This window comes from Alosa alosa, chromosome 9 (genome assembly GCF_017589495.1).
Source record: "Alosa alosa isolate M-15738 ecotype Scorff River chromosome 9, AALO_Geno_1.1, whole genome shotgun sequence".
NCBI classification, from domain to species: Eukaryota; Metazoa; Chordata; class Actinopteri; order Clupeiformes; family Clupeidae; genus Alosa; species Alosa alosa.
This window is the reverse complement of record NC_063197.1, coordinates 11343593-11414476: the sequence shown is the minus strand read 5'-3', so window position 1 is coordinate 11414476 and position 70884 is coordinate 11343593. Positions and strand designations below refer to the sequence as shown.

Here is a 70884-nt window from a genome sequence, read left to right as displayed (position 1 = left end):
GATCAAGTATTGGACACTTGTGTTGATCAACTGTGACAATACAATTAACACCTCATTTACTTTGCCTGTTGAGATAGGAAAAGAAGTATGATAATGAAGTATGCAATAAAAACACACAGACAACCCCCCTCCCTAACACACTCATATATATACACACACACACATACAGAGAGAGAGTGAGAGAGAGAGAGAAAACCCACACAGACACACACACACACACACACACACACACACACACACACACACACACACACATATGGGCACACAAACACACGGGCACACAGAAAGACGTTTACACAAAACACACATAATATATGTTTACATAGTCGCACTAATTTTAAGGAAGTACAGGTGAACGAACAAGAAGGGGAGGGGCTGAGGCTCTATCCGTCTAGGTGAAGAGTGGTGTATATGAGGTCAGCTCTGATAAACACACGCATATGCTGCTTTTGATGTTTGTGCCCAGTCATTCTGCTGTAAGTTGGTTGGAGGTTAACAAAAAAACATTTGTTTAAAGTGGCAGTTTGTCATTAAAGCAAAAGCATTAGAATAGAAAATCTCTCCATTTTGTCTGTTTTGATTTTTATTTTAACATGATTAACAGAGGAATGTTTCATTTTAAGACACAGTCTTTCATGACAAAGTCGTAATCAATCATAATGTACTTTGAGGGGGGCATGTCAGCATTTATATCAGATTGGTCTCTGATTACAAACTCATATGTCCAATCATCTCTTCAGTCAACAACTCTCTGTTGATCATTAACTAAAATGGCCCAGTTGCCAGGTTCAAGTGAGTGATGTCATATGACATTACCCTGAATAATGAGTTTAGTTCTAAACTGTGGCATCATTTATGACGACATGTAGTGAGCTCATTGCTCAAGCCTGTGAGGTTTTACAGAATGGTCCAGTTGCCAGGTTCAAGTGAGTGATGTCATATGATGTTACCCTGAATAATGAGTTTAGTTCTAAACTGTGGCATCATTTATGACGACATGTAGTGAGCTCATTGCTCAAGCCTGTGAGGTTTTACAGAAAAGCACTAAATATAGAAACTAATAGTTGAACTTTTATTCAAACACTATTAATGTTATACGAATGCACCAATGTAGTCATCCTTTATTTATGGATTGATTTTTTACAGTAGTTAAAAAGGAAGAGACTGTATCTAGAAACAATGTGTGGTTTCTTCCTTTTTAACTTCATAACTTCTCTGTGACCAGCACCTTGCTGAGAAGTATACAAGGTGTGCATTTACCTCTCCCAACAAACATACAGTGCCTAAAAAGTATTTACCCCTTGGATATTTCCACTCTTACTGCTTTTTTAAAAGGAGTCTTGATCAATTTAATTAGGCCATTTTAACCATAATTTACAAAGATCCTCTCTTCAATGTCGAAGTGAAAGCAGATTCCTACAATTCCCCTTGAATTTCCCCTTGAGGATCAATAAAGTATCTATCTATCTATCTATCTATCTATCTACAAATTAATATGAATTAATTAATATATATATAACGCAAAATAAGTGATTGCATAATTATTATTAATTGCACCCGGATGTTTTTAGTGGAATGGAGGCATTTTTTTATTTACACCCAAACCTGAAATGCGTGCTACAGGTCCTAAACTCTGCCTAATTATTCACCCCCTTCAAGTCAGCATTAAGTAGATGCAGCTTTGGCATGGAGTCTGCATGGATTCTTTCACACAAACTCGCGTCACATACGGACGTCACCGCCCATTTGGAGATGCAAACAATCGGATTTTTGGTTCCTTACTATGTTATCTCAGTGGCAATGCAGCGTTTGTTTGAACCTCCAAAAGCATGATGTACCTGGTTACCTCCCAAAAACGCCCTTAAACGCCCACAAATACCCGTATGTTTGTGTGAAAGAAAAGGTCTCATTTAGCCTTGCATATCTGGATACTGCAATTTTACTCCATTTGTCTTTGCAAAACTGCTCAAGCTCTGCCTGGTTGGAAGGGGATTGGGTGTGCCACAGATTTTCTATAGGATTGAGATCTGGGCTTTGACTCGGCCACTCCAGAACATTCACCTTGTTGTCTTTAAACCAGGCTTGTCCTCCTACCTTTACAAGCCTTCCAGGGCCTGCTGTCTAGAAGTATATATCCCCACAGCATGATGCTACCACCACCATGCTTCAAATTAGGGATGGTGCGTTTTTGGTGATGTGCAGTGTTTGGTGTGCACCAAAAATAGCATCTACTGATGTCCAAAAAGCTTGATTTTGGTCTCATCAGACCAACAAACCTTCTTCCATTTAACCTTGAAATCTTCCATATGTCTTTGGGGCGAACTTTAGTCAAGATTTAAGAAGAGTTTTGACACTCACCCATAGAGCTTTGACTGGTGAAGAACTCAGGCAAAATTTACTGTATGCTTAGTTTCTCCCATCTCAACTGCTGAAGCTTTTAACTTCTTTAGAGTTGTCAGGTGCTTTGGTGGCCTCCCCCACCATTATTCTTATTGAACGGTCACTCAGTATATTGTCACGGCCTGCTCTAGGCAGATTTGCACATTTAACATTATTCCTAACTAATTATTACTTAATGATGGATTTCACTGAACTCCAGGGGATGAATTTTTTTTGTATCTATCCCCTTCCTTATGCTTGTCTATAAACATTTCTTTTAGTTGTTTGGAGTGTTCTCTGGTCTTCATGGTGGAATTATAGCTAGGAATACTGATTGACCAGTGACTGGACTTTCCAGATGCAGGTGTCTTTGAATATAGATAGAGATGCTGTGTAGATGCTATGTACAGAATAATATTGCGTGACAGACAGGGATGAGGACCTGAAGTGGCCTGACCGGTCCTGTTGATTGTTATTTCATCTCTGGTCCTCGCCACTAATCCTTGCCTTGTGATAGTACGACTTTCTGGTTAGATCAGAGAGCAGCAATTTTATATTGGAAGGATATAGAAATTGGACCTTTTTGAACAACCCTGTAAGTATTTACTAAATGGTTACTATTGTGAAACAGTCTGACATGTCTTACTGTTCCTCTGGAATAATGATTGTGTGAAGGGTCGGGTGTCTTTGATGATTAAATACACAAAAGCATAAATGTGGGACTTCTCAAAGACCCCTGATTCAGCATCTTTCCTCTTCACATTATGTCATCTCAAATTGTGTCACACACTTGATAACATCATGAAGTTACAACTGAGAAATGCTGAGCGGTGAAGCGTGCTCTACGTCACTGAGCCCTCCCACCAATTCATTGCCTTAGATATGACAACAGGACAAAGTGCAACACATCTGAGCAGAGACTGGGCTGGCTTGGGTGTATTTAATCAGCTACATAAGCACAGTCAGGGGTCAGACAGAGAGAAAGGCATTCTCTAAAGCACGTAAACTTGTCAGAATGGCTTCCTCATCATCCTCAACGTTCAGCTCCTCTTTACTGAAGTGGATGGACATCCAGGTGCTGCTGGTGTCCACCATTGTCTTTCTGCTTCTAGCGGACATCATGCGGAGGCGCAGGCCAAAGACCTTTCCTCCAGGTCCACTGTGTTGGCCTGTCATAGGGAACACGGTCACCATTGACTTCAAGAAAGCCCATCTAGAACTGTGCCGGGTAGGTGTCAGACATTTATGAGAACAGGTTTTAGAATCAGATATTTATGAGAACTGGTCACTGTAATAATGAAAGAATACATGAAAGAGTGCCACAAGAATTCTTCTTCTTCTTCTTCTTCTCTGATATTCCATAGCTGGCTCCAACTGTTCAGGAACATCTTGCCACTAAATGCCTTTTGAGCCCTTATGATGATGTCTCCTGTCTCTCGTAGCTGGCTGAGCAGTATGGGAATATCTACAGTCTTAAAATGAGCTCCTCATGGTCCGTGGTGCTGAACGGCTACAAGATGGTGCGAGAAGCTTTGGTGACTCAAGGAGACACCATGGCTGACCGGCCTGAGAGTGCACTTTCAATGGAGGTGTCCAACCATCTTGGTAAGACCAAGGATACACCTTCTGTCACATGATTATTCGCACTTGAATGGTGTCGATAAACTGCAACTGTTTTCTTTTTTCTTTTTGCATTGGTGCTAGTTTGTACTAGATGTCCATGTCTAACTGTGGCTCATTTGGCAAAACAAGGCACAAACAGCACTGTCTTCATGAGTTCCTTACCTGACACACTTCCACAGTGTGTCTGTATAGGCCTGAAACAGAATGAAAATATCTGCTAAAATGAATGAATGAAAAGAGAAAAACCAGGGGGAGGTTTTTGATCATAAACAGGAAGTTTAGAGATAGGCTACATTTTAAAATGGGGGATGGACTCAGGCTCTGTTCACATGTTGTTTCCTTTCTACAGGTGTTGTCACCAGCAATGGATATTTATGGAGACAACAGCGCAAGTTTGCCCTATTTACCCTCAAGTATTTCGGAGTCGGCAAGAAGTCTCTTGAGTCAGCCATTTTAGATGAGTTTACCCATCTATCCAGAGATATTGAAGAACTTGATGGTAAGAATACAGTCTGTATTCTTGCAAAAAAAAAACAGTCGAATGATTCAAAATGGATCAAACTGGTAAACAGCAAGGAATTGTATTAATTGATGTATTTATTCATGGGTATGATTATGGCTCTTTGCAGATGGTTTTGTCCAAAGTGACATAGGCTACAATAATAACAACATTATCATTAAAATAACACAACACAACAACAATATCATTAAAAATCACTGAAAAGGTAGTCATATAACCTACATAAAATATATTAACGATAGCAATAGGCTAAATAATTGTAACAGACTTATAAAAATATCAGATCATCAAAATAACAATAACATAAATATATACAAACATATTGTATACATACTGATCCTTTAGGTACACCTGTGGTCAGGTTATGTGATACATTATCCTGTTATAAATAGGAAGATACAAAAAGGGATAGGGCGTTTATTACTCCTTGTCTCATTAGGTAAGCCATTCAATCCACACTTGCCTACAAACTACGCTGTTGCCAACATCATATGCTCCCTTGTTTTTGGGCATCGATTTGAATTCACCGACAAGAAGTTCCAAACACTGATGGCTATGTTTGATAAAACTATTGAACTTGAAGCCTCCATTTGGGCACAGGTATTGTACTCGTCCTAAATGATAACAGCACTCTATGTTTTATTGCACATTTTTGCAAATAGCAATACGGTATTTATTCTTAGAAGTAGAAGGAGTAGTTTATCAGGAGAATGACTTCCATGGCTGAGTGAGGATTGAAAAGGAACTTCTGGCTTACCTGTTGTAGCTGTATGACGCTTTCCCAATGGTGATGAAACGCTTACCAGGGCCTCACCAGACCGTCAGGAACATCTATGACCATGTGAAAGTTTTCCTGAGGGAAGAAATCGAGCAGCACAAGAAAGACTGGGAACCCTCAGAGCCAAGGGATTACATCGACTGCTACTTGAATGAGATTGAAAAGGTGAGAAGTTTGTGTGTGTGTGTGTGTGTGTGTGTGTGTGTGTGCTCGACCTGTGACATGAGGTGCCATGTTATCTTCTGTGTGCTCTATATACCCTATGAGTCCTTTGGTTTAAACATGGCATCAGAATGACACTTGCTCACTTGGCCACAGGAATGACACAAAGGTGTCATCCTAACGGCACATTTTCACTTCTGTCTTTTCTTTTTTCTTTTATCTGTGTTATCACTCAAGAGCAAGGAGAATGCAGCTGCTGGCTTCACCGAGGACAATCTGATCATGTGCTCCCTGGACTTGTTTGTGGCCGGCTCCGAGACCACGTCCACCACCCTGCGCTGGAGCTTTCTCTACATGGCCAAGTACCCGGAGGTCCAAGGTAACGTGAGTCCACTGCACACACACACACACACACACACACACACAGACACACACAGTGGCCAGCCGGGGAGGCGTTAAATGTCTCTGCCATTTCAGGAGTGATCCTGCTGAAGCCATCATTTTCTGCCTGGGCCTCCCCTGGGGCGTCCGATGCATGAAATTGATTTTTTGAAAATGTAACAGATTTTGAAAAAAGTAACTGTTTCCCCCACAATAAATTAGACAACTTAGATCAAACTTGTATTTGATCTTATTGTAACTCACAGCTAAAAAATGCACCCCCTCCCACCCCACACACACACACTTCGCCCAAAAAACTTGTGCTTAAACTTAATATTGTTTTTTGCTATTTTCATCATCAAATAGAAAATATAGATTTTTTTCCACCTGCTCTTTCCAACAGAAAAGGTCCAGGCTGAGATAGACAGAGTGATTGGTCAGTCACGCCTGCCTACCATGGCAGACAGGGCGGACATGCCCTACACTGATGCGGTCATCCACGAGATTCAGAGGATCGGCAACATTGCCCCACTGGGCCTGCCCCGGTATACCACCAAAGATGTGCAACTCGGCGACTACCTCATTCCCAAGGTGACTTTCAATACACCCCTGCCCAAAAACACACTAAATAGTTATCACTGAAGACATTATAAGATATACAGTATAAACAAATACAAACAGGTGTTGGAAATTCCCTTCTGTAATTTTTTTTCTGACTATGCTTAATGTGATCACTGATATAAATGGATCTTTGCATACTTTTGCAGGGTACCGAGATAATAGCGAATTTGACATCAGTGATGTTTGATAAGGAAGAATGGGAGACGCCGCACACTTTTAACCCAGGACACTTCTTGAACAAGGAGGGGAAGTTTGTGAAGAATCCTGCCTTCATCCCATTCTCAGCAGGTAGAAAAAGAGATGTAAACGTAGAATGCTGACAAGTCATAGAATATCTACGTATAAATATGTATGATTTTTAGTGTAGATCCACTACAGGCATGTTTATATTTACAGAATATACTGTAATACCATCTCACTTTCATAGCAACAACATTGCTCTCTCAAATGGACTGAGAAACTAAGTATATAGTATATATACTTTTTTGATCCTGTGAGGGAAATTTGGTCTCTGCATTTAACCCAATCGGTGAATTAGTGAAACACAAACAGCACACAGTGAACACACAGTGAGGTGAAGCACACACTAATCCCGGCGCAGTGAGCTGCCTGCTTCAACGGCGGCGCTCGGGAAGCAGTGAGGGGTTAGGTGCCTTGCTCAAGGGCACTTCAGCCGCGGCCCACTGGTCGGGGCTCGAACCAAAACTGATACAGAGCTCAATGTGTCATACTGTGCTAGATCATCAACATATTGCCTGTGACCTCATTTAAACCAAATGAATGTTTCTCCCCCCCCCCTCTCTCTCCCTCTCTCCCTCCCCCTTCTCTCTCTCTCTACCTCTCTCTCTCTCAGGGAAAAGAGTGTGTCTCGGGGAAAGCCTAGCCAAGATGGAGCTCTTTCTCTTCTTCACATCCTTCCTGCAGCGGTATACTTTTTCAATGCCTGCTGGGGTGAAGCCTGTGATGGATTTCCGTTTTGGCATAACCCTGGCACCCCAGCCATATGAAATATGTGCCACGCCACGCCATCTGTGAATGGTAGCAGAGGGCAGACTATAACTTTGGTTCTCTGTACCATCTTCTATTTGACTTTACTTGCTGAGAAAGGGCATTGCAGCAGGGAGATTAATGCTGGGTATTTTTTGTGTTTTTATTTTAAAACGGTTTTATTGTACTTCATTTTGATCAGTGGTTAAATTTCCAAAAAATGATGTGTATACAACTGTACACACACACACACACACACACAGACACACACACATTTTACTTCTTTATTTGTGTTCATTTACAATTCAGAATAAATATTACATAAGGACACAAATTTGACAGGTGCAATAATTGATTCAAAAGATTCAGTCATGTGACACTGTTGACAATAACAAAGCAGCAGCATGAACAGATGTTATGGACAAACACACACACACACACACACACACACACACAGAGGAAGAGGGAGAGGGAGAGAGAGAGAGAGACACACACAAACAGTATAAATAGATGGAACAGAAGCAGCTAATCCAGCTATTCTATACCTTCAGGACTGGTGCTCAGCACCGTTTGAAAATGGGGATTTACTGCCCCTTAGTGGTTAGGGTGTGTAGCAATCCTTTTAAATAAAAAAAATCCTATTAAAATGTAGTTTAATTAATATTATTTGATTATTTTATACTAAACATTGAGCGTAATTGACTTTCTCTATGTAACATTTGACAACTGAACATATGGACTTGATGACAATAGATTAAATGTATGTGAATGTACTCTGTTCTGGTTTTATTTAGCCGTTGTTATTGTTGTTGCTGTTTAGTTGTCACATAATTATAGCAATTATAGAACAAACAGTATCTCAATACAGTTTTTGAGTAAATAATTTACCACAGTACCAAAGAATGTACTTATGTTGTGATAGCCTTTGTACTTTCAAATAAAACATTAACTTATGCACAGTTGACTTTTGGAATCATATCAAGGCACCAAGTCTGAAAATCAGTTGTGGCTGCATTTTATGTGTTTTCTAAAACAACTTAATAGTAAAAGCAAAAAAAGTAAAAATGACTGTGTCAACCATGTCATCGTGTTGTATTTATATATGGCCATACAATAAAAAAAAAGTCACTAGGAATCGCCCTTTGAGCTAAAGTTACTTTAACATCCATCTAATGATGCACAGTGCCAATGTTTAGTGCACACCAAGCATAGCGTCTAGTCCAAAGGCCAAAAAGCTTCTGAGTAGAACCTTCTTACACCAATCTCAGAATCTCCCATATGACTTCTGGCAAGCTGGTAATTAATATAAGCTTTTGTTTGTTCCTTTGTTGAATGCACCGTTTCATCCATCTCTGCTGCAGAAGCCTAAGAGTCACAGATGTCTTGGTGGCCACTTACTAGTCTCCTTGCTACTGTAGGTCATGCACTTCTTGAGGACAGCCTGCCCATGGCATCTTTACTATTATGCAATACTCCCTCCTCTTCTGGGTGTGAGACGAATGCCAAGGGGTATTTAGTGGCTTGCGTCTATCCCCTGAGTTCTGATTTTCAATCAGGTTTTTGCAGAGTTGCTTAGAGTGTTTATTCTTTTGTATTCATGGTGTCGTTTCACCAGTGGGGTGTACTACGAATCTCGATTAGTGGGTTAGCGAGGTATGTTGCGCTCAAAGCCAGGCTATGCTGTGACACGAAAGTGGATCTGTTTTAGTGTCGCTATATCACCATGGTATCTTATGCTGTCAACCAAACAGGCAAGTACAGAGAAGGGGGGCTACAGGGGCTCTAGCACCTACCCTTTTGCCCCTTTAACGTCCAAATGCCCTTTTGACAAGACCCGTTTTTTACTTTTTAAAATGTGTAATACTTCCGCTAGTTCCAACGCGAATATTCGCTAAAATGTCTCATTAATAGTTTGTGAAATTAGAAATTTAGAAAAATAACAATTTTCTGTGTTAATTGAAATGCCTTGTGGCCACCAATCCGTGGCGTCATTCATTCAGTGAACTCTCATAAGGTGCACGCAGGCACAGTGCTGCAGGAGACGTTTGGGAGCACGGTAAGGTCACTTGGCAGTTAGCCTATCTGAACATGCAATAGTATTCAGCTTAGAGATAGAGAATAAAAGGCAGAATAAAAGGCAAAGGCAAACTTTACGCACCGACCGACAGCTTGCCGATATGCTCTGCGTCTCCAACACTACAAAAACTCCCAGTCGGAGAGCGTGTGTAGCCTATTAAAAAAATATTTTATCCCAAATACCATCAGCATTCTTAACCAAACTTAGTGACAACATGCATACCAGGCTGAGCTGTACAGCTATATTTAAATTTATTTATTAATTTTCTATAGGCTATGTTTCCCCTTTTTTGTACTGTAGTTGTTTTAATTAGCCTATGTCTTCAATGTGTCTGAGATGTTGTTTGTCCATCTGTCTGGTGAGCCAAACACAAATGTCCATATGGTGTAGGCTAGCTAGCCTACATTAAAGATTTATTTTATTCTATTCTAATCCACCATGCGTAATGTAGGGATGGAGAATGCTTTTCAAGTAGCCTATATTTTACGATTCAGCTGAAAACTCTAAGCTCTTGAAAACTTCGTTTGGAAAAGAATGGATAGGCGATCATGTGATGTCGTGGTCTTATCGCCCTCTCACGGTGAATTGCACGGATGAATATTATATGATTTGGTGCTTCTTTGTCAATCGGACCTTCGTCAAAATGAAACGCCATTGCGTGACAAGTGTAAAAATAGCGGCCTGATTGAACATGCACTAAAATAACCGAACATAATTTAACATAACCTGGTAGGGGGTAGGTTTTGTTCAGGTTAAGTTCAGAGCCTATGTTACCATAGTTACTTACATAGCCTGATCATTTTTGAGCTTTCTGGAACTGAAATCCCAGGTTTACCGCTAACTCTGGGTTAACATACCCATTTAAGCCAGTAAACCTGCTTTCTGGAATACCCCCCAGGACAATTAACTAATACATAAATAAATGTATAAATAAATCAAATAAATTCTGCTCCTCACAGGTAATATGCTTCCACAAGCTTCCAGTAAATTGCTATTGAACACATAACAAATCACAATATTTATTTCTCTTCAGAATCTAAACAAAGCACCATTATACATTGATTGATTTTAACAATCTTTATAATTTTATAATCTTTAGAGACAGAAGACCACGCTATTACTCATATTTTTGTGATGACTCCTTACCCCATAAGCACGATTATCTATACAGGTTTACAGAAAACACAGTGCATAAAAACTGTCCTTCACCTCATCCTCCACCTATTGCAGACAGGTACAATACTTAGAAAAAGTGCCAAAGTGCATCAGAATGTGTGTAAAAGGTACTGTAAACATATTGCCTACATTTTGTTGGTGTACTTGCTCAGTGTGCATAATTATTACTGTGTATATTTAAAGCAAGTCCCACATTTCATTTTCAGACACAAAATGTTAAAAAGATCAAATAAGACTCTCTTGCCTAAAGTACTTCATTGGTCTTACATACAACATATGACAATAATAGCTCACCAACATTATTATTGTTGTATTATAATGCAACACATTCAACTAGAGATTATAAAGCTGTACAGTAATGTTGATTTCAGTACAATTCAATCTTTTTACATTTCTCCGCCGTTTCTCGTGTGGTGCAATTGCATTCTGGTAGCAACTAACTCGGCAGTCTCTCTTGATAATCATCAGATCTGCAAAAAGTGCAATGAAATACATGATAAGCAGCTGATCTTTTTGTACGAAGCAGTCAATGAATATACAAACCACTAATTTATTTAAATAAGATTATTAAAGATTGTTTTAGGCTTTTCATGCTCTACCAACTCCCATTGCCTTTAACACTACAAAGGCTGTGACTGGTCATTTTGGCAACTTTTTTTTTTTTTTTTTTTCAAAAAATTACTTTCTTAAAGGGACACCAGGCAAGCCTGATGCTTTTTCTCGACGAAGCTCCCCCTAGCGTCTGTACGTGTCGATATGTGTGCGAGCCCTCGCTCGGTCTGAAGCTTTTTTCCTTTTTTTTGCATCTTCCGTCAAGGGTTTTTGCTGATTCTTCGCCGGCTCTGCCATTATACACACGTTTGCAACAATCGCTAGTGTTTCGTTAACCTGCCTCTGTGCTGGGGATGCAGGATGTAAACTGATCCTGCTTCTCAAAATGTCTGAGACTTTGTGAGACTGAAGGTCGGTGGGTCGGATACACCGAACGTGCAAGTGGGATATTCTTCCAACAGGCAGTAGGGGCGGGCGAGAGAGTCTTCAATTGCCCTGTAATGAGTCATTTAACCATATACCGACTTACGGAGTTCTGTTGGTGAAATGTTTGAGTTTAAGAGGCCGTTTACACGACACCGCCGGGTGGATTTTCTCTTACCGCTTTCACACCTTTAACGACTCCGGCAAGAAAAAACCTCACGTGTACACACAGAGGTGTAACCGGCTAAATGTGCTGTAGTGCATATGCCAGACCAGTCGATGGCGCCGCTGTGCAGAAGCTTCACGACAATTTCACGTGAATCGCATAGAAGAAAACATTGTTGAAACAGTTTGTTAAGCCAGAGAATGTCTAATAAGTGCTCTGGTTAAGCCGTCGCATGAAATAAGTAGACTACAGACAATTCGGTTTTCAATTCAACTGTTAAACTAATAAAGTTAATTTTCAAGGTATGTGACTGCTATGTGAAATTTCAACTACTTAACCTACGCATTGCATTAGGTCTGAGCACCACTGGAGACAACACTAACATGCAGTAAGCTAATGTTTAACTAAGTTAAGCTAACGTGTGCTTCTAACTTAGCCACTAAAGGCTGATAGGCTACATTGTGCACATAAATCATGACAGGGGAAAGAAAAACATTTTAATATGATAAATAAATGGTTTGGTTTGTTTTGACAAGCAACATGTCAGGTCGAGTGCCGTGGCTATGTCGTCATAAAGTTGCCGGCTTCGCACCTACAGCCGTCTACACGGTTTCAGTCTCCTAAACTGCCGGCGTCGTGTACATGCAAGGCGTAACCGTTAACAAAACCTCACCGGTTTCACAAAAACCGGCGTCGTGTGCACGGCCCCTAAATTCCAACGCTCAACAGTCAACGGTCGTTCTAGTGCTAAACCCTTCCCTTCTTCAGCTTGACAACATCAGAATCTCTCTCACAATATACATGACCACACAGAAGCAGTCACTGGTCAATGGACCCTTTCAGGAGAGTTCCATTATCAGCATCATAGTTGGCCCCACAAGACTTCCTTTTTAACATTCCATATGTTATCTTCATGCAGAGGAAGTAGATTGGGGCCCAAATAGAATGTTCAAGCATTGTTTGTGTTTACCTTGTTGAAAGGGTCCATAAAAGTAGAGTAAAGAGTAAAAAGAGTGTAAAGAAACACCTGCACTGCGGGAGACAACAGTGGAAACAGACGGTAGGATTTTGGTCCAGGCGGTAATGGCCAGAGTCGGGCAGGTCTTTGCACTCGGATATGAAGGCGTGCAGCTCAGACTCTAGACTGCCTTCCTGCTGCTGATGCTGAGAGAAGTAAAGAGAAGTTACTAGCAGGTTGGCTCAGGTTCAGAAAATACATCTCCATAATGTCAATTCATTTCTGGTATAGGCATGCATGCTGTGCAAGTCATAGCAATGTTGGCTGTGGGCTATCCAATCCATTTGAATACTGGTGAAAAGGTCTAGATTTGTATAGCCTTTAACAGATTAATTCAATAACCATGTGTTGACACTCTGTTAGCTATACATGTATGGTTAAGGTTAAAGTTAGACTTTGGAATTGGTCAAGGTGATGTTCAGTAATTGATCAACAACAACAACTTTACATGGTGAACATGAACCTTAATATATGGGTGGACCATCCGTGCAGTAGCCTGTAAAGTTGTGGGCTCAATACCCGGCTTCCACCGTTGTGTCCTTGAGCAAGGCACTTAACCCCGAGTTGCTCTGGGGACAATGGTCCTTGTAGTATAATTGACGTGTGTGTGTGTGTGTGTGTGTGTGTGTGTGTGTGTGTGTGTGTGTATGTATATATATATATATATATATATATATATATATATATATATATATATATAAATATATATATATATATATATATATATAAATAACTTTGGATAAAAAAAAATGTCTACCAAATGAATCAATAAATAAATGTCAAATGTAAACGCAAGTAAAGTGATCCCAAACCGATTTACCAAACAAAGAGCGTTCTGCCAGTACCTTAATAGTTTCGTAGGTGTCTGTGATGAGGGTGATAAACAGACTGAGGACCATGTAGATGAACAGGGACACAAAGGTGTACAGGTACACGCGGCTGTAGAGCCACACCAGGTAGCTCTTCTGTTGCATGTCTTTGAAGGTGGGGAACATGTCGTCGCCATTGATCAGGGAGAACAGGCACTCAGAAACGGTGTTCAGGGAGCGGAACTAGACGCAAAACAATTGAGAGAGAACAACTGTTAAAAGAGACACTCTGTGTGGCTTGTGTAAAGCAAGTTTATTTATAAAGCACATTTCATACACGGGTAATTCAAGAACAAAAGCAAAGAGTAATAGTACATAAAAGCATAAAGGGCCAATAGTTAAAAAAGTACATAAAGTAGGATAATTAAAAGACTTAAAAGACAACGTAGAATGATTAAAAGACAACAACTTCCAATTACCGGAACACAGCCAACAACTTAACCTTATGCTTTGTCACACCATACCGGTCAACACTCCCGTTTTTCCCGGGTTTCTCCCGTATTTCAAGGTAATCTCCCAGCACCCTCCCGTTTTGTTATTTCTCCCGGAAAACTCCCGTAATTTGCATGGCCATCAAACTTCATTTTAAAATCATTGATCCATTCAGGTTGCCAGATTGTGTATGAAATACACTCTACACATACACGATCACTTAGTTTCAATTTCAACCGTTTTATCATAGGCTAAAACCTGGCAACCCAAAACCCAAATAAGGAAGCGGGTGCCGACTGTCGTAAGTCTCGTCGTAAGCAAGCGGGCTAGTTGAATGGCCTACTCCAGAACTAGCTGTTGTGAAATTGTTGGGAATTTAATTGATTAACACATCACATAAACTGTTATTGAGTTTTGTTGATACACTGAACTTGTGCCCTCAGAAGTATATATACTTTTTTGATCCCGTGAGGGAAATTTGGTCTCTGCATTTAACCCAATCGGTGAATTAGTGAAACACAAACAGCACACAGTGAACACACAGTGAGGTGAAGCACACACTAATCCGTGCAGTGAGCTGCCTGCTTCAATATTTCGAGGGAGCAGTGAGGGGTTAGGTGCCTTGCTCAAGGGCACTTCAGCCGCAGCCCACTGGTCGGGGCTCGAACCGGCAACCCTCCGGTTACAAGTCCAGAGTGCTAACCAGTGGGCCACGGCTGCCCACAAATCTGACAGCAAGCAGCTTTGGAGTTTTGGAAGTAGGCTGCAGGCAGGCAGCTGGTGGATACATAACTGGCATGCGTAAGGTAATGGTAAGGTAAAAGCAACGACCGAAATGCAGTGTTGAAACACGTGTATGAAACGTATTAAATATGCAAACACAGATCCGGTACTGAACACCCCCCCCCCAAATGTTGACAGGTATGTGTCACACCTCCAGTTAGGCTGTTGCATTAAATTTAGCTATATACCAGCTAACCCAAACCTAGCCCAGAAATATCATTGACCATCAGCAAGTCATCAAACCTCCATCTTTGATTATCCAACAGTATCAGAAAAATCTGTTTATTTGATTGATCCACATTCACAGAGGATGTGTTTTCCAGTAGGTTCTAGGTCTATACACTATTGACCTAGAATGTGTCACTGGATGAGCGAGGGCTACATATTGCACATTATAGGAAGCAGAGAAAGGGTGTTCTCTGTCCCCTTAATAATGAACCCTAACATTGCTAACTTACACTTACCATACACTTCCTTCTTCCTCGTCCTCTCTGAACTATATCTTTGTGTTATTTTCAACTCAATTTCCCCACCCGATTACCTTAGTTCTCTTTTTTATTTTAATAAAAAGGTCTCCTATTTCAATGGAGCCTGAACGTTGTTCCTCATTTGTAAGTTGCTTTGGTTAAAGGCGCTCTAAGCGATGCTGGGTAATGTCACTTCTGTTGACTTTCAAACAAAACAAAGAGCTAGCTCGCTACTTCCTCCCCCTCCCGTGCAATTGAAACTCTCCTAAACGCGCATCTCATCTGTGATTTGCTGGAACAGTTTGTTATGTTTTTATGGGCTAGGTTTGCCCAGGTTGTTTTTGTTGCCGTTTTTGGAGCCTGGGGCCTGTACTACGAAGGGAGCTTAACCTACCCAGATGTAACCCAGGGTTACTTTGTTAAACCGGGGTTGACAAAACCTGGTTATCTTAAGTGGTGTTAATCGGTACTACAAAGCTGATTATGAAGTTGATTTGTTGAGCCGGGGTTAACCTAATTGGAGTTTGTGCGCGTTCACATAAAAGGGGCGTGTTGCAGCGCAAGTCAACACTTTCAATGATGACGCAATCACCTTTTACGGATGAGGAATGCACAATTATTATGACAAGTTATGAGGAATTAAAACCCACTCTACGACAAAAATCCAATACGTTGGCAGTGAACAAAGCAAGGCTGTTGGCAACGTATTGCAGATCGGGTAGCCTTAATGCCTAAAAGTAAAGTTTTATTTCCACATGTTCTTCAAACATGTGTTACGGAGGATTAGCTTGCGGAATGTCTGAAATGAGTTTAAATAATTAAATTGCCTATTTTGAGTTCATAGAAATGCCTACAGATGCAACACAATTTAGAAGTGGGCATATAGATTACAGTAATAGGATAATTGAATGTTTAAGTAGCCCCCATTGACTGATTTAGTGTATGCCTAATCCTGTGAACATTTCAGATGCAACACCATTGCCAAACGCACATGGCAGCAGGTGAAAATGAAACACAAACACATTATTCAGAATAGTAGGTTTATATAGTTATAGCTTGCATTAATATTTCTTAATTATGAAAACATGTAGGCCTAGTATGCTTATAGCCTCCACTTGGCCTCTGTTTTACAGCTAACAAGAAAAATGTGTCTTTGAACACTAGCCTACTAAGGAGTGTTTTACAGTAGCAGAGGAGTTGGCCTTCGCAAATAATAGTGGAAGGGCGATTGTGGAAGGGGTTGAGGGAGGCATTCGTTCGGATTCTGGTGCTGTGGAAATGTGTAGCCTTTATGTGCAGGGTACAGAAATATGACATTCAATTCAACAAGTTTGTTAAAATTGTGATTTTCATTTATTAGGCCTACTGTAGGCTAGGCTATGTCCGATTTATTTTAGGCTATTCTTGCTCAGATGTTCAGCATACTGTCGGCTAGGCCTATGTCCGATTTATTTTCGGACATACAGTATTCTTGCTCAGATGTTCAGCATCACCGATTAGATGGAATACATGAATGTCCACGTAAGGGTATTGCTATGACGGGTGACATAAGAGACTTCTGCCTAGATCATCTGACAAAGATAACGAATTCCTTCGGCTGACAATCTATATGTTCATAGAGAATATCGTCCGGATATATATATATATATATATATATATATATATATATATATATATATATATGCTATAGTCTATATATGGCGGTCTCTAAAACCCCTCGCCCTGCGAAGAGAGCCCCTCATGATTTGCGCTCCAATGTCGTATGGATCATCCAGGTACGCCGACATTGTCTCGAATTGTTAGTGGAGGGGTGGTAGGCTACTTATAAAGGGTGTGGTTAACGGAAACCTCGGGTTAACCAAGAACATAACCTCGTCGGAGCAGGTTTGAGATGCAGGGTAAATTGCCATGGCAGCATACCTAGGTTAAAACATATCCACCTTTCGTAGTACGAGTTAATCGGGAAGCTATGCCACGCGTGATCAAGTTACTCTCGAAGTTACCCAGATAAGCCAGTAACCCCGCTTCATAGTACAGGCCCCTGGACTGTCCACAGAGATTGGGTTTTTTACAGTGTATTCAGGACACAGACAGTTAGCGGTTGGTTAGGTGATGTTTGCAGTAAGTGACAAACTGTTTTAGCCTAAAAAACGCATGGCATCGCTTAGAGCACCTTTAAATGTGTCAGCTAAATAAATATATCTGAATTTGTATACATCTAAATCACAGTTTACAGCTATGGGTAGTCCCATGTTTGCTTGAATTTCTGACTTTATGGTGTCCACATTTTGTTGATGTATTTTAAAGAATGTGAGCCTTGCCTTTTCATGATATGGCCCCAGCACGATCCACCCGCAGAAGCAATAACCCAGGTAGATCATGGCAGCGCAACAGCAGAACCGGATCACGTTTGGGAATGCTGTTCTCAGAGTTATGATGAGAATCTTTCAAAGGAAAAAACAAAAAAAAGTCAGCACAAAATGTTAAAGACACCACTCAAAAGAAATTAGATGTTGCTAGTCCTAACATTATGTGATGTACTCTTTTTGACAGAAGTTCAACAATTAATGAAGGAATGAGGAATGTGAGAAGTAGAAATAAACAACACTGTAGTACACAAAACAATCTTACGTTGTATTTCCTAAAGTAGCCCATGTATCGCAGGACCCCTACCCACACAAGCATGGTGCCAGTGCCCAGGAGAATACTGCAGAGGTCATAGGTGGTCACATCCTGGTGAAACATGCCGGTTGTTTAGAGTCGTTTACTTTCCAGGTAATCATGCTAGTCACACATCAACATGGCTACATTCCTTTACAACCCTTAGCATACCTGTCACTGAACCGAAATCACATTAATCATACTGACAAAGCACCACTATGACTGACCACCATCTTCAAGTTGACATTACAGATCATAGAGATTTTGTTTATTTAACAGAGGTAACCTCTGTGTGATTCATCTCGTGATCTCTCCTTCACACACTCCTGTGCACGTCCACAAACCTCTCTCACCTTTATCTGGATCTCAATTTTTATGATGGAGCCGATGATGGTCAGAGCGTCGCTGACAATGATGAGGAAGTACCAGCCATTTATAAACTCCATTTGGTCAGACCGGGGCACAGTTTTGTTATAAAAGGTGCTGAAAAACTGGGTATACTCCTACGAATGGATAAAAAGGGGAATATGAGAGGACCGTGATACTTCCAGTGATGCATTATGACTGTCTAAAATACCATTACCAAGTCATGAGCCTTTGACTCAGGGAAAATATAGCCTCTGCAAATGTCATATTGAAATGCTAAACAGGACAGGCATTCTCGTGGGATAACCTTAGGATTATCTGAACATATGAGGGTTTAGGAGAACAAGGTATTGGATCAGCTGATGCCATTAAAATGGGAGACTTACGGACTGGAGTTTTATTCCAGTGAAAACTGATCTCAAGCAGAGAATCAGAGATGCGAGGCACATCAGAATGATGATGGTATCAAAAAAAAGGATGTAGACAAGATTCCTTGGGGCTAAACAAGGGAGAGAGAGAGAGAGAGAGAGAGAGAGAGAGAGAGAGAGAGAGAGAGACAGACTCGTATAGCTTGTTCTTTTCCTAACACATGTGCAGGACAGGCTAAATGCTTCCTCTTTCATCAAATGTACACAAGAAATTTACACCATCTGGCAGATAGGACATACAAAATCAAATATTGGATTGCTCACATGTGCCGGTGACATTCCAGTCTTTGCATTCTTTGATCTCAACATCATGATCCAAATCCACCTTGATTCGGCCACTGTGGGCTCTGTTGTTGAAGGTGATCTGTTCACAGAGACATTTTTTTCTATTTATATTTAACTGGTCACATGTTACTCATAACCCTTATGATATTTGTCTTTCCCCAACACGCACAACCTTATAGGAAATTCTTACACCAACATTATGGCCCAACATTTTATTTTGAGTTTAGGACACAATCCTGGTGGAAAACTCAGGCAGAGTGGAAGGGCATATTTGGTTCCCTTTTGTTACGCATGTCTTGAAATGACAAATTGCAGGAAGGAAGTTTGTAGACAAGCAGGGAGGGTTGGTCAGGTGACATACCAGTATATCGAAGTCATAGCAGTCAGGCAACTCATGATGTTGGACAGTCTGCAGATTGATGGCTTTCAGTGTAAAGTTAATGTTCACAGCCAGCAGTCTGGAAGCAAAAAAATAAAGTTCGCAAAGTGAAAGGCATTAAACAAAGCCATTGACAATATATGCATAGTGTACACTTCACACATCCAGCAGCAAAGCTTGTATTTAGCCTGGAGTCTAATTTACTGAATGGTTTTTGTTATACCTTTTGAAATCTAAAGTAAGATTTGCTGGAAATGGGTTCCCAGGCGTTTGGTGAAAAGGGACCATTGGAAAGATTTCCACACACTCTAGCAAGGGGGTGAAAAACAGTTGGACAGTTGAAGATGAAAGGACACAAAGGGGACACCTTCACAGAACACTAAACAGAAAGCACCAAGTTTTTTGAGTAAACCATTACCAACGTCCACTTGTGCATCAATGTCAAAGGTCTCATTTCCCGGCGAGATGCTTCCATTTCTGTAGGACTCTTGGCACAGTACGAGAGGGGTGTAGGATAGACCAATCTTCTCGTATGCATGGTTTCCCACGGAAATGTTTTTGAGGTTGGTAAACTAACGAAGAGGAAAGGTCACACAAACCAAAAACCCACACCATCTTGAGTTTGAACATGATCGTCTTGAGGCTTCACACAATACCTAGACACAAATGGTATGTGCAGTTTCCAAAATAAAAGCTATTACTTTTACATATAGACCTATATATAAATCAGGTCTGTTAGCATCATTATTATTACTTATCCGTCACATTTGACCATTTAGTAGAACACTTTTTTGAAGGCGTTTCAGAGCCATAAAGAGCCAGGTGTTGTTGGAGTGTTAACAAAAATAATCCAGCTCACAAAGTGTGCTTGTGCTCTCATGTGTGTGCTTCTTAAGATAATAAAGAGAAGGCACCAATCCAATATTATGCCATCTTGCATCCCAAAATGATTAGTAAGGGCCTACCTGTTCTATGACATATCCAACGTGGTCATACATGTCTTGCTTTGTGTACAGTGCGTATGTGTGTGCAGTGCCATCTGTGTAATCTTTAAGGAATAAATGCTTGAATGTCATCAGGTTTTCCTCTCTGAATGTTACAACCATCTCGTTACTGAGTCCAAATAAGACCAGCTAGAACACACAAAAAATAACCAGATCAAAACGATACACGTCATGCCAATAATTTCTTCAAGGCTGTGTATAGATACACACTGTTAAAAGGAGATTTTGGTTATTGGTTCTTACCTGAACTGTAATGATGACAACTTTGATTATTTGCAGAATTAGTTTCCATGGCTTTCTCCCACGAGCTTTGTACTTCTCACAGGGGTTCATGAAGAAATACTTGAGTTTCCTCCTAAAGCGTTCCACTTCCTTAAAGTTCAAATTTGGAGAATCTGACCAGAATGGGTGAGCATTTCCATTGGGATCATTTGCAGACCTGTAAATAGTTTCATCCATATCTGGAAGAAACAGAACACAAATAAATAAAAAAAAACGGAAAACATAGAGACAGACAGAGACAAAGAGAAAGACATGGGTAGAGAGAGAGAGATAGAGGCCATGTAAAATCCTAAAACTGTCATTTGATTTGAATTGATAGAAGTTCAGTGTTCATCTCCAGCTGACCTATTGGATGGCAATGGCATAGCCTGAAGGTAACCTTACCTTACCAAGTACCTTACCTTTATCCTAGACCTGAAATAGGCTACGTTTTTCAAGCTTCTGGAAACATTATGTGGTGTTAACTCTTTACAATTTACTTTGCACTTCACCAAATTAATATGTAACACACGAGGAAGGGGTGGATCTGGCTTAATTAGCCTACCTGAGCTTTGACCCGTGACATGCTGAATAAGAAACTGCATCTCACAGTCAGAAAGTTGATCAAACTGTTCCATGCTGATCTTGTACATGGAAACAAACTTTTCCCAATCAACTGTCAAAGCACAGAATAACTAGATGCACATCTGCTGGGGAGAACAAAATGCTAGCCTAACCACACTCCAGCTCAATCATATTCGGGCGCCACCACCGGCGTCAGTTTAAATAAATTCAGGAGACTGATATCCTGCCCATACGGGCGAGACCAACACTCACCGGCAAAAATGTTGTGTGTCTAATTATGACAATCAACAGAAATCATACGTCCATTGATCCTCTTCTCCTGCGCTGCTTATGAAGAAGTTGACCGGTGATTAAAGTAAAATGGTGCACTGTAGGCTATAAAATCCGATGACCACGGTTTAGAAAAAAATATGCAATGCTATTACATTAAATATCACAGTTCTTCTCACCGGATTGTTTATCTGCAGTCTATTCGAATTGTAATTATGGAAGAAAATGGAAAAGTTGAACACCTCTGAAGAACTCCCTGAGCAATCTGAACAGGTGAGGTGACTGTGTTAAGAAGTTGAGGGGAGTGTCACGTGTGTGCATGATGGACTGGATGTTTAGCTGTTGTGATTGGTGAAACCACTGCTCGTGCTTCCCGTAACTACTAGCAACCCGTTTGATGCCGGAAGCTAGAAAAACACCAAAACGAAACCACAGAAAAATTGTGACGGCACAGCCAAAGTCAGTAGGCGACACCTGCCTAAAGGTAACGTTAAATGTAAACTTGACATGCTATGTTCGTTTTCTACGCTAGTTTTTATTTTGCCAGTAGCCTTCATGTTTTATATCCATATCAACCAAATAGTTCTAGACTATCACATGACAACCGCAAACTTATCGTGTTATGCTAACATTAACTTTAACAGTTGTGGCTAAATTGTCATTTGCCCTCTTCAAAGTATTAAATCCAATCTTGCATACTGTGTTTGCGGCACTTTAATGTAAATTGTTTCCGACTGAAATGTTGCATAGACTGCATTGGATTGATTGCGCATGTCAACCTGCCCGAGAATCTCACCTTACATTAAGATAAGCTGCTCATCAATGTATGTAAACAATTACATTTACAATTCTTGTCATCTACCATACTTTTAGCCATGGCAGAGTAGCTGTCTGTCGCAGGTTGCCTAGTTCTATGCAATCTTACATTGCTAAATAGATTGAAAAAATCAGTTAGTGGGGACGGAGATTCTGCAAGAGTATGTGCCTTCTTGTTGTCGAAACAATAGGCTACTGTAGCAGTAGCCTACTCTACACACAGAGATTGGCATTTCAAGGACAAATATATTACTTGATAGACCTCCTTATCCCTGCCGATCTGTAAAGTTGAGAACGTGTTGAAAAATGCATCGGTGTGATCTCTCTCCCATTTTGCGAACATAAAGCTTGTGTGCAACTAGGTGGCACTGTCTCTCAACTTTTGCCATCAGGCATTGTAGTATGATATATACTCTTTTGATCCCGTGAGGGAAATTTGGTCTCTGCATTTATCCCAATCCGTGAATTAGTGAAACACACTCAGCACACAGTGAACACACAGTGAGTTCTTTACTGAGTGTAGCCTAAGGGCCAAGCTCTTTAGTGTAACCATATGTCTCGTTCTGTAGCCTACTTCTAACTCTAGGCCTATTTTTTATTTCATGACTATGTTGTTGTTGCAGCAATGGCATCTCAAAGACCTAGGAGCACAGCAAGCAGCAAAGGGAAAGGTAAATATGATCCACAGAATCCATAGATTAAGCAAAAACAAACAAGCAAAAACTCTCCTCTTTTTATGCTAGCATGAATATACAAAGGACTTAATATTTCACTATCAAAGCAATAGCATATTTTTCAAATTTTGAAACACAAAACCGCTATGCTAGTTTGATGTGTCATTTACTGATAATTATTTTCTTTAGCCCTTCACACTAAGTTCCTGTTTTGTATCTATATATAGATAAGAAGAATGGTGCTGCATCATCTATTGAAAATCTTGCTGAAACTGGTAAGAAGCACATGAGATGACTATAACAGGGTAAAAATAAAATAAAAAACCTTAACAACAACAAAAACATTCAAACTAACCAACCACAGAAAAAAGAAACCCCAAAATAATGCAGCTATTAGGTATGTCTGCTTTACTCTTATATTGGACTGGGAAGTTCACAGAACCTTTTAGAGAACTAGGCCTACACCAAAAATTCCACAGGAAGCTCCGTGAGCTTTCAGTGTTTCTTCCCAGTAGCACAGGGCTGTTGTGTTGCAGTCCTCAACTCACCTCTGACTCTTGGAGTGTACTGTGGGATCAGGAGCAGCCACTTTGCTGCACAATACTATTTTCAGTGTCTGTATTGTTCCTGGCTCCTCTTCGTCCCATTCATTATCCTATTCATTTTGGCTCTTTGGCCAGAGATCATGCTCACGATAGTGAAATTACAAACACATGTCTGGGAAACTCACAAGCAATGGCGTAGTTTAAACTGACTGCACCGTTTCAGCTAATAATCAAATAGACTTCCCTAGTGTGTTAGGCTATCTGATGAACCATGACAGGCCATATCCACTGTGACATACATGTTGTAGTATAGTGATGGATGCAATGCAGACTAATTTTCTTCTGCCATAAACATCCATTCTATTACCTCAGACAGTCACAGTTAATCTAACAGATTTTAAAGATTTATATATGTTGTGTAAGATTGCAATTGCAAGTGCAATTTCATAGCCTTTTGGTAACAATATGTATTTTGATGTTCTGTACTATTCTGATGAGGAGCCACTCTAAGCATGGTGTTTTCCAAAAGATGTTATCCAGGGGACTTTTTGGACATTTAACAACCAGCCTTAGGATGGTGGTCTGTGGTCAGGGATCCATCTTTAAACCCATCCATTGGTAGCACTAGTGAAATGTATTGACTACAGTATGCGAGGTCAATAAAGGGTAGCCTGAGGATCTTTTTGTCAGATCAATGATGTCATACCATGTTCACAGAATGCTCATCATAGCCGACACTGGGCAGTAAGCATATGCCCGCTCCACTCAGTGCTTTTTCATGTGAGCCTCTGTATATGGTTGCAGTGCCTGTGGACACGGCGAAGGTTCAGCAAGGGTATTTGTTTACAGGTCTCTTTCAGTCTTATCTCTTTTTTGTCAGTTTGTCTTTCAAGACTGTCATTGTTTTTTTCTCTTCTTCTTCTTCTTCTTCTTCTTCTTCTTCTTCTTCCCAGCACCACCCTGAAAAAAAAAAACACACTTTTGGTTAAACCTTCCCTCTTATTATGACAAACGCGCGGAGCAGAAGTGTATCTTTTTACCTTAAATGACATCACCCACACTTTTGTGGGTGCAACTTGATAGCGCCTTCTGCCCGGCTAAGCCCTGGCTGCTCGGCAGACGAGACCTCATCAACGTGTTTTGTCCTCGGTTGAGTTTTGGGGGAGAAGTCAGGGTCATGTGTTGTCTGGAGTCTCTCCCAAGTCGAACCGAAAGCCAGCTGAATTAAGGTAGAGAGAGAGAGAGAGAGAGACAGAAAGAGAGAGAGAGACATCCAAGGGTAAAAAACTGTGAGAACTGTGAAAACTCAAACAAGAAACATTCCTGCCCAGGACATGACCCGTGTCCTGAAAGAAACAAGGTTTAGGAGGAAATAGATAACAGCTCAAAACAGAATTCCTTTCAGGCATTTTTGAAGGTACTTGATGTGTTTATTACTGTTTTAGCTATTGCTCTAAATAACATGCATCCCTTTTCTTCTTTTAGTTTTTCTTTATTCATTAACACATGACACAACTTTACAGAGGAAACACTATGAGAAGCAGTAACACAGCAGTAGGTTACTGGGTTTGGGCAGCTAGTTAAAGCTGCCATTCACATAGGGATCGTTCAAAACCAAACGATCACATGCACATCGCTGTAGTTCACTTGTGTACATCCCATCCTTACATAACAAAGTGTTGTGAGCCAAGGTAGTAGCCCAGTGATGATGTGCAGATCCAGGTGGATTAGAGAGCCAAACACACACACACACACACACACACACACACGCACACACACACACGCGCACACACACCCCTCATGACTGCTGGTCCCCTGTCAACTCCCAGCAGAAGCAACTTCTGGCGAAAGCCTTTTGAAGAGGGTGGCGAGAGCTAAAGTGCAAGAGTTCTGTGATTATGCAAAGCCCTGCACGCTGTGTGTCAAGAGCACTGATGTTAGGGGCCGCCTAGGAAGAGACATAGACTACACTCAGCCAAGGGGGTCATTAAGAGGGCCCCTGTATGTGTGTGTGTGTGTGTGTGTGTGTGTGTGTGTGTGTGCGTGTGTGCGTGTGTGTGTGTGTGTGTGTGTGTGTGTGTGTGTGTGTGGCTGTGTGTGTCTGTGTGTGTTTGTGTGTGTGTGTATGGGTGTGTGTCACTGTAATAGCATCTCACCAGGTTGTTGTGGAAGAGGAATGCTTTAAATTTTTGAGTGAAAAAGAGCCTGTGGTTTCAGCTAAAAAGGGGGTGGCCTTCTACCCATCCAGTCTTTGATCTACAAGGGGTCGGGCGTCAGAATTAAAGCGTGGTCAGCTGGAGTGTGTAAGAGTACAGCTCTTATGTCTCAGGGTGTGAAGCGGTGTAGGCTCTGCTAACACATGAAGCCAAAAGCCAAGCTGAAACACAACCCCTCTCAGATTCAGCAAAGCGGAATCTGGTGCTGTGACTCAAAAGAGAAGTTATGACACATAAGCTAGTCCATGCTGTTGTGCAGTCCATCGACACCACATCGGATTGGATATTGAGAAGTCATTTAGCTGATTCATAATTCAAGATGATTCATTTATAAGAGGATTGGGATTCATATAGCTCTCTGACATCCTTTTATCCCCCCAACCCCACCCTACCCCACCTCCCATACCAACCACTATCCTCTCTCCACCACTCTCTCACCCCCAACCATCCACTATCCTCTCTCCACTTCCTCTCCCCCCAACCCCTCTCCTCCCAAACGCCCACTGTCTTCTCTGCAGCACCCCCCAGTGACATCTTTCCCATGGTGCTCACCTCGGCCACCCAGGAGCTGTTTGAGTGCCGGGCCGACGAGGACGTGACCGGCGACAGCCCCTACAAACTGCTGCGGAAGGAGGACATTGTGCAGGACATGAAGACCCGAGCGGCCGTGTCTGATTTCAGCCCCATCAAGCAAGTCGTGCTGGTGAGCTGTCAGGCCACTCTCATTGTCACAGAGAGAGAGAGCAACAATGTCCCACCGTTATGATGGATGGGTCCAGTGCTTAGGGCAGTCAAGACAAGCAGGAAGTAGTCAAAAGAGCAGTGGGCCTATCGCAGTCACACCCCTTAGCTGCACCTATAGAGTGTAATGAGATCTTAGGGGTCTGTGCAGTCCTCTCACCCAACCTAACCCACCAAAATAGAAAGACCCATAATTGTCATTAAGACACTTAATCTGGGAACAGACGTCCCCATTTTGAAAGGATGCAACGTCCGTGAAAATCATGGGAAGTCTGAGGGAGTCAACGGTAGTCACAGTGTTAAGTCGCGGCTGTATGTTTGGGTGACATATTTGAATCTTTGCCATTCTTTCCTTTGTTGACGCAATCCAGATTCAATCAAACATATTTGATATTATCTTGACCAGTCTGTTCTATGGTCGCCATAGTTGCAATTATGACATTAAACTGCCAACAGCGCAATCGTTATGTTTGTGCTCATATCTAACTCCCAATCATACCAAACTCGGTCTGTAAGTTATGTCTACTTAATGTTGTTCTTTGCGATTAAAAAAATCAGGAGGTCCTTTCCCAGCTTTAGGGTTTGTCATACTCATTGGCATCTGTTTTGAACTGTGGTCTCCTCTCTGTCAGTCTTGTTGCTTAGTGTAAGATGTACGTGCGTTGAGCGGATTCTATGTCCATTATGTCATTAACTCCCCAATTTCTGTTTCTATGATGTCTAACCAGGACTACCCTGAGGATGAGATGCTACTGGTGTTTGACAGGGACTTCACGTATGGACAGAGTTTCTACCTGGTTCTCACCGTGGAGGCCAAGGAGAGGCTCCTGCGGGTAAGCCCAAATGTCACTTCCTGATGACCTCAGACCAAAGCCTCTGCTGTCTCTGTCAGACTCCTCTGACCATTGTTTTCCTCCCCATTCTCTCCTGAAGGTGTGCTAACATCCACCATGCTCTAGACACAACTATCCTGGTTCAAGTTACAATGTTGTGAGTTGTAATGTCTGTGTCTTTGTTTATTTTTCCTCAGCCTCCAGAGCTGGAGAATGAGGAGGCAGAGGAGGATGACTCAGAAGATTATGCGATACCGACGACTCCGGTGCCCCAACCGTGGGTGTCCCTGGGCAGTGACCGAGAGATAGAGGATGAGACTTTCACAGACTCTAGGCCCAGGGTACAGAAATGCAACTGAAAAACATACAATAGATTTCTTATCACATCACATCTAACCTTTAGTTATATTTATAAAAAACGTTATACAGCAAAAGTGTTGTTACTTAAAATATTCATGTCATTTTCAGCATTTTATGAAACAGACTCATGCATTTGTGCTATGTGGCTTACCATCTAATGTTCTAAATCTTTCTCTCTCTCTCTCTCTCTCTCTCTCTCTCTCTGTCTCTCTCTCTCTCTCTGTAGTTAAAGTATAAAATCTCCAGAATAAGGCGTGAGTTTGGCGCTCCAGTCATCTTCTCCGACCGCAACGCTGTGGAAACCAAAGATGGCTTTATGGAATGCGCCTCCTACCAGGACAAGACCTTCAGCCTGAAGGAGATGGAGAGGGGCTGTGGGACGCAGGCCATCCCCGACGTGATATCTGCAAGCACTCAAACTCAGTGGTAGGCCCTCAGTAATGATGACCACAGAATGATGGACAAGGCCCCGACTTTGAACTCCTCTCCCTCTATTTTGCTAGTGGTTATACTACTGCACTTCATAGAAAAAATGCAGGGAAGGAGCACACATCCAAATCATAGTGCTGGCCAAGGTCTTAGTAGTTAAAGGTTGGTTGTGAATGAATAGTGGAAAAGAAAAAGGTGTTTCTGCTACAATCTGTTTAGTTCTACTTCCACGCTTGAAGAACAAGAAGGGTTGATTCTGTGTGATTCCTAAACAGTGTGATTTTCAAGTTCAGCTGATTTACCAGCCAACTATTTGGTTCCCTAGGACATATCCGAAGAATATGTGCACCCAATATGAACCCCGGGAGTTCTCTGAGGAGGACAAAGAAAACTGCCTGCAATCTGAGAATCTGAAGAATTTCGTCAAGTCAGTTGCCGTAAGGTAAGACGCATGCATGATTGATGGGGCTTGGCTCCCAGTGCAGCTTTGGGAAGGCGTTTCTAACTGCTGTGGGGGTGCAGAAGGAAGACTCAAACTTGAGCGCTTACTGACACTGAATTATTCAGCGTTCTTCCAAAAGCAAGCACCCCCTCAAAACCCCCTCAGCCCCCAAACCCTCAGTCCCCCTAGACCACATCACAGTTATCTTTGCTCAACTTTTTCTTCCCTTTGAGCTCGTTTCATTTATTTGTAATGTCTGTGTCCTCCGTCATTTCAACCTCAATCACTTCAGGTCAAGTCAAAATGAAACTTTCTCAGCAAAACCCTCAAAGAGTCTGACGAAAGAGTACCCTCAAAGAGTCTGACCAAGTAAATCCTGACGAATGTTCAAAGACTTATATCATGGACTCGACTCAATAGAATGGATATTACACTGTACATCAGAGCTCTGTCCTATGGCTATATTTGTTGGGGTACTATTAACTGGAGTTATGTGTGTTTTTGTGGCTGTTATTTCTTGCTGGAGATTTGAGTTGGCCATCCAGCAGAACGAGATCATGGATGTGTTCTTTGACGACTGGGCCGCTCTGAGCGAGGAAGACGCAGCCTTCGGGGGCAAAGCCGACACCTACATGAAGGAGTACCAGTCCTTCACTGACCTGCACCACAGCAAGGAGAGAACCATCAGCCACATCAACTGGCACCCCACCATCCCAGGTCAGCACGCTCCTCTAGCTGACCTCTCTTTGGAGATGGAGATCCTCTGCATTACAGTCACCATCATCACTCTGAAACTGTCAGTCAGATCACAAATCCACCCCTTTAGTAGTCCGTTTAAGTCACTATAACACTGTGGACATCAAACGAAGGGGTGTTGAAATGTGAATTTATTTATCATATCCAAATGAATATAATGGGTTCCATGTGAAGGGACGTTAAAATGTAAAATCTATTGGTGGAAATAGTTCAGCTCCAAATGTTTGCAGTCTCCCAGACAGCCACAGAGTTATTATGTGGGGGTGCAGAAGTCATCCCGAGCCTGTCGCTTGCCAAATGATAAATAAGCCATTGAGAATTTGACTCTTGATCATAAATGACAGTTGGCTGTGTAGTAGGTTGTGTAGGGCCACATTACAACATTCGCTGACTGCAGGCTTTTGCAGGGGAGGTGATATTTCATTTCTCCCCAGACAGAGAGCAGCACTCCGCACTGCAGTACAGCAGTATACCCTGTTGCTTCAGGCTCATTACAGGCGTAAATGGAGTGAGCTGATGGTGTGTGTGTGTGTGTGTGTGTGTGTGTGTGTGTGTGTGTGTGTATGTGTGTGTGTGTGTGTGTGTGTGTGTGTTCCTACATTTGTGTGTCTGTTTGTGTGTGTGTGTGTGTGTGTGTGTGTGTTCCTGCATCTCCGTGTGTGATGTTGCCATGGGGCAGGGGTGATTGTGGCCGCCATGACAGAGAGGCTGTCCTTTGAAGAGAGGATCTGTGGCTCCTCTAAGCTGGTCCTAAACCCTTCACTCATTCTCTTCTGGAGCTTCTCTGATCCCATCAACCCACAGGTATGTCAAATTCTCCCCTTTCATTTCACAAACACACACACACACACACACACACACACACACACACACACACACACACACACACACACACACACCCCACCTCCATTTAAATCTACACTGACAGCTTACAACTTTTAACTCCCCCGTCCTCCCAACATGAGGGATTTGATAATGAGAGAAGGCTTTAAGGGGTTCCAACAAGGCTTTTGTTTGGGTACATGAAAAGCCTCCGTTGAAGTCGCATGGATAGACAAGCAAAATGAATTATGGATGAAGGAAATGGTCATATCTATTAGCATTTTTGAGGAGCATATTTATATACACATAAATACATATATATAGAGTCCTTTGCTGTAGAAGAGGCCATTTTTGTTTTGTTCATTTTTGTCTCAGTAAATCTACTCAAAACTGGGCACTTTACCTTACCAAATGTAGCAAGTGAAGGGCTTTGAAAACAGTATTCCTTGTCAAAAATAAATGAACTTCAATGACTCAGACATCTGTACTTGAAAGATGCTTTGAAATCTAATGCCTCTAACCAACTGTGTTTTTTTTTCACCCTCTCTGCGCTCCTCTCTCCTCTGTGCAGTTGATGCTTGAGTGCCCAGACGATGTCTTCTCCTTTGAGTTCTGCCCCTCTGATCCAAATATTATTGTTGGCGGCTGCATGAATGGCCAGGTGCTGACTCTCGCTGTCGCTCTTCCTCTGTATTTTCACTTTCTCTATCCCTCTCTATGTGTCTCTTTCTCTCTCTCTCTCTCTCTCTCTCTCTCTCTCTCTCTCTCTCTCTCTCTTTTCTCCTCTTTTTCTCTCCTCTCTCACTCTCTTTCTCTCCCCTTTTCTCACTCTCTCTCTAGGTCTCTCTCCCTCTCTTTCTCTCCCCATCTCTCTCTCGCTCTCTCTTTCGCTCCCCTTCTCTCACTCTCTCTCTCGCTCTATGTCTCTCTCTCTCCCTCTCTTTCTCTCCCCATCGCTCTCTCTCTCTCTCTCTCTCTGTCTCTCTCCCTTTCTTTTCCCTTTGTACTCCTATCTCAGTAATTCCACTATCCCCAGCACATATGGTCAGTAACCATATAAGGTTACTAAAGCTTCATTTAACGACTGCCTTGGGACATATTCCTTCCAGCCACTTTTTCCTACACCAAGAATAAAAGAGACAGCACACAGTATTACCAAATGTATATTGTTCTTGTAGCTTTAATTCACCTCTCTGACACAAACTTGTAATCATATACTAACTCTGTTTTTGTTGGGTAACCTTTGTGTTTCGCTGATTAGTGTTGTTGTCGTGCTGGCAGGTCGTGCTGTGGGATATCTCGGCCCATGTGGACAGACTGCGAGGAACGCGTGGCGGAGGAGGCAAGAGCATGTCCAACAACACGGTCGTCTTGGTAAGTCCCTGATGTGTCCTCCAGTCATCTTTGTGTGATGAGAAACAACTAACGCCACACAGATGTCACATATCAAAACACATGCACTCACTATCTACCAACACAATGCCCTTTTTCACTGACTTATGTAAACTTATTAGGAGAACCCTCTGACATTTGTTCAACATTATTATCAGTTTGTGTCAATACCCAGCAGTCATGGGATCCCCCTAAGGTGCGCAAGGTAATAGTTAAGCATTGTTTGTCTCTGGGTTTGACCCTGGCTTTCATTTAGTTATGTTTACCGTAGTTGAGCAGTTTGAACAGGGGACTGGACCTCTGTTGATTGAAACTGAACAGAGCGTCCCCGAGAGGAATGTTGACATTGCAGAGTGCTGTCGGGGATGATGCTGATGAAAAAGTAAGGCGCTTGTTAAGATTGTGTGTGTGTGTGTGTGTGTGTGTGTGTGTGTGTGTCTGTGTGTGTGTGTGTGTGTGTGTGTCTCAGGTCTTACCCTTTAATCACCAATGATGGTTACAGGCTGTGTATGCCTCTGCTGCCAGTCTCCATAAGCCACAACAGAGCAGCTGCCTGCAACCTCTCCCATATTGTCGCTGTGTACTCAGTAACCTTTGCAGTCAACACCTCCAGCCCCCACGCACACACACACACACACACACACATGCACACACACACACAGCTGTTACGCAAGCCCATTCTCACGGCCACAGTCAAGCAGACACACAAATCACACATGTAGACACTCTCTGACTTATGCATACACAAACACACACACACAGACACACAGACACAAATTGCACACACACATTACATATGACCTCATTTGTTCAGTACCAAACCTCAGCCTTTAACTCAGTGAAGGACAGCTCTCAGAAGCGCCAGTGCTGGAGGAATCCTTATCAAGGCCAAGAGATTTGCCTTCAAGGCCATGCCTGTTTGAAAGACTCACTGTGCAAAGCAGTATTGTGGCAAAAACAAAACAATGTCCTTCATTATGGCCTCTTCAACACTGAAGTCCATTTCTAGAGGTCTTTTTCCATAAACAAGGCATTGTGAAAATCTCCACTCTCTCTCTCTCTCTCTCTCTCTCTGTCTATCTCTCTCTGTCTATCTCTCTCTCTCTCTCTCTGTCTCTCTCTCCTGTTTCCTCTGTGCGTATGGCAGTATGGCGGGCAGCTGTCGGCCGACGAGAGCCTGTCGCCTGGCGGAGTACTGTAATCCCTTTGTGTTTGTCTTCACAGCAGGGCTTTGAGGACAAGCTGGAAAGCGAAACTCCCGTCGTGCGCTACTGTGCCGTCTCCGGCATAGACGCTGGTCACAAAGCACCAATTACGGACATACAATGGCTCCCGGAAGGCTTCGAGGTACTCCGGGGTGACGGGGTGGTGGTAGGGGGTGGAAATGGGGTGGGGGTAGTGATTGAAGTCCCAGTCAAATAAGCTCTTTTGACAGGTCATCACCATTTACATGCTTTTGCATTAAAGAATGCAGTCTGACACAAGATTTTGTTTTGTTTTAATGGCTTTTTGGTACTTTGGTGCTCATGGCGTAAAACACCTTTGTGGAAGTAATTTGTCCATGTCACAGTTAGAACTGTGTGCATTGTTTGTTCACATTCATTTGATTGACACTTGGCCATAGTGGAAACTCTGACAGGCCACTTTCTTCAGAGAGTGCAGCAGCGCAGAGCTGTTATTTTATCTGATCTTGAGCAAACGCTTTAAACAAAGTGCCTGCCACCGCACTTGGAGCTCAATACACATTAGGTGCTTTAAAGTGTTCACACTTAATTTAAACCCACTGATACTGGAGACACTTCAGTCAGAAAAGGGCTGGGCTCAATCTTCTATCACCTTAAAGATTTCCCTCCGCTCCAATTAGCTATTGTCAATTTGGCTTCATATCAGTCTGAGAACCACTTTGACAAAACAAAACAAAAAAAGACTGTTTATGATGCCCAGTAAGATTTACTGTAAGGTCATTTACTGCTGTACAATATCAGCAGGGCTTGTCTATAGAGGTCAGGGGTTAAACTGATTATTGACAACCAAGAAATGGTATGCCGATGACCGGTTATGGCAGGCACCCCAAGGTCAGAGAGGACACTGGGTGACCTCACCCTGCTGTAAATGTGTCTTGTGTATTGACTGGGTCTCCGTGAAAGCAGGTACTAATCAGATTCAGTGGAGAGCCTTTATACCTCGAGAGGAGACTTGGGGACAGTTCAGGTCAGCACTTTTATGGAAACACATGGCCATTGTAGGATTAAGACTTTTATTTGGGTTGTCCATTCCTAGGTGTCCAGAACAGGGATTCCGATAGAGAACAAGGCCGGTACCTGTGTGCAAATTGTTACCTGTGCTCCAGACTGGTATGTTCCCCTCGTTCTCCTTAAACAAAGACTTTTATATAGACATATGAATGATATACTATATATGCCTATATGAATGAATCTATGGATGGATTTACTTATAACAGCTATTCTAGAGTATATGACACTTGATTAGTAATGTTTTGAATGAATATGTATAGATTTCCGTAGGTTTTAATTAACATCAGATTGATCATCACTGTTTAAACATACAGTAACAAATTTGACAGTGTTGTGAGGAATTGTTCTCCTTGTCCCCACCGCTCCATCCCAGCTGTGTGATGTTCTGGGACATCCGTGTGCCATGGACAGGTGGGCAGCCTCTGGAGGAGAAGAAGCAGAAGACGGACGAGAGGCCACTGGACAACCCGCACGGTGTGCCCAACATGTTCAAACACCTCGACCTGTCCTGGAAGCCTCTCATGAAGGTCGCCACAAATCCGTGTCTACGTTGTTGCTTATCTTATCTGTGTGAACAACGCATTTAAAACTTAACCAACGGAAATCAACCGCTGTGGTTGTTCATGCTGCTTATTTCCTTACTAGAGGCACTTGTCAGGTTTTATCTAACACTGTTTGATGTCTTTCATGTTTCTCTAACAGTGTTTCATATCTTTGATACTTCCTAGGTGTCCCTTCCAAAGATTGACAGCAGCGGTGAATACAGTCCACTCAAATTTTGCCTGCGACACAACACAAGTGACAGCCAAGTGGGTAAGTTGCTGATGGGGTTTCCTACGTCATGAATAATCTATAAAACTCAGATAATGACATTCTCACATTCCACATGTAACAACCCAAACCACTTCCTTGTCTTTACAAATTATCTACTAATTATCTACTTCTTGTTCACAGTTCACAGTGCAGCATACAAGGAAGTGATCATCTTGCCTTTGTATCTCTCTCCCTCTCTCTTTCTGTCTCTTTCTCTCTCTCTCTCTCTTTGTCTGTCTCTCTCTCTCTGTCTCTCCCTCCCTCTGTGTTTGTAACATCCACTTATTCCCTCCATAGTGCACTGTATAGAGAATAACCGTTATATAGTGATTAACTAGTGCACTAGGTGGTTATACACTATATACTGTACATAGTGCAGTGTGTGGTAAGTGTGAGAATGTTCTGAACGCAGGGTCCATCTGAGGACAGGAGTCATGTCCCTTTGAGTCATGTCTGTGATCTGCAGCAGACCTCAGGGGTGTACGTGTGCTGGAGGACATCATAGGCCGGGGGTGGGGATGGGGGAAAGCATCTCAGGTTCCCCCCATGGATGGATCAGGGATCCCAGTGATCAGCAGGCCATGGCTCCCTGACAGACACCCCCCTCCACACGCACACAACACACACACACACACACACACACTTCTCTGGTTTCATGGCGTTTTATTAAGCAATCGCTCCCAGACAAAGCAGAGCCATTAGGCTTTGTTGACTGTCAGCTGTTTGCAATAAGCTCCCGGAGCCAGAAGATGTCTCCAGAAGAGGCAAGTCTTTGTTCCTGCCTCCGATGTCTCCCTATATTAATTCAAAATTATAGTGAGGTCATGAATTTAATTCGCTGTTAGAGCAGAAAAAAAAAAAAAAAAGTGGTGTGTGGCTTTCCATAATGGAGTCACGTAGAACTTTGCTCTACTGGGCCTTCCTCTGTCTCCTCCTCTTCCTCCCTCTTTCCCTCCACCTCTCTCTCTCACTCTCTCTCTCTCTCTCCCCCCATCATATCCCTGTTGGTTTAAGTAATTAACAGGCCAGTCCCCTATGGCATAAAGGCGACAGACTGAGTAATGAGTGCTGGTCAGGCGCCTGTGGTAGGCCACTGGCAGTGCTGCTTGGACCTAATTGAAAAGTGTGACATGGAGAGGTGTCAGATTCACAGCCTTCTAGCACCACTGGCCCTGAGCTCTGTAAGAGATGGACCTCGCCATCTGACCACTGATTATAGTGACTAGTATATAGCGTCATGTACATACTGTATGTATACAATGAAAATCTACACAAATCTAAATATTTATTAACTATGAAAAGCAGGAAGAATCAAGGGAAAAGAAAGAGAGTGTGTGAGAGAAAGAGAAAGAGAGAGAGAGAAAGAAAGAGCTGTAACTGGATCCCATTCTCAGATATCTCACTGATAGTTGGAGCTCCATCAGCAGCCTACAGATATGGAGGCATGTAAGTGGTCAGTTTTGACCTTGGCTTCAGCGGACACTTATACTACTGAGGCAGAGGGCCACCAAAGGTATTACCCCTGACCCTGCCCTGCCGTCTCCCGGTCGACCCTGTGTCCTCCCTACGCCCTTGCCCTCGGCCGTGCATCGCTGGCTGGACAGATCACTGAGCTGCCGGCTCCTCCTCCCCTCTGTGTGTCCTACAGTGAGAGGGCCCAGGCTCTGGGGTTTACACATCTCTGATATCACTAGACCCAGGGGAAAAAGTAGATCATCGTAGGAAACGGCCACTCGTTATTTTCTAATATGTTTGTCAAAATAAATAGATTTATATAGCCTGAAATACGGCATTACATACTGTAGACATGCTGTTCTGTGCTATGCTGTGTTATGCAATAGCAATTGCTGCCAAGTAGCATTGGCTATAAATTAAACAGGGACTCCTAAAAAATGGTTTTGGCAATTTGTTTTTTTTTGCAATAGTCATATTAATTAATAAGATATCCCACATAATCCACAACATTCATATGGTGCTACTGCAAATGTATTTTAACAGCCACAGTCTATGCTGAGAGATCGGACATACCTGACTACAGTCTGCTCCGAGTTCCCTCAGCCAAGAACCTGAAACCTTTGGAGGATATCTGTACCAAGTTCTATGTTGGAACAGAGGTGAGCAACACTCAAGTCATGTATATTAAGCAATGATGCAGTCATTTGATAATGAGCAATAACCGCAGAAACGTGCTGTTGGCACCTCTCTTCCAGGAATTCCGTGTTATGAAGATGATTCAGATTACGATGCTCATAAATGGCCTGGAGTGTGTGTGTGTCTGTGTGTCTGTGTGTGTGTGTGTGTGTGTCTGTGCTACTATCAGATCCAAAAAACTCTGTTATCTGTGTGTGTGTGTGTGTGTGTGTGTGTGTGTGTGTGTGTGTGTGTGTGTGTGTGTCTGTGCTACTACCAGATCCAAAAAACTCTGTTATCTGTGTGTGTGTGTGTGTGTGTGTGTGTGTATGTGTGTGTGTATGTGTGTGTGTCTGTGCTACTACCAGATCCGAGAATCTCTGTTATCTCTTTTGCCTTCAGGATGGTGAGCTGATATACACAGACTGGAAGATGGAGAAGGATAATGACTCTGGAAGACTGTTTAGTAAGAGAAGATTATAATACAATCTACAGACAAATGCAACATCCACATATATTTGTTGCAGTCAGTGTTCATTTATAGCCATGATGTTGCATGAAATGAGCAGCCACAGTACCTTTTTAGCTTTGGGAACGTGCGCACATACAAATGAAGGTGCAGGAGCCAAAAGTTCCGCACACTTGCCCTTTTTTTAGTTTATTTGAGTTCAATCCCCAACACAAATGACGTTTGGAGCCCTTGGGCTCTTCATCAGACTCGGCAGCCACAGTGCCTTGACATGTCTAGTTATTTAATATCTGAAATATCTCGCTGCCTGAAGGAGGTCACTGAGTCTAGTCGCAAACAATGTCAGCCTTATCTAACACCTTTACTCTCTCCTTACGCATAGCTGAGGTTTCCCTCTGTGACACATTTCATTGGATTTATGTTGAGGTATTGCCATTGACAGAGAGCCAAGAGGGACTAATTAAATCCAATTTCTTCATGACTGAGTCTCCCTGAAAATCAAACACAGCAATTTTGAGTTAATTACTGGTTATGAGATTATGGTCTGTCCTGTCAAGTTTACTTTGGCAGGGTTTGTGCATTCGATTATTCAGTAAATTGCACAACATATCGTACGGAGTGGGAGGATGGATTATTGGTTTTGCATGAAGAGGAAATTGTTGTGTATAAACCCCATATCCGTCTTGCTGTGTAATTGAACTCTGATGAGATGAAAATATTTATTCCCTCCCGGCAAATGCTGCTTTCCATAGTGAATTATAGCGGATATGGGTATATGAATCTATGCTGTAAAAATGTCATGTACACACACACACACACACACAGAGAGAGAGAGACACACACACACACACCCACACACAGACGCATATGCCTATAATAGTCCTTGGTGCATCTGCAGAAATAGTTATTCAACCAGAGCTTTCTTTTACCTCTCTCCTTTTCTTTTCCTTACTTCTCTCTCTCTCTCTCTCTCTCTCTCTCTCTCTCTCTCTCTCTCTCTCTCCCTCTCTCCCTCTCTCCCTCTCTCTCTCTCTCAGGTCCCAAACCCAGCCACCGTTACATTATCCACGATGGTCTGGTGAACACTGTCCGCCGCTCGCCATTCTTCGAGGACATCATCTTGACAGTAGGCGGCTGGACGTTTGCCATCTGGAAGGAAGGGGTCATGGTAAATCCACAGACATCGACAGTAGAGCGGACCGCAGTGCAGCGTTCAGCAGAGCTCGTATTGAGTGTAGCCTCAACATGCACAGAAGTGCTTACGCAAGTGCTGACATCGGCGTGCCACCATCACCAACTTAAGTGAAGTCTTTATTGCTGCGCACAACGTTTCCCCTGATTCATGCTTAGGTTGCATTAGGCTACATTACATTACAATTGGCTGACACATTTTTAACCAAAGCAACTTACAACATGGTAGACAGTTAAAAGCTTTTTAAAGCAATTCTCCCAACAATTCTAGAACAATTTAAAACAATTTAAGGTAGGGTACTTGGGTAAAAGTAAGGTGTCTTTGGGGTGACACTGAATCTTATTCATTAGTGGTGCACATGGACTCTTAGACTGATGGATTGGGTCAGAATGGAAAAACATCTTTATCTTTATACAGTTTATGGCAGGTTCTTGTTTTCTTCGTCATTCTCAGAGCATGTTGCTTTTTAGGTGACTTATTTCCTCTGTCTTTCTAGCTGTCATTCTTTAGTTTGCATGTTGGGGCACGATGTACTTCTTGATCACAGAGCTCAAGTAGGCTATATATATCATGGAAATGAAATAGTTTTCCGCCATTAAACGCCCACACTTTCTTGCTTAGACATGTAAAGCCTGGGCATGTATGTCTTCATATCAAGCATGCACTGCATTTAAGTGTAATCTATAATGTGTTAAGAACTATATGAGAAGGACATGTCTAAGCACTGGGATTCCCCCAGTGTATTATACTGTACGAGTGGTTCAACCTATCCTGTATTGAGACCATTAAACTGGAGATGTATGTGCAACATGCAGGGGTCTAGTTTTTCTGTCTGTGCTACATACCATGTGTGTACTGTGTCACTGTGTACAGTACTTGGTTTGGGTGTGCATGTAAATTCTTTTGTAGTTCTTGTAGTCTTTTTTTTTTTTTGGTGCATAGAAGTTACCATGGTCTGATTTCTGCCCGCTAACAGAGCGCTTTCATACTCAATGCTCCTTTTGGGATGTGGCTGATCTCTTGCCTTTGCAGGTGAGCCCCATCATCCTGTCCCACTGCTCCCAGACCCGGTGCACTAAGGGCTGTTGGTCCGGCTCCCGGCCGGGTGTGTTCTTCATCGGGAAGGAGGACGGCAGTATCGAGGTGTGGGATCTGCTGGAAAAGACCCACGAGCCCTCGCAGGTCCAGAACATCACCACCTTTCAGATCACCAGCATCAAGCCCTGGATCATCTCCTGTGAGTTCTCCCTTATTATGACCATGCTGCACAACGTCACTCAAAAGAAGCATGTTAGACACAGGAGGACTATAGACCCTTTCAACTGCATAAACAAACATATGCATTCCTAAGGCATTTCGGTGGCACAGAAAACAACATTGAGCTAATGGTAACTTGGCGACAAAAAAAAAAAAAAAAAAAAAAAAAAATTTAAAGTCAACATTTTGTGGAGCAATACATTAAAGTCAGATTTATTTTCATCTGGTATCTGCGTTGGTTTTGAACGTTTTAACCGGAAACCCCCTAGGAACAGATTGAAAGGGTCTATCCTATATAGGATATATATATATATATATATATATATATATATATATATATATATATATATATATATATATATACTGTATGAGTATATAGACCATTCAGATATGCCGTATCAAATCATGCCTTATTCAAATTCTGCATCCAATGGGTAATGTATATTACACAACATCTGTTCATTTATTCAAACAGCAAAGCAGCATCTTCTGGCTGTGTCTGACCACTTTGGCACACTGCATATCCTGGAGATTCCCTGGACACTGAGAAGCCCTTCCAGCAATGAGGTGTGTTAACAATGGCTCAGTGCAGTAAAGGAAAAACACTCAGAACTTCACTCTCTCTTCACTGGTAATGTCTATGAGCAGTAAGAACATGCTCACTGTAAGAAATTGCTCGCACAGTGATGTCTATGGATGAACGGTTAGAAAATGCTTGCAATGCTTCTCACAGTTAGAAAATACCCACAGCCATGATGATTTATCATCAGAATATGCTCATAAAGCTCACTCTGGCGATGTCTGTTAACAGTAAAAATACAGTATGCTCACACTGAAATTGCAACAGTGCACTTGACTTGTGTCACAAAGGGATGGATTACTGAACGGGCCTACCGGGCCCAGGCCCAGGGGCCCTGAAGTTCAAGCCTTTGCGTGAAGTCACTACTACTGTATGCTCTCCACCCCGATATCTGAATAGGGCCTCTCAGTCAAATAGCACGGGTTATGTTATGTGATATGTCTTAATAGGGCCCCTCAATCATATATGGGTATGTTATTCACCCCTGATATTTGAATGGGGCCCCTCCGTCAAATAACACAGATCACACTATGTGTGATAATCATGCTTTGTAATTCCCATCTTTTTTCACAGCAAGATGCTTTAATGCCTTAAATCTGTTGAAAGCTATGTCATATTTGTAAGTCTCAATCTGTCCCTTTCTTTCCACAAAACTTACATAACATAATTTAAGGGGTTATTTTTCAACATTTTGTTTTGGGGAGGCATGCCCCCGGACCCCTCTACCATTGCTGTGTTACTAACTTCCTCAGGTGGGGAGAGGGGGCCATTTTCATGTCTGTGCCAAGAGGCCCAGTGGCTCATAATCCATCCATGGCGACACACTCCAGTGAAGTTATTGATTTCTCCGCTGTACAGAAGCAGAGCATAAGCAAGTACTTTGACAAAGAGGTGGACAGGCTGATCTACGTTGAGAAGAGACGGGAGGTGAGGGCGAAGGAGAAGGAAGAGGCGGAGGCCGAGGATCTCAAGAGGAGGATGGTGAGTTCTTCAAGCGACTCTTTACTTTTCCCCACGCCACAGTTACTACACTCTTAGGAACACTGTTTGCAGTTGGTGGCAGTTGGTCATAATGCTCAAATGCGCAAAATGCTCCATGAGTCAATAGTGTAGTTGATACACACTATACATTTTGGAAAACAATTTATGTCCACTACCTGAGACTATATTGTTTCAAATGTCAACTTTATTGCTTAGTTTAATTTTAGGATAGTAATTATGTATGAAAGGAAAAGTTATGGAATAACTTGCTTATAAGAAGGCAACAATATGCTGATCAGGATCATTTCCACTATGTATGTATGTGTGTGTGTGTGTGTGTATCTCTGTGTGTGTGTGTGTGTGTGTGTGTGTACATGCATGTGAGAGTCTGTGTGTGTGTGTGTGTGTGTGTGTGTGTGTGTGTGTGTGTGTATGTGTATCTATAATTATCCTCACACACACAGCAAATTTGGTTAGCTGTTTATTGAGTCCCGCCCAGCCTCAGACTGCACTTTGTCTTCATCAACATAAACAAAGTGCCTGGTGGCTTATCAGTCCACCAGTGGCCTTAAATGAATGTTTACAGAGCAGATTACAGTGAGTGAGATTCGGTAGGGTAGATGTAAATGTAAAAGACAAATAAACTGCATTGTTCCCTGTGGCTGCTCATGATATGCATCAAAGATTATAGAATGCAATGAGCTGAAATCTTACATTTGCAACATGTGGTTCTGTGGTCAGGATGAACCACCATGTGAAAATGTGACACGTTTTCACAGCAGCCCTGTTTGGTGGTTAGCTTGACAGTTTTAGTATTTAAAAAATTCTATAATTTAGTTTTAGAAAATGTTGCTAGAATAGGTTGCCAGGTATGCAGGTGAGTCATTAGAAAATGTTGCTAGAATAGGTTGCCAGGTATGCAGATGAGTCACACTGCTCCATCTGGCATGTTGTTATTTGTGTGAAACATTTTGAGTGGCCATTGTGCTGGAAAATAGGCTTTATAAATAAATGAATCTTACCTTATCTGTAGGCGAAAACGGCTTACGGCTGCCTTAATCATAAGCATATGAATCCTATCTAAATTATCCCTGAGCTACAAAACTGTGAGGGAGCCACCTCTGGCTGCTATCTATCAAAACAAAACTAGTTTATATTCCTCTTGGGCGTCCCAGGATGTTTTCTTTCCTTGTCCCCTTCTCCCTGTGGAGACCCAAGTAAATGAAGACAGAAAAGTGGGTTTGGTCAACAAACGTTTAGACAGTCCTTCACCACTGCTTTTTTTCACTAAAGCCAGAAAATACTTTGTCATTGCTGTTTGTGTAGCCATGGAGACAGTGCACAATCTACACCCCACCCCCCCCACCATCCTGAGTCTGTCTTGCAGACAGGTGCCTGTTTTCATCTGAGGTGCTTCCTTGTGCAGTTTCGATCTGAGGTTTGTCGTTCTTTTTCTTTTTCATTTGAATGATTTGTTGTTTCAGCAACCTGTGGCACAGGAGAAGTCGCTGGAGCAGATGGAGGAGGAGGCTCAGAAGGAGTATGAGGCCTATTTGGCCATGGAGAAGGTCATCATGAAGGACATGGGATTAGCTGAAGACTAGTCTGTCATCTGAAACCTTTCAGACACACACACACAGACACAGACACACACACACACACACACACACACACACACACACACACACACACACACACACACACACATCCAGTTTCCAGTGGACTTGCTGCCATCTGTAAAAAATATAACTTTGATGTATCGTTGTATAAAAATCTAACTCAGTGTTATTGTATATGAGATTAAAAATTAATTAGCTTTTAATGAATCGCCTCAAACAGTTTTCTCACATTTCTCCCTGCGCTCATCATTTTTTTTTAGAGATGATATGGGTTTCTCGTTGGAGTGTAGTATCTGGTTACTTGCCACAGTTCATCATTTGGTGTGTTTGCTCGGAGAGCTCTCCCTAATGCAGTAATGAAATACGTGGTTAATATAGGAGAGGCCCAGCTTGGCAGGAAATCATTTCATGGAGGTTTGGTTTCATAGCTGTGAGTTTAAGCCGCCCAACAGAAAGGTATTGACCACCACGCGCACGTCTCGTATTGATTTGATTTATCGATCCGCTCCAGAGTGCCACCGAGCGAAAACACCCGGACAACAAGCCAGAATGGAAAATAAGTAGTGACTGGCGTCTTGGTGAAAAGTTTTCAAGGTGTTTTAAATTCAGTGTCCCTGAACATCAGAGGAGCGCAGACATGTGCAGAGACTGTTAACAAGGTCCCAGAGTATTCACAGTTGCCAAGGTTGTTTCTCTTTTTTCTTTCTTTCTTTCTTTCTTTCTTTCTTTCTTTTTTTACTCTTCTTTCTGCTTTTCTGTCTTGTCTGTCTTTATCTTTAATTTCACATCTACTATGAAAAAAAAGTTCTTTGTTTTTTTTTATATCAGTCTCACACTGGCAACAATGTAAATGCACCTTTTTAAATGTTTACCTTCTTGGTGGGTTATACCTACAGTAGGGAGGGAATCAGTGTGTGTGTGTGTCTGGCAAAGAAATTAATAGTGTCAAGCAAGGGGGGATGGGGGCTTGTGTGTGTGTGTGTGCAGTCAGTCCATTTCAGGTCAAGAGTAAGCAAACAGAGGCACACTGAGCTGCAACAGCCGGTGGTGAATATTGAAGGCCGGGGGGTGTTGGGAGAGGGAGGCGGCAGCACTGCATTATGCAGGAGGCCTCTGTTTGTTGCCAGGTTTCACTCAGTAGGTCAGATAGCCATGATGAGAGCGTGATGAGAGAGAGACAGAGAGAGAGAGAGAAAGAGGGGGGATAGTGACAGAGGGAGAGAGGGAGGGAGAAAGAAAGAGAGTGATGGAGAGATGCTGTGAGGAAAGGAGAGAAAGAGCTCAACACAGAAGGAGAAACAGACAGGAAGCGCAAGAGAGAGAAAAGGAGGGCCAGAGAGAAAGTGAGGGATAGAAAGAGAAAGAGGGAGGGCAAGAGGGCAGAGACTGGTCCTCAGATGAGAGGCACTGGAGCCCTAAACAGATACACCACATGGGTGACTTCACTCTTTCCATCACACACTTCCAAAGTTCCATAGACCTGACAGAGAGAGAACAGGACTGTGTGTGTGTGTGTGTGTGTGTGTGTGTGCGCGCGCATCCATGAGTGCCATACCGACTGAAAAGATGGAGTGCATTTGTGATTTTTGTTTACTAAGAGATTCTCTGATGTGCATGCCCACCACCGAGTCTCTGTTCACCCACCAGATACAGAGCAACAGAGCCCTTGTGTTTGTTTACACGCATGCCAGCTGGGGCAAAATCATCCATGCGAGGGCCCGGCTCCCAGACTCCTTACACCCCTACTGCTAACAGGGCATTCATCTTGTCAGATTTCACTCCCTTGATTTCTTCATTTAAGCCCCCAGAGAGATTTCCTCAAATGCTTGCAGCCAGGACCCTGTGCAGTTGGCTGCAGTGACATTGGATTTGACCAAGGGGGTCGGTGAGGACATTGTGTGTGTGTGTATGAGGGAGAGAGAGAGAGAGTATGTGTGTGTGCATGAGGGAGAGAGAGAGTGTGTGTGTGTGTTTGTGTGTGTGTGTGTTCGGGGAGGCGGAGAGGGGTGGGGTGCACTGCACATTCCTGTTTTATCACCCCTCTCGAGATTCTCCCAATCCTGGGAAACAATGTGAGCAGGTGCTGGGCAGAGGGGGCGTAAATCTGCCCTGTCGAATGAAGCCATTGCAGCGGTATTGTGCTGGAGGGGGGGGCAGTAGAGCCATTCTGTTAGGGGTGTGTGTGGGGGGGGGAGTAATGTGCCACATGTTGTGGTGCCTGAGTTTCTACACCCCCCTTACCTCCCACCCCAACCATCTGCATAAGCACAAGTGCCCCTGACACGCTGTGCGGTTGTAGGCCTCGCGTGAAACGGCTCATGACACACCACCTCCCTGAACAGCACATGAATGCAAAGGCACACAGGAGGAGGGAGGGAGGGAGGAGGAGCTTTGTGTGTGTGTGTGGGGGTCTCCACTCAGTCCTGTTAAAAACCACTCGGTGTTCGTACACAGCCTTTGCTTTCTAAGTGGACAACAAACTTAGTGGCTCAGACCGAGCCATCAATATTCCCAGCCAATCAGCACATGCTTCAAGAGCATTGAGGGGAGAGGAGGTATTTGATTGGCCAGTAAGTTTAAACGTCACCAACCTTTCACGAAACTGAAACCTGATTATAAAGGCCAAGTTTGATCAAAGTGTAATGATATGTTAGAACATGAAGAGTTCACAAGTTTTAATTGTAGTTAGTCAGTAGGACTATTAGTTATGTCAGTGGGACATAATACAGGCACTTGATATGAAGTGTGTTTCTTATTTTAGCTTGATGGTGCTAAACATCCTCTGTAAAGCCTAATGTAACATCACATCATCTACCCTTTATTTAGTCTAAGCCTTGGCAAATGCATTGAGGTAAAAGGCCCCATAATTAGATAAGCGTGTGGTCTTACTGAAGTAGATGCAGCACCTTAAAGCTGTTTTATTTTTAGTAAGATCTGATCTCTGAGGCTGACATCAGCTCTTATAGCTGTCCCTCGCACTCCAGGGGCACTCGACACTTTCTCAAGTGCAGCCTGAGTCAGTAGGTAACCTGAGTCCAAGGCGTTTCGCTCAGCATGACGGGGCATCCCAGGAGAGTGTGGGTAGGGGGGGATTCGTGGTGACATCATACATTAAAGCGGCATCCAGCCGTGATATCTCTCTATCCCACAGGATTAAAAGAAGGGGCAAAAAAAGATAAATAAGCACTTCATTGGCGAAACCCGGCCTGCTGTGGCTTGGCTGAATAGAAACCAGTTGGACCATAGAATGGTGGGAGGCAGCCAGCCTGCAAACTGCAGGCCTGCTCAGGAGAACACTGCTGTCAGAGGATGATGTTTAGCTCCAAGTTATGGTTACTCACAACCTTAACACACACTCTGTCCTACTCACTGACACACACACACACACGCTGTTCTCAGGCTGATGACAGTTCATCCTGTCTGTGTATTGTGTGGAGGTTGCACCTCTCCTTCAGAAGAGCACAGCTCTGATGAGAAGCTTATTTTGGGAGGAGGATTAGCCTTATTAAAATGAAATATCCTAGTCCTGAGTGACAGTGCTATGGAGGAGAGCAACATTCACTGAGGTTAAGCCACTGCCGTGTGTGTGTGTGTGTGTGTAAGAGAGAGAGAGCATGCCGTCACCAGAGATCTAAGCGCCCTGAGACCTGGACAGAGCCACCAGAAACATCTGTCAATGGCCTGTCAACGATAGGCTATGCAGCCTTCTGATGAGCTGCCAAAACTCAGGGCAGATCCAATGAGAGCAAAAGAAGAAAAGGTTGGTTAGGGGAAAAAAAACATCAAAAACCTGCAGGTCTATTTTTTTCGTATAATTGTAAAATGTGATTAATGGCCTTGCTATTGGGGGGACACTGCACACATGGAATGCCGAATGCCGTTCCTTCTTCCAGGGATAGCTGAGGAGAGTTCCCAGCAATTATAGCAGCTTATCCCCCCCCCTCCCCCCCTCAGTCACCACGCTGCGTGCCCCAGTCCGGTTTCACTAGTCGGCGGCGTGTAACCTATTAATCTACCGGCATAATCTGCTTTGGGCAGCGATCGGTGACAAGAAGAAAATGAAAATGCCCCAATTTGTCTTTTTTAATTAATACCCCAGAGAACATAATCCACAAGTGCCCCGGGGGGAAAGGGGTAAAGTCGCTCCGCTGGGCTCCTTTGGTTTTCCCAGGTGTGCTATCTCCAGCCAAACAGGGAGGGGCCCCGTATTAGATTCTCCTAAATTGCCCCCATACCCCTCCCCTCTATACACAGTAAGATCAAGAGCCCCCTCCTCAGTTGGCTTTCTGCAGGGAAGAGATAGCCTGCAGGAGTCCTGGAGGGCAAGGATGGATGGGGACCAATAAGACACAGGTCTAGTCTCTCATAATGCAGGTGGCTGTTTGCTTCAGATAAGGACTCTCCAGTCTATAATCTCTTGACAACAATTCTCTGGTTGGTATGGAATAAAGTTTAAGTTAAATTCATGTGTGCAAATTGGTCATCCCTGCTCAAATTGAAGGCTATTCTTCATTGGCAGGGAATAATATATAAAACATATATAACTCCAAATTCTGTTCAAGTTTTTCTTGTGTTTAAATGGGGGCTACTATAGGGACCGGCTTGTTGAGTTATGTCCAATCTTCCTCAAATGTGCAACATGTCAAAATCATAAAGCATTCACCTGTAAATCGTAGCACGCGAGGCACTCAGTGTACCTGTGATTTACATCACGCGAGCTCGCAACAACCCCCAAAACCATTATGTGCACTGACATCAGAGACAGCTAAAGACAGCACGGTGCCTGGAGATACTAATTCCATACATTCAGTGATGTCTGTGGCTGTTATTTAACTTTTATCACCTGGCAGAGGTGCAGTGGGGATCTCTGAAGTGGGGGAATGCCCCAAAGGATGTAAACCTAACCTGTTCCCCGACCGGGACATTCCCTTCAACACGGCCAGGCAACGACCCAAGAACAGCGAGAGGCCAGATGGACTAATAACAGTCTGCAAACGTACTCCTAAGGGGTTGCCTTAGGGAACCCCCTACTGAACTGTTTAGTATGGTCAGTAACACCGGTCAGATACAAGTGCTTGAATTGGTCATGTTTGTCCTACTGGAACAAGTGATATCATGTTGCTTACTGTAGTTTGTCATCGTCTGCTGTGTGGGTGTATTTTTACGGTAGGCTACTAAGACTTAAGTTTAGCTGGCATGTGACCACAAGACACCTCACATGATTTTTTTTTTTTTGCACTTATGGTTACGCAAGTGTACAGAACTCCTGTTGCCCCTTCACACAGAACTAGATTGGTGAAGAACTGTCCATGACACTTAAACTGAGGAGGAATGGGCACTACAGAAGAGTAAAACAGTCAGATGGCACATGTGAAATATATACTTTAATGTGATCATACATTTCTCCATAACAGTACAAAGTAACATCTTGTTTAGTGACACGCTCATCATAATGTATTGAGACTCCCAATGTAGTAGGCAAGCGACAGGGATGAGCATTACTTTATGCTTGTAGAATATGGATGGGGGTTGTAGGGAGGCTGAAGTGAAAGAAGACAGGGCAAAGGAATGCTTTAAAAAAAAAACACAAAGGCAGTAGCATCTCACAATGTACACTTTATAGCTCTGGACACAGACAGACCCATAGGGGTCCAAGAGCTCATGCAACGCATTAGCTAGCTTAACACCTTTGTGATGTGCCAATAGTCACAGCATTAAGCAAAACTTACAATGGCTTACAGCACCAGCCAATTTGCCAAGGATACAGATAGCTTTTTACACTGCACTTGAGGGTAAGGTGAACATTTTTTTATTTTCTCTCAGTCTGCCAAAGAGCAGCTGCCAAATGGAGAAGGGGGACGACATATAAGTTAACCCTGACCCAGGTCATGTCTATGTACAGGAACCCAAGCCAGGAACCCTGACAGCAACCAACTGGAGCAACTCCTGCCTGGGTCAGGTAAAGATCTGGGCCAGAGTCAACCAGGGAGGGGGGTAGACAGAGTGTGTGTGTGTTGGGGAGGGGCGGGTTAAGACGCACTTATATATTTGACTGTAAAGCTTTTGACCATGTGACATTCTGCACCATAACACAAACACAAACATGACCACAATGCCAGACCAAAAGGCCTGTCCTAAACAGGTAGCGGATATGTACAAGTATGACTTAAACAAATTTGTCCATCTGTGAAAACATATTATGTCTATTGTCCTTTAACGACGTGAATTTGTTTTTTTCCAGTCCAGCACATTTAAGATGTGTCAAGGTAGCTTAAGGGAAAAGAAACATGATTACTCGACAGGTACTGATCCACAGATTCAATACTACAAGGTAACTGAGAACATTAAATATGCATGTATGTAAATAAAAGCTGTCCAAAAAATATATACTCCAAATACATTTTTATATATATTTATATACACATATATCTGTTAAATACTGATCATTTTGTATACCTGGATTTCTGACAAAGAAAAAAAAGTGTCCATTAATTTAGGTAGTGGCCTTACATTCTATTTGAAGCCTTGACCACAGTGACCCTTTCTAGGAGGCTCAACATCAGATTTTGCAGGCAGCATGCCTCTTACTGTAAGGTTCTTGTCTTACAGTAAGAGGCAATTTGTCTGCAATTTTCTTTTTAAAAAATCCAAAACAAAATGGAGGATAGAAAAATAGACATGAAAGATCTCTCAAAGCATTCAGTCAGATTTGATCCCATTATTTTTTCAAACACGATGCTCTATTTCCCCCTCAACTTGAAATGTACCACGTGTTGTTCTATGTACAGAAGCAGCACCCTTATTGCTAACATACTGTTTACAAATCTGAAAGGGTGCCTCTGTCTGCTGTTAGCAGCTGTTAGCATGTGATGCTAAGTCCCAATGAGCCATCACAGCTATTGGCTTCAATCTCCCCACACAGAGCCCAGCAGCTTTAGCATTAGCTATAGTGTTAGCGCTGTTTCACTTCAGGGTAGGTGGCAAGACCCAGCACCACTACCTCTTCGCCTTAAGAATCAAATCTGCCTTGTAAGTGCATTGGTTTACAACAATATCGTAGCACACAGTACCTCCACAGAAATCAAAAAACAAGCAAACAAAAATTAACAAATCAAAAATAAAAGCTCTCTCCACTGCCTTAAGTACCACCTTTACACAATTAAGGCACCTTTTACACCCCTTGGGGTCAATAGGTTCTTCTAATAAGAAGAAAGAACGACGACAATAGACAAACGTTGACAGACACGACCATGAACAACACAAGCAAAAACTTTCAACAATGACAAATGGAAATGAACACAGACACAAAAAAAGATCAAGGAATGTCTGTTGACTGGTGAATCTAGAGCTAAAATACAACAGGCTTTAAAGAGGGAAGTGCCAGACCTCACAGTTCGTATTCTTGTAGTTTTTTTTTGTACAGTTCCTTGGGGAGAGCAGGTACCAATAGTTTAGCTGAGCTGATTATGAGGATTCTACCCAGGGCCTCGTACCATCACCATTGGCCAAACCCTCTGAGCCCTCATTGTCACCTATACTCTTGACTGAGACCGTAATCTGGTCAGTCAGGGAGTCCTTCCTGAGAAGGCCGGTCAGTCAATAGCCAACGTTGAGCTTGTTCTTGTTGAGCTCCCGCTCCAGGTTACCTATGAGGATGTCAATGCTCTCCTGCAGGTCCTTGAGATTGACCCTGTTGCTCAGGACAGGGCTGATGTCCTGGATCTTCATGTAGGCCTGGTACGTGTGCTCTTTGGCCAGATGTTCCTCCTCCTTCACCTCGTGCTCGTGCTGCAGGTCATCCCCCTCCTGCCCTTCCTCCTGCCTGGGCAGCAGAATGTGTTCACAGCTCCGTGGCTCCCCTAGGGGGCTTCCGCTGAGGTCCCTGCTTCCCTCCTCATCATCTGCCTCCTCCATCTCATCCTCCTCCTCCTCCTCCTCCTCATCCACCTCTTCCTCCTCCTCCTCCTCCTCCTCTTCCAAATCTCCTTCTCTTTGAGTCTCAGCCTCCACCTCCACCGGTCTGTCCATCTCCACCACCTCTGTCAGGGCTCCATGTTTCTCCGCCTCTTCCTGCTCCGAGGGCCTGCGCTGGTCCCCGGTCACGTCACCCTTGTCCTCTGGTGGACGCTCGGACTCCTCAGAGGGCACGTCGTCGTAGTCGGCCTCCTCCTTGGGCCGGAAGTATGTCTCTTGGCAGCAGCTCCAGTCGCCGGCGTAGCGGTTGCTGGGGCTGTCCAGGCGGCCAGCTTTGGGCCGGAGCACGCCGGCCATCTCGGCCTCGGACAGGTTGAGCACCTGGGGCCGCTCCTTCCGCCTCCGCAGTGGGGCGGTCGCCATCACTGGGGCCACGGCCAGGGCAGGAGACTCGGACACGGGCGAGGAGGTCTTCCCATATGGATCAACCACTGAAGAGAGGGACAGAGAGAAAGAGAGAGAAAGGAGAGAAAAGGAATAAAAAAAACAAGGTTAGTGGCTATTAACATGTAAAAAAAGGAGGGTGAACACACTGTTTACTATTTGGTCACTTCAAGTGAGAATCCTGACATGACCCTGGCACACCACACTGTGCTAACACTGACCACACAAGCAGCAGAGACAAGCTTTCTGATCCATGCCAGTTGCTTGCACAATACATTCGGGGGCCCTTGAGCAAATGCATTGTATGAGCAATGCAAACCCACACTATATACAATCAGAGACACATGCCAGGGCACACTCCACTCCACTACACAGCCTGATTAATGTGATTGAAAGGCTTAACCACAGGCAACCTGCATGTTTATGGTGCTTCTGTTGCCAAATGGTGGTGTGGTGCAGATGCCTCTCCACCAATCATCACGCTTCACAACAAAACAAATCAAACACAAAAAGTAGAACTTCCACACGTGAGGGGTCTTGGCTATGAATCTAAAGGTGTCTGCTTGAGTGCCCGAGTAAAAAAATAAATAGATAAAGTAAAAGGGGGAATCAAAACAACACTCTAGGGGACTTTTTAGGGGTAACAGCACTCAATCACAACCAATTTACCTGTCCTGTGCCTCACAACAGTGTACCTAGAGTCCGCAAGCGTTAGTGGGGGCCTACAGCAAACCATGAAACATGACATAAATCAATAACAAATCCCAACAAAATGAACAAAGACTGCTGCAAGTCAGACAAGAGTCAACAACATAAACAAAATGAACCATTGTTTACTCTGTTTACTGAAGTAAGGGACAAAGAGGATGTTTGATAGGGGAATCTGGGTCTGGGGTTTCATGGATCTTGAAGTGCTAAATCCTTTCACTAAATAATGTAACATTTTGTCCACTAGCATTTGAAGGGCATCTGGCCAGCAGTATGCTCTTTAAGGTTAAACTGGGTTTGAGGCAGTAACCTTGAAAACTCCCCACCCACGGAGAAGAAGATGGCAGCCGAGAGAAAGGGAGGGAGGAAGGGAGGAGAGAAGAGGAGAGGTCAGAGTGTGTCTAATGGGACGGGCCTGGCCTAGCCGCTCAGTGGGGCTTCCTGCTTTGCTGCTTCTCACAGCCCTGCTGGCCCTGACTGCCTATAAATACCCACTGGCATCGGCACTCAGCTCAGCTCGCACCCTCCTCCTCCTCCTCCTCTCTAACTCCTCCTCCTCCTCTTTGGGTTGTTGTTCTTCCGCCCTACTGCCTTCGCATGATTGCTCTCTGACCACCTGCTCGGTGCACACAAACATGAACATACACACCACACACACACACACACACACACACACACACACACACACACACACACACACACACGTACACGTATGCTCGAACAGCATGACCTGCGGAGAAATATGGCATAACCCTTGGATGAGCACCATACTGAAACCACATGCAACATGCATACCAATGTGTACACACACGCACACACACACACACACACACACGGAGTACCACTGGAAACATAACAATGAACGGGACATAAACATGAATTATACAAATGGTACCCTATGAATGACTTGACTGAATGACTTAAGAGTGAACACAATTCCTATAAATATCATGCTCTGCAAGTGTGTGTGTGTGTGTGTGTGTGTATGTGTGTGTGTGTGTGTGTGTGTGTATACAGTCTTACTTCCACATAAGATGGATGCAAACAATGTATCTTTTAAGTTTTATCCGGTTCAGTATAAGGACATTTGATAGAAGTCACTGTAGAAGTCCTCTAAATTGCAATACTGAACAAATGTTACATTTGCACACAATGCATGTGACGCGCGTGCACACACATACACACACACACACACACACACACACACACACACACACATGGAGTACCACTGGAAACATAACAATGAACGGGACATAAACATGAATTATACAAATGGTACCCTATGAATGACTTGACTGAATGACTTAAGAGTGAACACAATTCCTATAAATATCATGCTCTGCAAGTGTGTGTGTGTGTGTGTGTGTGTATGTGTGTGTGTGTGTATACAGTCTTACTTCCACATAAGATGGATGCAAACAATGTATCTTTTAAGTTTTATCCGGTTCAGTATAAGGACATTTGATAGAAGTCACTGTAGAAGTCCTCTAAATTGCAATACTGAACAAATGTTACATTTGCACACAATGCATGTGACGCGCGTGCACACACACACACACACACACACACACACACACACACACACACACACAGACACACACACACACACACTTCTGCAATGAAAGGAGGGGTCCTTGCACAAAAAGGGAGAAAACACGCAGAGATGGCTTGTGAAATAGGCCGAGGGCTAAGGTTAAGCCAGGAATGTCTTTAATTTCAGACACTGCCTATTACACCTCAGCCCTGCACAAAATAGACATGCAGACGGCACCAGAGGGAGACTTAAATATTGGGTTGTCGCGGTGAAAAGTGTTACATTTCAGGTGGGTCAAGGTTACGGTACCTCCAAGAACGCCCTGCCAGAGAGTTGGAGGGGTGGAGGCGAAGCGTGAAAAAAAAAAAAGAAGAGGCTATGTGCGTGCCGGATATGAAAGGTCAGACGGGAGGCATGGACATGACTCTGCATGCACTGCAGCGGGGTGCAGACTAGAATACCAGAACTAATCAGATCCTATCGAATGCTTCACTTGAATTATAGTAAACACATGCCTGTTATCCACAGGAAGAAGGGAGGAGACACTCAAATAAACTATGCCTGCATTCGGAATGTCCACTCATTCACTACATACTGTAGTGCACTACTGGGTAAGTCACATGTTGTGGTTATTCACTCTATAGTGCACTATGTATGTATGTAAAGGAGGTTACATTGAAATGTGGGCTATGTTGGGAGAGTTTTTACGGAAAACCTATTTTCAGAAATCCACACATTTGCGTCTCAAACCACCGACCGGTCCCGTCCGCTTGCCGTCCACCCCCCAAGGACTTTCCTCCACCCCATCCAGAGAATTCCCACAACAATGCAGCAGGGTGCAGTCTGTCCATCGGCACGCACACGGCCACCCGCCCCGTCCACCAGTGCAACCCTACACTCAAAGGCTCCTCCATCCTCAGCTCTCGGCCACTGGCTCCGGAACACACGCTGCCCACAAAAAAGCACCATGGCCACCAGCTGTTGTGTGGTGGGAACAGTTAGGGCCCGAAGAGACAAACGATCGCCCATCAAGCGCAGAGACAAGGACACAGCTCCGTGTGGCTCACCCCCATCCCCACCAGATACCAGATACACACACCCCACCACCAGAACCAGCATGGGTATTTATGAAAAATGGCTCCACCTCCGAAGAGGCTTTGGTTTACATTTGCGCTCCAGCAGAGTGACCACAGACCACTGGTGGCAGTGGTATTTAATCTAGGAGCGTAACATATGGACACAAAATGGCTATCTGCTCTGATTACCAGCCAGAGAAACCTCCCAGATCAAAGCCCCCATCACAAGTCCTCAGAAGTCGCGTCTGGAAGAGGATTAAGCGCCAGAAACCAGAGGAAATCTGTCCCAGACCGTCGGCAAAACCAACAGGGAGAGGAAAGAGTTCCAATACACAAACCATGCCAGCAGGGGCAGCTGTTCAGTTTAACTCGCTGTTCAATGGATCTGCATGTTGGTGTTTGCATGGCTCTCAACTGTAAGCTGCTGTGACTTGTAGCCAAGTAGATAGTGTTGAATGGTACTGTCCAACTAAATACATGAACAAAATCACTGTAATTCCCTGAGTATTAGCCACATCCTGTTTAAAATGCAGGACAGTTTTTTAATGAAAAACATTTTGTATGTATTAATCGCCCTAGTGTCTCTAACCCCAAGTGATCAAACATCATTTTATAAGGAATCAGAATCAGATCGTAACTTAATAAGAAAAAAGTATGAAGAAAATAAATATACTGGTACTTCCATGTTTTTGCAAAATCAATGAATAAACCTTGGGTTAATAGTCCGGGAATGACGGTATCTAGCAAGGTTACACAGAGGAACTAAATCAGGCTCCAGACCCTAGTTCATCTTAATAGTTGAGCACAGGCCTCTCTCTGCCTTTCCATCTGTTCTTGTTTTCACAGGCCCAGTGGCTCTATGGGCGTCCACAGTAGAGATGAGCGGTATAGACTTCTTGGCCACAAGTTACATCAGCTTACAGTCGCGAGAGCCATGCAGACACAAGCATTGATCCAAAAAAGTCAAACTTAATCCTGACCATCATCATCAATGACCTCTTTTTCCTCGCCCACACTTTCCACTCTGCCTACAGTCATGCTTGTTCTCTACCTGTGAGCTGCCCATGTTGCGACACATATGTTAACATATCATCAATATATCATCAATATTGTGGTCATGACAAATGACAGATTCTTCTCATTCTTACAGATGTAAGAGATGATGGGATCTGACACATCAGCTTAATCAGCTTAATACATGACCAAAATCAGACTCCAGGACCCTAACTCATCTCGATTGTGCACAGAGGAACAACATCAGGCTCTAGAACCTTTAATAGTCTAGATTCTTAGTAAGTACAGGCCTCTTACTACATGCACACATGGTCATGGTTTCAAAAGCCTGGCGGCTGTCTGGCATCATTCGGCAGGCAGTGACCGATCATACCTGGCCAGAGTTGGAGGAGGTAGTGCAGGACCTCTATGTGCTTCTTGAAGTGCAGAGCGCTGGCCAGCTCCTCCGAGTCGATGAAGACGCGGTTGCTGTGGCACGAGGCGTCCTGCCGCTGGCTCAGCAGCACCGGACCGAAGCATACGGCCAGGTTCTGGCATGTCATCTTGTTAACCTCGTGGTGCGAGGCCACCAGCTTCAGGTGATCCAGAAGCTTCCGCAGTGTCACCTGACAAAGGAAGCAGGACACACGAACCGGGCATGAGATCACAGGAACATGAAAGATGACCCCCTCACTTCACAACAGATATATTTGTATCCTGGCTATCATTAGTTGCTATTCATTTGTCGTTGTGCCCTACATATGTTTGGTTGCTTGCTGCTGGTTACAGGTAATTCAGCACCCATCTTTACAACATGGTGAATGAATGCAGGTGTGAGCAAGTGTGGTATGAGAAGACATTTGCATCTCTCTATTTGGATGCGGTCGAAAATGCCTCAGGTGCCTGGCAAGCGCACGGCCAACTATTTCAGCACACCTCCCATTACAGCTCTAGTGAAGCTAGTGCTGCTACTGCCAAATAAAGATGTATTCATGATGACGCATGTCAGAAAGGACATGCAAATATGTAGCCTGAGGTTTCAGATTGAATGCCATTTCAAATAAGCCACTGGGGCAGGCAGGACAGAAGCCTATGAGCTTGTCCAGCACTGAGACTGTCCTGCTCTCGAGGCCTGAATGATGGACCGTCTCCCAGCCCTGTGTACAAGGAGATGGGCTGTGCAATGGTGTGCAATGTACAATGGTGTTCACCGTTTAGACAGCTGCATGGGAGCAAAAGCTGAGGTAGTTCAGAAGCTGGCCTCTCAATGAACCATACTTTCTGGTTAGTTAAGTATAAGTCAGTATTTCAGTAATGACAGTAACCAAATTAAAGCACCAGTGGTTTGATTCTTAGTTTATATTCCCTAACTGTACATACAAAATATTACTACATTTATGTGTGAGAAACTTTTCACTTTTCACTCCATTTTTCACTCACTTTTCACTCCATTTCACTTTCCTCTGGTTTCATATACCTTGCTCCCATATCACTCTTTTATGGGGAGAGGAACTGGGTCACTTTGTCAGATTGTTCCTTAAACTGTTGCTTAGTTTAAACTGTTTTTACGATTTCGTGACTGTCCTCACTGCAGCCTTGGTCACAGCAGTGCTGCACCGTACCTTCTCGACCTCGGGCAGGATGTCCAGGAGCCCGACGGTGTGCTCTGTGTCGGCCTGGTCGTTCTCGCAGCCACCGGCGCCGATCCGCAGCGGCCGCCTGGCCATGGAATCTAGGACAGCCTCATACAGCTGCTTAGTGATGAGGGGGTAGGGCAGCTCTCGCAGGTAGTCCTTAAGCACACCTGGAGAGAGAGAGAGAGAGGGGGAAGAGAGGAAGAGAAGGAGAGAGAGGGAGAGAGAGAGATGAATACAGGTGTTAGGAAAACCCCTTGTTCGCTTACTGGCTCGTCCGCTGATCATAACAAGAGCTCAGAGGATGAGATGGCAGCCAGCGGCGGTGAACGTGTCAGAAGGAGGCTACAGAAACACAACAAGTGCTCCACGCAAGGGCACAGCCGGAGTCCACAGTCCCCAGATCAGCTAAGCGAGCTGTGTCTCTCTCATGCTTCTCAGACAGCTTAAATACCCAACAAATCACTTAGGGTATAATCTTTATGGAAAGCTATTACTGAGCTTTCACCAAGGGTTTTTTCTTCTCTCTCTACCTCTCTTCCTCTCTCTCTCTTTCTCTCCGTCCTCTCCCTGTCGACATGTTGGTTTTCATTGTCTTCCTTTCCTTTCTTTTCTATTTTTTTTTTTTTTAAAGATTGTGACCTGGCAAGCACCGTTGGCTGCCGCTGTGGGGCCTATTGTTGTGGCGGCGGGGGTTTTATAGCTGCCTAGTGAGATGCCTGAGCGGAATTTGGCCCGGCCTGGCACAGGGGACGGGAGGGGCGTTGGGACTCTGAGAATGGCGGGGGTGGCGGGGCGGTCATTTTTCGCCTTTCGGAGCGACAGGCCTCTTTCACACCTGGGACGCCGGTGCTGTGTGAGCACAGACAAAGAGTCAGCCAAATCTGAAACCCACACTATTTATTTCCACTAAGCCGCAGAAAAATTGCAAGCATGTCCTCCTTTTCAGGCGGCTAAAGGAGGGGCGGGTTTAGAGGAGAAAAGAAAAAAGAAAAAGAAAAAAAGACAAATAATTAACCAGAAAAAGAGAAGAGAAGAGAAGGGGAAGAAAAAGAAAAGAAACTTGGCGCAGAATCAGAGTTTTGAGCGGGCTCTTGTTTGTGGGTATAAATAGCAGCATGGGCCTTTCAGAGAGTGGCCTTTTAGCTACCCAACACCACCAATACCACCAATACCACCAATACCAATGCCCCAGCCAATCCCCACCACAACAAGATAAGCTCTCAGCTACTCTGTGACAAGAGACTCCTTCAAACTGGCTATCTATCTGTGCTCCTCACAAACACACACACACACACACACAAACACAGAGAGAGAGAGAGACTAGATATGTCAGGCCAAAGCTAAATTTACAGACAGGCCACATGAAAGCGCAGGACACAGCTGGAGAGCAGAGCGGGCAGGTCCTTTAAGCGCCGTCCAGCTTGTAAATAAGGTTCCCGATTAACTGGCTCCAAGAGGGGACGGCTAAACTGGTCAAATGGCGACCTTTGACTTAGGAAGTGCATCCGTGCTGTGCTGCGCGATAGTGTTACAGGAAAAAGAAGAAAGGACACATTTAATGATCAAGAGGTTATTTACTGCCATGGAGATGCATAGATGGCATTGGCATGCCATGGGCCGTTCTTCTCTACACACGCCGGAGGGAAGCGAAAACAAGGGTCCTCTTTTTAATCTGCTGCCTTGCCCTTCCCAAGAGAGGGCAAGGCAGTCATTAACTAAGTGGGGCTTCGTCTATTCCTAGGGTTGCCCACCCCCCACCCCTCTCTCCTGCATAATCTCAAGGCTCTATAGCTTCGGCCGAGAAGTGAAAAGAAGAGCAGATTGAAAATTAGCCCGGGATTAGGGCTGCCATTCAGAAGAGGTGTACCTATAATAAAGGCCAATGGGAATTAAATGAAAGGCGTGAAGCAGGTCTTCATCTCTTCAGCACCTGTCCCTTGAGTAGGCCCGTGCCTCCCTTTCCCCTCACGTTGCTTTAGCCCAGAGCCTCTTGCTATATCTGACAAGAAAATAAAAGAGCCTAATGTTGAATACTTACATGATCTTAAAGGTGCCATGTGTAATGTCCGCCAAAAAATCAATTCATACTCCACATTCCATAAAAGATGGGGGCAGTATACCTCCAGAAAGTGAGTTGGTCTACCCTAGAGTAACAACCGAGAAACGTGTATTGCAGTTTGGCTGGCGGTTATGTTGCCCGCATACCGTCTCCCATGGCCGAAACTGGTATTATGACATCTGTCGGGCTGTGGCTAGTAATTTAGCATGCTAATTCAGGTTGATATCTCTGCAGCACTATACCTTGTCATTTTTTTAATGACATCATCACCCTTATTTCTTCTCATTCTTTTGATGTGTGTAGTTCATTTTTTGGATATCTTTACCTCAATTCTTACACATGGCACCTTTAAACTTAAAGATAAACCCTTGAGCTGTGTCATAACACTGTCAAGGGTCTCTTAAATATTAAAATATTTTGTAAACACCGTCACAAGTACCCTCATGTTGCATGCATGACTGTGTGACTTAAAAGTGTTTTCCCTTTCCTTTCAGTGTATTCATTTACTGTGTGTGTGTGTATGTGTAATACGTGTGAGTGTGTGTGTGTGTGCGTGCGTGTGTGTAGTATCTCCGCCTGCTCTGCGCCCCTGTGGCTTGCCCCCCTGTTTTTCCGGCGTCTGCCGCCGGATCAGTCTGCTGCTTGTGTTCCTGTTCCTGCTGTTCCTGCTGTCCCTGCTGTCCCTGCTGTTCCTGCTGTCCCTGCTGTCCCTGCTGTTCCTGCTGTTGTTGTGTTCCTCTCCTCTCCTCTCCTCCTCCAGCCTCATTTTCTGCTCCAGCAGGCTGGGGCTCCGGCGGAGCAGCGCAGCGCGGTGCAGGGCGGCACAAGACCCAACACGCCCCGGCGCAGCCAGCCGGCCCGGCACGCTGCTCAGCTCGCATTCCACCAGCCAGCCAACCAACAAGCCAGCCAGCCCGCACGCCACTGCCTCCCCCCATCTTCCATCCACCCCGAGGGGGCACAAACACACACACACACACAGGTGTACACACAGAACGCACACACACACAAAAACATATATCCAAACATCTCTGCTGTGTCAATTATCCACCCCCATCTCCTCCAGTGCACATTCCCCTAAGGCACACAGACACAGAAACACACGCGCACACACACACACACACACACACACACACCCTATGTGGAGAGAATGCTGAGCAGTGGTCTGCCTGCTCTTGGTAGGGAGAGAAAGAGCCACAATGACAGACTAGAGTGTTCTGGCTTTGTGCTCGTCAGGCCCTCATGAAAACATATGGGCAGAGGAAAAAAAACCCTGTGGGGAGGAGAGACCGGCCGGGGGAGGGAGGGAGGGGGTGTATTTACTCTCTCTGAGAGTGTTGATGGAGAACACACCAGCAGGTACGAGAAAGAGTCGGGATCAGACAGGTGGTGGCGGTGGAGTTGGAGAGAGGTGGAATTGGGGGGGTGGTTGTGCTAGGGGAGACTGTTTTGCTGATGTACAGTGCGGTTGAGTTTCTTTCTCTCTCTTTCTCAACTTCGAGACAAACAGTGCAGCTGTTCTCTCGTCTCTTGTGTAGTCAAAATAGCAGAGCGCCTCGGGAGAGACGGGGGAATTTCGAGCGGTTTTGACCTGCTCTAGAGATGAAGCTCTCCAAGGGTTCGCGGTTTAACACTGACAATCTGCCTTTCCTCTCAACAGCTGTGAAAGTCTATGCTTTGTCTATGCGCACCTTTTCCCATGTTACATTTTAGTCAAAGAAGACATGAGTGCTGTGCTGTCATGTGAGAAACTAGCCTGGAGATTCCAGACCCTGGTAATCTAGAAAGATTAAAGGTCTGGCCACGAATAATGTAATGGCCCAACTCGAGGGGCGGCACCAAGAGTGCATTTGAAAATCTCACTGTACGCAACTGGATAACACAATACGACCAACGTTTACTGACTGATTCCGGACTTCGATGCAATTGGATAACACTACGACGGTCATCTGTTTAGCTCGCCTCTGGCCCGCCTATATCAAATACACAGATGTGATTGGCTCCCCGCGATACAAGTGGCAAAAGTACCGTGCACCATTACTCATTGCCAGAGTGTCTCGCAGAGAAAATTCAAATTGAGTCTCCAGGGTAGTGAGAAACATGAGTGGTGTCACATTTCTTATTAAACAAGCACATTTTATCACATTTTATCATTTTATTAGTCTAGTCCAGATCAACTTTTATGATAATGGTGTACGGAGAGAATGGACAACAACAAAGAAAGATTAACCATTAACAAAATGATTCCACCAGAAGTAGCATGATAAAACAGGACAATAGGGTGAGGCCTGTTGTCCAGTGATGACCAAGCGTTTTCTTCAGTTTACTGTCAGCAGAGAGGTGTGTGGGTGAAAGGACAGACTTAGACTCTGGATGAATTCTCTAGTTAAAAATAAAAGTGGATCCAATTTGAAAAGGAGTGTGAAATGGTAACACAAACATACACACCCTAGATGACTCCCATCTTTGGCATATTTAACACACACACACACACACACACACACACACACCCTGTGTGCTCCCCCTGCCTAACCCTGCGCTGGCGGGTGTGAAGTGGGCGGCAGTGAGGCGAGAGAGAGGAGAGTGGCAGCCCCTCGGCGTAGGTAAATCATTAGCCGCCAATGACTCAGCGCCTGTTTACTCTGGTGGACGAGTACCTTAACCCCTATTGTCCTGCATGACCACAATGCTGCCACTCACGTACACACTCGTGTACGCACATACACACAAGCGCACAAACACACAAACATACACACAGATACAGACACACACACACACACACACACACACACACACACACACACACACACACACACATACCCGCAAAGCTCTCCCATAAAGGCAAGGTCAGGGTAAAACAGATGGTCTTTCACGCAGGTGCTATTGGTGTTTTCACAACATGTCCAACATGTCTCAACCACAACAGACACGCATATATACACACACACACACACACACACAAAACGTAACTTCAAATGTTACACAAATGTTACAACATAACTAGATTTTGATTTCTGCGTTGAAAACACATAAGGTTATTTTTTTTCACATATATACTGACCCAAAAAATGGATACCACTGTTCAAAGGATGGAAACTGTAGTTAAAACCTAATCTGATACAAACACACACACACACACACACACACACACACACACACACACACACACACACACACACACACACACACACACACACACAGGGAAAGAGGTCCTACAAATCCCATGATGCTCCAAAAAAACACCACATCCTCTTCCACTCCTCACCATTTTGGAAACCTAGAAACCCTTTGGAGACCTGCTCCCTATAATATACTGAAGTCTGACATTTCATTGAAGGGAGAAACTCATCATGGGCTAACATAGCTGAGCTGGCCAGGGAGGGGTCCAGGACAGGACAGGCCAGGGGCCTGCTCCCCCAACACCCACACACAGCCCCGGGCCCTCTTTGTGTCCAGGGGCGCCTCCTGGCCAGCCCAGGGTTCAGTTAATCCCCCATGCGTGAGCCAAATACCATCTGTGTTTGTTCGGCAACAAAGGGGGCACTTGTTAATGACTTTCCATGTCTTTACAGGGCAAGGGTGGCTGGGAGGGGTGGGGGTCATAGGCTGACTCAGTGGAGAGGGAAGAAAGAGAGAGAGCGAGAGAGAGAGAGAGAGAGAGAGAGAGAGAGAGAGAGAGAGAGAGAGAGAGAGAGAGGGAGAGAGAGAGGGAGTGCAGGATGTGGCATCAGCAAACGCAGCCGCAAGCTAATAACCTAGCCTAAACCCCTCCCAACCAACTAGCTGACTCTCAACACCTTCCTTGTGAAAATATTCCTCTACCAGAATAGAGGAAGGTGACCGGGAGAGAGAGAGAGTGTGTGTGTGTGTGAGAGAGAGAGAGAGAAAGAAAGAGAGATTGGTGAGGAGAGTGAAGGAGTGAAAAAAAAACAGAGAAAAGAGAAAATTATGGGCATGAAAGAGGGGGAAGCAAAAGAGAGAGATGGCGGAAGAGAAGAAAGTGCTCTTTTTGAAGGTAGCGCTGAGGCTGCTTGCGGGGTTGGCCTCCTTCCAAAGCCCACTTTGAGTCTCTCAGTTCTCCACCACTGCATCTGCTCGGCCCACACCACACCGCACACCACACCACACCACACCACACCAGGCAGAGAAAACACGGACGGGTCTAAACGCGGCCCAGCCCAGCACTCAGCGCTCCCCCGCCCAGCAGAACCCCACACAGCACAGGAGAGGAATGGACGAGTCCACCACTACTACTCCATTGCTTTGGTGGCAGTGGATTATCACAAAGGCCTACTGAGGCTGTGTTTGTTGTTGTTGATGATTTAAGAGGTCAAAGGTTATTAAAAGGAGCAAGTCCCGAAAGCAGATGGGGCCAGTGTCTTGAGTGTGTGTGTGTGTGTCTGTGTGTGTGTGTGTCTACCGTGACGTAGGAAGAGATGAGGCTGCCTTATAGAGTGGCAGCCTCCTTCAACCCTCCATCTGTGCTTCTCTCGCCGTCATGCTGAGCTTCAGGCACCACACAGACACAGACACACACACACACACAGATACACATGCACACACACGCACACACACAACCAATATGCCAACCACTTCTCCTCACTAGTCTCTCACAGGACAGAAAGCCATCAGTGTGAGTGAGAGACAGCAAGAGAAATAGTTGAGAACAATACAGATAGTGTGATCAAGAGAAAGGGAGGGAGGGAGAGTGAGAAGTGAACTAACCACAGTGCCTCAGCTACTTAGTGGCTGATTGAATTAGAAGGTGAGCCTAGGTCAACACAGATATCTACACAACATTAAACTCATTACTGCTTCCAGACATGGACGTACACACACAAACGCACTCATGTCTCTCTGTCTATCTCTTGCTCACTTAAACACACACACACACACACACACACAGAAAACTCACAGCACTTATTCCCTGACACACCTTACAGTTTGTTTTCACAAGGCCATCTCACATTGCACACAGCGCACTCTGAATTTGGCGCCAAGTCCCCAACTAGACTTTGGGCTACCATGTAGATAAGAGTCCAATAAACAGTCTGCTCCACTCATTTTCTGGTGCTGACAGCGCCCGGATCAAATGGACTCTTTTCTAGTAGTAACACCATCCACCCTGAAGCCTCAGCCATGACAGAAAGAAAGGGAAGAAAAAGGAGGAGGAGAAAGCGAGGGAGCAGGAAGAGGAGAGGAGAGTGAAAAGGGCACACATGGCACATGTTTCACAAACTGTGACTCTTTTGGCCTGAACTCCGGCAGGGTTAATCCATGTCACTACCTCTGCTTTTCAAATTAGCCCTGTGATAGACAGGTCCTTTTAGCTCATCTACACACACACACACACACACACACACACACACACACACACACACACACACACACACACACACACAAAATTAGCCCAACTCTCTGATTAGCGTGCCCCAACCACACACACACACCACTCAGATTGTGTTTGTTTCTTTCTCTATACACACGTCACTATTCTCCACCCACCCATTATAGCACCACCAAAAATCACCCCCGCCCAACACACACACACACCCCTTCACAGTCCCTGATTGTGTTTGCTACTTTGCTTATACACACACTGACCAGTCCTTCTCCTCCACACCCATCCCTGCAACACCAAACCCTCTCTCCCAACTCAGCCTCTGGCCTCTCTCTCTACAGGTCCCCCTACGCCCCATACCCCCTCCCTACACACACACACACACACACACACACACACACACACACACACGCACGCACGCACGCACGCACACACACCTCACCCCAGCCCATCTGCAATGCCCACACGCTCGACGGAGCAGATTGCGGCGGCATGCAAAAACCAACAACACTGGCCACTGCGCTGTGCTAGTTCGCTAGGCCGCCGCTCCCCGACCGTTTTATTCTGGCCCGCTCGACTGTTCACAGCCGGCCTTTAGCCTGACATGCAAATTCATCCGGATCAAAGCAGTCATGATACCAGACGGGCACTGTGGGCCTCCTCCCAAAACCAACACGGGGCCTCGGCCACTCTCCTGTCCACTCCACTCCACTCTCCTCTCTCTTCCTCTGCGGTAGAGATGGAAAGAGAGAATTGAAGAGGGAGAGAAGGAGAAAGAAAGAGAAGGAAGATGGGAGGAGGGCAAAGTATGCACAGAACTTCTTCATATTTTGTTTCTCCTCTCTCTCTCTCTCTCTCTCTCTCTCTCTCTCCTCTCTCTCAAAGCACAGACATGCCTAATGGGGTAAGCTGGCGGATCATGGCTGATCTGTTCGCCTTGTGTGTCAGTGAGGTGGGCTTTTGAGTTGGTGTCTGCGGCACACCTGTCCAAGCGAACCAGACGGAGCAAAGTAGGCCGGTGTAAAGTGACTATGACATACGGCTGAAAACACTCCACTCCCTCTGCGCCCTGACCCTGTCTGGTATGCCAACCCCCTCCCCTCCACACACACACACACACACACACACACACACACACACACACACACACTGCCGATAAAAATCAGTGCACTTTGGCCCAAGTCAAAGAATAACACGCCAGGGTAAAGGGACTGAGGTTTCTCTTTCCCTCTCGCATTCCTGTGTTCTTTTTTTCTCTCTCTCTCTCTCTCTCTCTTTCTCCCTCATTTTCTCTCTCTCTCTTTCTCCATCTCTCCGATATGAAAGCCATCCTCCTAGTAAGTTAGGCGAGTTGCACTCAGGTGACCTAGAGAGGTCAAAGGGCAATTGAGGCTGGGGACCAGGGTGGGGAGGGGGTGGGGGTGTGGTGTATGCTTGCCTGAACCTGGCTGAAAAGATTGACCCACATCCAAACCCAGCTCGACCCAACAGTGTGTGTGGTGTGTGGTGTGTGTGTGGTGTGTGTGTGTGTGTGCGCGTGTGTGTGGGAGGGGGGACGTTGAGAGAAAGAGAGAGAGGGAGACAGGCAAAGCGAGAGAGAGAGGGAACACTCTTCCCCTCCAGCCATGGCTGAGATTCAATGCAGATAGCACCAGCTGGACAAAGCTATTTAGGTGAGCTCCAGAGGACGGCCGTGCTCGCCCCACACAAAGGCCATCCGGAGCAGTGGGACTGGGGCACGTACTGTCCAGGCCCACAGACCCAGGCATTAGTCGCCTGGATGAGCCTGGGTAACGGAAGAGGAGTGATTCAGAAAGAAGGACAGCGGACGGTCACTGAAAAGAGTTTTAATAGAAGGACAGTAAGCATTTAACGCACATGTAACATTCAGGTCAGCGGGCACCCTGAGGTGGACAGAGGAAGTGCATTGTTTCTATAACGAGCACAGGCTGGTATTTCAAAAGGATGCTTTTAGGGTTACTCGCCATTCAGAATACTGAGCACAACACATTACACACACACACACACACACACAAACACACACACACACACAGCTGTACTTCTACTACTACACATACACAAAAAGTAGTGTCTTTGGTATTCAAAGCACGTTTCACTCTGTGTGAGTGATGGTGATGAGTGTGCATTTTTGTCTGTTTGTACTTGTATCATGCGGTGTGTGGTGTGTGGGTATGTTTTGCACTTGTTTGTCATTAGCCAGGATGTGTGTGTGTGTGTGTGTGAGCATGTTTGCGCTTGTATCATGTATAAGTATAAGTATATATACTTTTGAGAGAGAGAGAGAGTGTGCATGTGTGTCAGCATGTTTGCGCTTGTATCATGTATAAGTATAAGTATAAGTATATATACACTTTTTGATCCCGTGAGGGAAATTGTTGGTCTCTGCATTTAACCCAATCGGTGAATTAGTGAAACACATACAGCACACAGTGAACACACAGTGAGGTGAAGCACACACTAATCCCGGCGCAGTGAGCTGCCTGCTTCAACGGTGGCGCTCGGGGAGCAGTGAGGGGTTAGGTGCCTTGCTCAAGGGCACTTCAGCCGCGGCCCACTGGTCGGGGCTCAAACCGGCAACCCTCCGGTTACAAGTCCAGAGTGCTAACCAGTGGGCCACGGCTGCCCCACCAGAAATTGTGCAGTCGAGATTCCCACATTTGAGGAATTCGCAGGGGTCAGCACGACCGGATGTGCAATGGCCGAGCCTCGCCCTGGGCAAACAACCTTCTTGATCATTGTATCACCCCTGCCAGGTAAGTATCAAGTACTATCAAGTATGTGGTGTGTGTTGTGCTCCTTTAACATGAGCCAGTTCACAATTCCAAATCACAATTATTTTGGTCAAAATTGAAATCACTAATAACGATTAACGATTCTTCATTTCGGCGTGGTTCTTTATGCTACCTATTAGTGAACCGATTGCATGAGCACGCACACACACACACACACAACCCAAAACTGCTTGAGTGGTCTGTACACACAGGGGAGGGGCGTGTTGAGTGCGGGGCTTAAAGTAGCTGCGTGAATCAGTGTGCCGTATGAGTTGAAATTGTATTTCTTTCCGAAAACACTATTTGTGGCAAAATAATCGTTTTTCCTCGATTATTCAGTTTTTGTGATCGTTTGGAGCCAACATAGAGATCGAAATAAAAATTTGATTGATTGCACAGCCCTAGTATGTATGTACGTATGTGTGTGAGTGGGTGTGTTTTTGTGTGTGTGTGTGTGTGTGTGTGTGTGTGTGTGTGTCAGATGTATGTACCTGTGATGACGTTGACGTCTGGGTAGGCGCTCTCCGAGAGCTCCACGCTGTAGCTGTCCCTCTCAAATGCCTCACGCAGCTCCTTCTTCACGGCCGCCGAGCCACAAAGACGGTACAGGCCCACCACCTGAACACACACACACACACACACACACACACACACACACACACACACACACACACAAATTAATTAATTTAAAACAAACAGGCAAACATCACAGACACATCAACATTATCACAGAGTAAACAAGGACATATTGCAGAATGGCTTCAGTATGTCACACACACATGAAAGGGAACATCCTGTTCCCTTTACTACCAAGGTAGCCTGCATGATGGCTGCTGGCAGTAGGCCAACTGAACAAGCGTGATCATCAAACAACACCAAGGTCATGGACTGAATTTCAAGCCTGCGCACATTATGATAACATGCATACATTCCTTCCTAAAAAAATGAGCGGGTGTCAATGTCGGGTGCGGAGCGGGTGGCCCTGTTTCTCCAGCAACGAAAGAAAAGAACCGGACATTTCACAAGTGTACTTGGTCAGCTGTTTGCGAGAGGGGGCTACTTTTTCGCTCCCAGTCATGAGTTCTTTACGTAAACAGCTCTGTGCTGTGTGTGTCCACAGTGCCAGGGGGTGGATGTGGGTACACCTGGCACTGGGAAGTGGCCAAAGGGCACTAACGCCACGGAACAACAGGTGGGTGGCACGGGCCTCCGCCAGCACCTCTGTGTGTTGCAAAACAAAAGCAGGCTTGAGGGTATAAATATGGTCCCTTTACATAACAAACACACACACACACATTCATTCAGAAAATACACTAGTCATGTACTGGTCTCTTCGTGTAAAAGGGAGACACAGTGTACTACTACGAGGCTAATAAGTTAAGGTTTCCCAACACCAACCAGCAAAAATAGAAAGGAATGTTAGCGGCTTGTCCCACATACTTTGGGCAACCCAGGGGCTATGTATGTACATGCAGTCGGTTTAGCATGTGTGTATTTGTATTTGGGTCTGCATGTGTGTGTGTGTGTGTGTGTGTGAGTGTGGAGGAGGGATTTGTGGATCTTGGGTGTGTTTATGTATCAAGGCCAATATGTGCATGTGGCTTGAGTGTGCGTGTGTGTGTGTACGCAATTCCATATGTGTGTGAGTGTGTGTGTGTGTGTGTGTGTGTGTGTGTGTGTGTGTGTGTGTGTGTGTGTGTGTGTGTGTGTGCGCTGGGCCGTTCCCAGAGGGCCCTCTCCTGTGTTTATCGATGTTCATGCCTCAGGGCACAGCCCAGTGCTCCCTCTGCACACATCAGGGCCCTGAATCAGCCACACAGAACTCCAGCAAACTCCAGAGACCAGAGGCCCTGACTACTCTCTCAGAGTGGGACGGTGTGTGTGTGTGTGTGTGTGTGAGTAAGAGAGAGAGAGAGAGAGAGAGAGAGAGAGAGAGAGAGAGAGAGAGAGAGAGAGAGAGAGAGAGGGAGAGAGAGAGAGAGAGAGAGAGTATGTACATGCATTTTCAACCTTGAAAAAAGACTATCTGTGATCCGAAAGCGAGGTCGCATGGTGTGTGTGATCTGCAGCTGCCTCACTGTTGAGCCCCTTACAGTGAGAGTTTTCAGGGAGTGACAAATATATAACTACACAAACGTTGGTGTTCAGATCAGGTCAAATTCCTCCGGTGAAAAAGCAAACATTCCACCAACTGAGAAACTGGCCACAGTCACAACCCATAATCTGTGCTGGGAGTCTCCCGAATACCTCAACCTGACAGTCAGCAAAACAAAATCAATTAAAAAGAGATAATACACAATCTTTAGAAAATAAATGTTTAAAAAGAACTTTACAGAGGTTTAGGTTTTATTTTTTTTTTTTTTCACAGAGTGAGCAAACATTGCTGACAAGGCTGTTTCCTCTGAGGGGGAATAACGTTTCTGTTTTTGAGGGCTTGAAACAGTAGCAGATGGTATGGGGCTTTGCCTGGAGGCTCCTGTCCTGTCCTCACCTCCCCTCACTTCTCCTCTCCTCTCTTCTTCTCTTCTCTCATCACTTTCCCTCCCCTCTCTTCTCTTCCCATCTCCTCCCTTCCTCCTCTACTCTCTTCTTTTCTCCTCTCCTCCATTCCTCCTCTCTTCTCCAATCCTCTCCTCTCTTCTCTTGTACTGATGACAGTCTCCTCTTCTCTCCTCCCATCTCCTCTCCTCTCCTCTTCTCTCCTCCCATCTCCTCTCATCTCCTCTCATCTCTTGTGCCGATGCCACAGTTGAATAGCACACAGCAGCCACAGCCACAGCAGCAGCAGCCTGGGAAACAATGGCTGCCGCACACATGTGCTAAGAAAACAATCCAAGTGTTTCCTGTGCTGAATCAGGAGTCCCTGAAAAGCCCTCCACTGCCCAGTCACCCAGAGAGACGAGAGAGATGTGGGGGAAAGGAGAAAGAAAAAGAGATGTGAGAACATGTGTGCGTGAGACAGAGATGGAGTGAGAATATGAGAGAGAAAGATGAGGAGAGAAAGAGAGGGGGAGAGAGAAAGACTAGAGAGAGAGAGAGAGAGAGAGAGAGAGAGAGAGAGAGAGAGAGAGAGAGAATGGGGGAGGGTGAAAGAATGTCAACGGTTTGCAGTCTGCCAAATCACACCAGCTCCATGGTTCTCCATGAAGAAGTAACACCTGCACCAATTCATCGGGGTCAAAGAATACTGACCTCTGATCCCTGACCCTCTCCTGCTGCTCCCAGGTCAGGGCAACATGATGGATAAAGCTAACCCAGGAGTCACTCAAGGCAAAGGGACTCACATTACATTTCAAAATCACCTCACTGGATGAGTAATGATAACTAAAAAAATGACTTATGATAAAATGCGTACATGAGGGAGAGAAAAGTATATGACTAAGGCTTCTTCCCATAATCTCCCTAAATTTC

General features: G+C 44.4%; 4 protein-coding genes and 1 pseudogene across 8 annotated transcripts in view; 2 read left to right on the top strand and 3 right to left on the bottom strand.

Moving 5' to 3' along the window:
- Positions 1 to 3309: 3309 nt before the first annotated feature.
- LOC125300718 (cytochrome P450 2J6-like) lies at positions 3310 to 8413 on the top strand. Of its 2 annotated transcripts, XM_048252832.1 has the most exons (9): positions 3310 to 3607; positions 3822 to 3984; positions 4352 to 4501; positions 4962 to 5122; positions 5289 to 5465; positions 5700 to 5841; positions 6247 to 6434; positions 6611 to 6752; positions 7318 to 8413. In XM_048252832.1, the coding sequence occupies exons 1-9, from the start codon at positions 3395 to 3397 to the stop codon at positions 7497 to 7499; spliced, it is 1518 nt and encodes a 505-aa protein (XP_048108789.1). In that variant the 5' UTR covers positions 3310 to 3394; the 3' UTR covers positions 7500 to 8413. The 2 variants fall into 2 exon arrangements, with proteins under 2 accessions (XP_048108789.1, XP_048108790.1); XM_048252833.1 differs by lacking the exon at positions 4962 to 5122 and having other exon boundaries at positions 5329 to 5465.
- Positions 8414 to 10533: 2120 nt separating this feature from the next.
- mcoln3b (mucolipin TRP cation channel 3b) lies at positions 10534 to 21932 on the bottom strand. 3 transcript variants are annotated; one of them, XM_048252440.1, is made up of 15 exons: positions 21833 to 21932; positions 21636 to 21707; positions 20781 to 20998; positions 20499 to 20666; positions 19952 to 20105; positions 19757 to 19841; positions 19516 to 19612; positions 19134 to 19233; positions 18828 to 18940; positions 18429 to 18578; positions 18046 to 18147; positions 17736 to 17858; positions 13709 to 13915; positions 12873 to 13009; positions 10534 to 11174 (listed from the first exon to the last, which is right to left on the bottom strand). In XM_048252440.1, exons 3-15 carry the CDS (start codon positions 20994 to 20996, stop codon positions 11141 to 11143), a joined length of 1686 nt encoding a protein of 561 aa, XP_048108397.1. In that variant the 5' UTR covers positions 20997 to 20998; positions 21636 to 21707; positions 21833 to 21932; the 3' UTR covers positions 10534 to 11140. The 3 variants fall into 3 exon arrangements, with proteins under 3 accessions (XP_048108397.1, XP_048108396.1, XP_048108395.1); XM_048252439.1 differs by having other exon boundaries at positions 21636 to 21931; XM_048252438.1 differs by lacking the exons at positions 21636 to 21707; positions 21833 to 21932 and adding an exon at positions 21364 to 21568.
- Positions 21933 to 22052: 120 nt separating this feature from the next.
- dnai3 (dynein axonemal intermediate chain 3) lies at positions 22053 to 43178 on the top strand. The gene is made up of 23 exons (XM_048251502.1): positions 22053 to 22137; positions 23093 to 23140; positions 23371 to 23418; positions 26423 to 26607; positions 27374 to 27478; positions 27676 to 27819; positions 28065 to 28264; positions 28593 to 28709; positions 29236 to 29426; positions 30145 to 30269; positions 30859 to 30948; positions 31569 to 31661; positions 32904 to 33026; positions 33960 to 34033; positions 34308 to 34461; positions 34663 to 34747; positions 36746 to 36861; positions 37280 to 37343; positions 38384 to 38514; positions 39571 to 39775; positions 40271 to 40362; positions 41234 to 41356; positions 42841 to 43178. Exons 2-23 carry the CDS (start codon positions 23095 to 23097, stop codon positions 42958 to 42960), a joined length of 2631 nt encoding a protein of 876 aa, XP_048107459.1. The 5' UTR covers positions 22053 to 22137; positions 23093 to 23094; the 3' UTR covers positions 42961 to 43178.
- A 5161-nt stretch (positions 43179 to 48339) lies between these two features.
- syde2 (synapse defective 1, Rho GTPase, homolog 2 (C. elegans)) overlaps positions 48340 to 70884 on the bottom strand; it is a 44253-nt gene continuing 21708 nt past the window's right edge. For both annotated transcript variants that reach the window (XM_048252382.1, XM_048252383.1), the window contains exons 4-7: positions 67965 to 68091; positions 57267 to 57448; positions 56039 to 56270; positions 48340 to 51380 (exon numbers count right to left, since the gene is read on the bottom strand). In XM_048252382.1, the coding sequence (XP_048108339.1) occupies positions 50572 to 51380; positions 56039 to 56270; positions 57267 to 57448; positions 67965 to 68091 (1350 nt within the window). In that variant the 3' untranslated portion in view covers positions 48340 to 50571. The remainder of the gene's footprint in view (positions 51381 to 56038; positions 56271 to 57266; positions 57449 to 67964; positions 68092 to 70884) is intronic.
- Positions 67310 to 67463, bottom strand: LOC125301308 (annotated as a pseudogene).

Coding starts and splice junctions, on each gene's coding strand:
- dnai3 (XM_048251502.1), top strand. CDS start 23,095: ATGGCATCTCAAAGACCTAGGAGCACAGCAAGCAGCAAAGGGAAAG. Junction 34,748..36,745: donor CACAAGTGACAGCCAAGTGG/GTAAGTTGCTGA, acceptor GTATTTTAACAG/CCACAGTCTATGCTGAGAGA. Junction 37,344..38,383: donor TGACTCTGGAAGACTGTTTA/GTAAGAGAAGAT, acceptor TCTCTCTCTCAG/GTCCCAAACCCAGCCACCGT.
- LOC125300718 (XM_048252832.1), top strand. CDS start 3,395: ATGGCTTCCTCATCATCCTCAACGTTCAGCTCCTCTTTACTGAAGTGG. Junction 3,608..3,821: donor CCCATCTAGAACTGTGCCGG/GTAGGTGTCAGA, acceptor TGTCTCTCGTAG/CTGGCTGAGCAGTATGGGAA. Junction 5,466..5,699: donor ACTTGAATGAGATTGAAAAG/GTGAGAAGTTTG, acceptor TTATCACTCAAG/AGCAAGGAGAATGCAGCTGC.
- mcoln3b (XM_048252438.1), bottom strand. CDS start 21,451: ATGTACAAGATCAGCATGGAACAGTTTGATCAACTTTCTGACTGTGAG. Junction 13,010..13,708: donor ACACCTACGAAACTATTAAG/GTACTGGCAGAA, acceptor TACTTCTCTCAG/CATCAGCAGCAGGAAGGCAG. Junction 11,175..12,872: donor TGTTGTCTCCCGCAGTGCAG/GTGTTTCTTTAC, acceptor CACTTTTTGCAG/ATCTGATGATTATCAAGAGA.